Source organism: Clupea harengus, chromosome 3 (genome assembly GCF_900700415.2).
Source record: "Clupea harengus chromosome 3, Ch_v2.0.2, whole genome shotgun sequence".
In the NCBI taxonomy this organism is placed as follows: Eukaryota; Metazoa; Chordata; class Actinopteri; order Clupeiformes; family Clupeidae; genus Clupea; species Clupea harengus.
Genome location: NC_045154.1, coordinates 21,655,606 through 21,727,022, shown reverse-complemented (window position 1 = coordinate 21,727,022; position 71,417 = coordinate 21,655,606). Strand labels below are relative to the sequence as shown.

General features: G+C 44.1%; 1 protein-coding gene across 2 annotated transcripts; it reads right to left on the bottom strand.

The window, feature by feature from the left end:
* Positions 1-11,548: 11,548 nt before the first annotated feature.
* wnt7bb (wingless-type MMTV integration site family, member 7Bb) lies at positions 11,549-38,789 on the bottom strand. 2 transcript variants are annotated; one of them, XM_012842451.2, is made up of 4 exons: positions 38,480-38,789; positions 32,068-32,294; positions 17,450-17,721; positions 11,549-13,323 (listed from the first exon to the last, which is right to left on the bottom strand). In XM_012842451.2, the coding sequence occupies exons 1-4, from the start codon at positions 38,560-38,562 to the stop codon at positions 12,844-12,846; spliced, it is 1,062 nt and encodes a 353-aa protein (XP_012697905.1). In that variant the 5' UTR covers positions 38,563-38,789; the 3' UTR covers positions 11,549-12,843. The 2 variants fall into 2 exon arrangements, with proteins under 2 accessions (XP_012697905.1, XP_042562128.1); XM_042706194.1 differs by lacking the exon at positions 38,480-38,789 and having other exon boundaries at positions 32,068-33,767.
* Between the last annotated feature and the right edge of the window lie 32,628 nt (positions 38,790-71,417).

Here is a 71,417-nt window from a genome sequence, read left to right as displayed (position 1 = left end):
TTTTTTTTTACTATTCCCCCACCACCTCCCTCCAGTCTAATGCATTCACCACTGCCTTCTTTCCACAAGGTCCACAAGGTTCTTGTAGTTCATTCTGTGTGATATTGAGTTAGTTCAAGTTTTTTTTCCAGGCACTATGCACCTGTTTAAACCAAAAACCTCAAAATGCGTGAGAAAAACATCCTTGCATCCAGGCTTTCTCGTCTTCTGTCTAAAATCTTGTGGGCTTAGCTGGATTTTTCGGATATGTCCCGAGACGGGCATGCACGCACCCTTTGTTGCGTGCACTCGCTCTGAGCGTGTGTCATGGAAGACACTGTGTCATCCGCAGTCTGCCGCGAGTGAGGTCCACCACATCACTTATTAAGATTGGCCGCCACAGAGACCCTGTCCTCCTACACGGCCTTACATCAGGTGGCGTGACGTGCAGCAGGGGCTATCGTCCGTCTTCTCTCTCTCCCTCCGGCCCTTCTTTGCACTGCTGCCGAGGAACATTAAAAACTGCCCAAATAGAGACGAGACACCAGAGAGTAACAGCTGGTCAGAAGTGGGTGGCGGGGAGCAGGAGGAGTGGGGGGGAGAGTGGGGTGTGGGGTGTGGGGTGTGGAGAGAATCATGGGAAAAGAAAATAGAGTTGCTGGGTGGGCCGTGGCAGCGACCAACCGCCCGCCTGCTTGCCTGCTCGCTCGCCATGGCACTGGGCTCCTTTCAGAGCCCGGGAAGGGGGGACCAGTGAAAGGCTTTGACGTGGGGAGAAAAGAAGCCTCTCCAGGGGCCATTGTGTGCCAGTCCCTCTGCCTCTCAGGCCTGCCTCTCCAGCGGGGAAGACAGTGCCACCGAGCGCGCTCTCACCCCGCAAGAATGTTTGTGTTTGTTTGTGTGCCTGCGATCGCTCCAGCTCCACTCTATTGTTAGTCATTTGTCACAGCCAGATTCTCCACTCAAATAGCCTTTGTCATGGGGGAGGGAGAAACTGAATGCTCTGCAGACACTGTCTTATGAAACAGTCGACCAACAACACTCGACGTTACTATTTATCTGAAAGCGTTTGTTGGTGCAATACAAGCCGTATATGTATGCACATGGAGGTCATATTGGGCATCTGTGGTATTATTCAGCCATTGTGTAAAATACAAAGTCGAGAGTATACACATATGCATATGGCTTTAACATAACCATACTGAAAGTAATACCCTGTAATTGTCGTGTCAGCCTATATTTTTCTCAGGAAGGGCAGAAATGGTTAACGTTTATTCGGAATAAGCATTTTGGTAATATTAAGTGCTCATGTCAAATCCTGCTGTTGGTTTTACCTTCTGCCATTTCTGGGTTTTGAGCATAAGAAGTGTCTGGATTCACATTGGTCCACTGCATGACACGATTTGTTTTGGTTCGGCAGTCAGCCTGTAATTTTAAAGATTTATGCCCCATGCTGACCCTATAATTAACAAGGTTTCTAATATTTAAGTTCATACATATATAAAACTTTAATTGCCCTACATATCAGCACAACAGCAGTTATTGGTATGTAAGCTTCTAACTGAAAACATAAGATGGTTTCCATAGTGACAGTCATCACTCACTTCACAAGCCAACTCCCTTTCTTCGTTTGGGTTTTTGTCCATACGCCAAATCAGAGCTGGGGCGACCACTTTTTAGAGAAAGTCTTGTTTTTTTTTAATCATTTTTGAAGAGTGCTCCGGAGAAAACACCACTGATTGCTGCACCAGTCAGTGGTGTACAGTGTTAATTGTACCTTCTGTAAGTGTACTACTAAGTGCACTTCTGTAGGTGTACTACTAAGCGTACTTCTGTAAGTGTGCTTCAAGTAAACAGTGCACTGTTTTCATAAATGGGGAACAAAGTGTTGCTTATAATTTAGGAAATGTGATAAACACTAGCAAAACAATGGTTTTGACCACAACAGAGTGGCTGGGAACTCTTCATTAGCACTGTCTGTGTTACTGGCCTGCACAGACAAGTGGTTTCTCCCTTGCCTCCCTCTGTGTCACCTCCATGCCACTGCAGCTGACCTTCCATCCTTTCCTGCGGTGGGGCCTGGTGCGTGTGGAGGAGCCGTCTCCATGGTGTGCCACTGTGTCGGCAGCCATCTGGTGCCCCGAGCCGCACCCCTTCCCCGGGCCAGGCGCGGAGGGTTTTTCGGTCATGTCTCGCCGACGGGCTCAGTGAGGTCGTGTGGATGGTTGGACGAATGGTCAGACGCCGCGCCCTTCCAGCGACCACTGTCTGACAGCTCATTCAGAAACCTGGACTCATCGGAAAACGTGAAGGAAAACCAGGAGCACAGGGAGGCTGTGTGCTTCTGTCTGTGTTATTTGTGTGTGTGTGTGTGTGCGTGTGTGTGTGTGTGTTGGTGTGTGAGTGTGGGTGTGGGTGTGCGTGTGCGTGCGTGTGTATACACGCGTAGTCTGTTCTGGTGACGTTCTAAGCTGGGGGGCGAGAGAGAAGGGTGTGTGTCACGGGAGTGCGTTCTCTCGCAGGCCCAGTTTTACAGGCAGCGGTGATGAGAGGTGTAGATGTGGGATGCAGGCCAGCGAAGCAGCACGAGTTAAAAATGGCTTTTACAGCTGCCTGGAGACCTAATGCCACTTCCCAATGAGGCCTAATGCATTTATCTATTTGTGGATTACTTTTTCATTACAACTCGCTGTCATAAAGTACAGAAATGTAAGGGCCAGCGTTTACTTTGGAGGGACGATATGTAGTGGAATTATAATTACAAGAAATTATAATTAGACATGATCTTAAATATTTTCTTCCGCTGTCAGCACATTTAAGTGATGGTTTCTTCTTTTCTATGGAGGTTTTTCTATTTATAGGCAAGGCTGCTCATCTGTAGACGAATCAAGTTTTAGACATTAAAGTCATACTTCCAAAATAGGTTTTGCCATTAAGTGTTCAAACATTTTCAATTCAACATTTTCAGCCTTTTGACAAACTCTGAAAAAATATAAAAGCAAATACACTACCATTATAAGACAAATATTCTGGCCTTAAAATATGCTTTTAAGGTGTAAAACTAGCTTACTATGTTTACATAATCTATATTGAATATACAGCATGAGACTCGACGGAGATTTTGTCGATCTAATCTGGCATTGTGTCACTAATGCAATGGATTTCATGTGACCTCTTGGCTTCTCATTCAGGAAGCTCATCTGGTTGGGAAATGACTACGATACCCATCAGGCAGCTGCCTAATATTGATTTACTTGAACACACCTGTTGCTGGCACCGTGATAAGAGATAATCTGATCGTGTTTGATCTCAGTGTTGAAAGTGCTGAATGCTGTACGTTGAGCTGAGAGAGCTCTTTTGAACCAGCATGATAGCATGCATGTGTGCTGCCCTTGCTGTGCCACAGGATATCCATCCGAGCTGATAGCCCTTCAGATTATAAAGGTTACCCTGAAACATGCCAAAGCACATTTCTCGTTAACCTGGTCACTCAATGTGGGTGGTCTGGGGGGTCACTGTCCTTAAAGGTGAAATGCTTTTCTGGAACTTTCTGCAATGTCAAAGTGTCTGTGAGATAAACTATTATGAGTTAAGTTGTTGTAACACTGGTTACAACACTGTTATGTTGTAACACAGGTCGGTGTTGCCCTTCATGTTAACCCAAACACTGCTTGTTTTGACACCTGCAAGGTTGTTAAAACACTGCATGTGTGTCAATTGAACCGGCTGAGGCCCAGGCCCAGGACCAGTATGCCCTCCCATGCTGGGATAAACTGCATTGGAGCTGCCCGCTCTTCTCTCTTTACCTCCACACGGCTGAGACCCTGGGTGGGGCGCTCTCAAGCTTGGCAGCGAGGGCTCTGCCAGCAGCCTCCTCGGGGATTGGAAAGGCCTTAAACAAAGCCACGTGTTGCCAGAAGTCCCGAGGCACGGAGAAACTCTATCCCGGCACACTTACGCCTTGGTTGGAGAGGTGAGGCAAAAAGCCTGTATGTAAATACGTGTGTGTGTGTGTGTGTGTGTGTGTGTGTGTGTGTGTGTGTGTGTGTGGAGGGGAGATGGTTCTTGAAGATGGGGTTCAAACCCACTGATCAAAGGGCCCAAACGTGCAGTGACGTTCTCGTCGACATACGTCCCTGGACGATCATCAACACCTTGATCCCCATGGCGCATCCATGACCCATGGATGGTTCTCTGTTGTGGCTGGGTTTGGGGGGGGGGGGGGGCTCTGCCTGGAGGAAGAAAGGCAGCTTTCGTAGGTGGGGCAGGGGGGCTACAGCACGCACCAGGGAGGAGGGAAAAGGCTTGGGAGGAGGCCCTGGATTACCACCAGTAATCCCTCTTCTGCCTCTCCAGACCACAGTAGCCTCCCGTCCATCGGTCTGCATGTTCAAAGGCATGTACGCCAGCCCGCGATCAGCCTGGGACACAGATGGGGACGGAAATACACGCGCACCGGGCAGCTGCTCTCTGATGCAGCCATGGATGTGGTGTGCCTGCCTGACAGAAGGAGTTAGCCATCAAATCTATCCACTGAGTGACAGGCTTGCCCACCAGCAGACATCTGTACTCTGCCAGCGTGTGCTAAGACTTCATCCCTCACATTCACTCCAGATCATTCTGCTGCGTGTCACCAGTACGCAATGGCATAGATTTCGCAAAAGGAAATCGTTCAAAAATTACCAATTGTTCCAAACTGTAGCACGCTGCCAAGTTTGAGTTTGGGGAGAAGCTCCACAGTTTTGCAAGCAGTCGTAGGAATTCCACAAAATGGGTCATATTTCACCCCATTAATGTGGCAGTTGTTCCATGAAGTGTCTCATCTAAATATTGTTTGCAATTTTTCCTCTTAGTTGCTAAACGATTTTGGTAATGTCTTTTCTTGTTGACACCATCTTGCGTGCTGCGAAGGCAAACCGAGATGTTGAAAATGCAAATATTTTCCAAATGTCCAGGGATTTCTTCTATGGGGTATCAAGTTCTGTGGTCTCAGCTGCCGAGCATATTGGTGCTATTTTATCAATGGCATTCAGGGCATGGTGTTCAGAGTGGGTTTTTCATGTCCTTTTACAAACTGAACAAACAGTAGTTATATATTGGTTTCTTTTTTTGCTCTAGGAAATAATTTCTCTTGTTTTTCCAAAGTAAGCAGTGAATATTTTTCTCCTATTCCTCTTTTTCAGTGGTGCAAAGTGAAGATAAAAAGCCTACATAATATGTTTTCCACTTCACTTCTGCTGTTTCAGCCCTGGCAGATTAAAGGACTTTAGCACACATTGTATGTAATCTCAACATAAATTCTTGTAGCGAATACACACTAATGAGAAGTGCTCAAGCCCTCATTCTTTATTTTTCCAAACAATTAAATTTGTCTTACAGAAAAATATTTTAGTGCGCTCAGTTTTACTCAACATGACAAACTCTTGGCGAATGACAGGCTGTTTATGGGGGCCTTCTTTTGGAAAACTGAAGGGCCCTGAAGGGTCCTTTGTCAGTTCCACAGAGGTGGAGTCTGCTTTGAAAACCCCAACCTCACTCCAGCCATAAAAACAAAAAAGCGAAGAAAATATCCTCAAGGAGAAGCCGTGGCCTGGCCCACCACCGGACACTGAGCTGAGGGAAGCGCGTGTGGGCTGTCCTCGAGGTCTCCCCGCCAATGCCTCCATGCACAAACCCACTTCCCAAAAGTGTCTCGTACAAACACAAAGGCACACACAGACAGAAAGACAGACCCACCCACACCCCCTCACACACACACACACACACACACACATTCACACACTAAAACAGACAGACCGCCGTTCCCACAACTGCTAAAACACCTAAACACACACACACATTCACAGAATGAATGATACCTCCTCCTCTCTCTCACTCTCTTTTCCCCTTTGTCTTTCTTTCACACATAAACACACATGCTGAGAGACTGCTAATGTTGTCTGCTGCATGAGGTAGGAGGGCAGCACCACATCAGCCATAACCCCACTTATATTTTATGAGCAACGCTCGCCACCCCTGGCCAACACAAACAGGTGAGCATGCCAAATGGAGGGTCGTTATTCAGTGTGCTGGAGTCTCGTCTCCACACAAAACATTTAACTTACAATTTGTGTATGTATAAATTTCACTCGCCATATCTCCTTATCTAAAGCTATTTACAGTTGAAATTATTTACAGTTAGAGCAGATGTTCAAAAATACTCCTTTAACTGTCTTTTTCTCTGCCTCACTTGAAATACAACAGGCAAAGAGAGAAATAATGGCTCTCCTGGAAGGCCCCATTTAAGTCCTAAAAGGCACAAATACTTACAAATTAAGAACATTCCACAGAAATGAAGTGCAATGTAGTGGTGTAAATTTAAGCAACATTCTTAGACCGCAAGATGTTAACAGGTCTAAACCACACCGTGCTTTGCCATCAACAGTCTACCACATCCTGATTGCGAGGTGTATACTGAGGTGTCTAGGCCAATGGGTCCCCGACGACCTGTGTCTGTTGCAGGGACAATGCCAGATGAGTGTCAGGTATTCCTCTAGGACTTCAGAGCCGGGGCTGCCGATCTCTGCTCCATATTGTGGTTTATGATGTCACTCAGGCCTCTGCCTTTGAATGGCCATGTGTTCCTCACCACTAATATCAAACAGATGACGCAGAACCTCAAAATGATGGTCTTTCAATAAGACAAGCAGTCAAAACAACGTAAAGTAAATGATGAGAAACACCATTCCAGCCCAGCGGCAGATACAACTGCACATTTGTTTCGAAAAAAGCCTGCAAGCAGGCCTGAGAGGCTATTGCCGCTCAGCACAGGAAATACTGTGGGATACAGGTCCAGAGGCTGATAGGAAGTGGCAGATGCTGAATCTATTCTGTTATTGTCCTCAGTCGCAGTATGGAAAACTGAAGCTGTCTGGAGACAGGAGGACTAAATGAGCAAGAGAGGATTAAATTAAAAGCCTTGCTGATGAGCAATATCTAAATGATTCACTACGGACACATTCCTTTGAGAGGGCAACATTTTGCTGCCCCCCCCCCCCCTACCCACACACACACACACACACACACACACACACACAAGCGCGCACACACACACACGCACACACACACACACACACATAGGTATCCCAAAAGTCCTGTTGGCACACAAGCCCTAAAGCTGTGCTTCCACATAGAAAAAACAAGTATATGGGAATGACAGATTTATTGTAGAAATGAACAGCCTTCTGACTTGCGCTTAAGGGAAACAAAAAATGGTGTCGGCACAGTAGTAGGACCATGCTGTTTTATCACTCCATCTGATGCTGTTAAGATATAACATAACAGACTTGAAAGACATGTGGAAAGGCTCTCGGATGATCCATCACCAGCAAGGGCTTCTTCACAGGCTTTCTAAGTGACTGAAGACTAGCATAATGGATGCACAGTGTCTGGAGGACAACAGTCCTTTCTTTAGAACTGGCCCCTGGCAAATCTCAAACGTCAGTTGAAAGGACCCCCGAGTCCTCAATTTTAATTCTCCCTCTCATTTTTTATGTAATTTATTTTTTCGCCACCCCCTGCGCCCTCCTCCCCCTCACAGCTGCGGCTTATCTCTGGAGGCCACGCAGCAGATCCAAAAGGTTCTTGTCTTCTCCCACCGAAGTAACAAATTGGTGGGTGGAGGCCGGGCCCCGCTCCGCCAAGTCAGTGGGATCCCGTTGCTTTTGTCACTTTGGAGAAGCTACGGAAAAGCTGAGCTGGCCAACTGGAGGCGAACCGCAGATGGAACTAGTGACAGTGACATCCTGATCCGATATGCCTAGGCTCGAAAGTGCCAGCCCAATTCTAAGATGAGTCAATCAAATTTGGAAGGCTTTTTTTTCTCTCTCTCCTCGAACTCCCCGGGTAACTATTCAGCACGTTTTCTCTCGATACGCTGAACATTCAGTACATCTCAACACAGCCATTGAACCTAATCCTCTGGACACAATAAATCCTTAAGAGAGATCTTTGTGTCTTTCACCAACTCATGATCCCGACAGGATTACAGTACTTTTAGACTGGGTATCAGCCCGAGTCCTGGCAGTGGGCTTGGTTTTGTTCCATTGCAGTGGCCCATCAGACAGGAGCCTTAGGAGCCTCCCCATTTTTCTGAAGCCCTGAATGAGGATTCTGTCTGTGGAGGAGGGCAAACACAGCAGGGTCAGTCTCCGGCCATTTCAGTCAGAGAGAGAGAGAGGGAGAGGGAGAGAGAGAGAGAGAGAGAGAGAGAGAGAGAGAGAGAGAGGGAGAGGGGGAGAGAGAGAGAGAGTGAGAGAGAGAGAGAGTGAGAGAGAGAGAGAGAGAGAGAGCCTGCATTGCCCTAAGAGGAGGGAACAGTTTTTCGCCACTTTTCAATTCAAATGAAAAGCAAGAGACGGGGGGAGAGAGCTAGAGAGAAAGAGACGGAGAGAGAGAGAGAGAGAGAGAGAGAGAGAGAGAGAGAGAGAGAGAGAAAGAAAGAGATTGCGGAAGAAAAGAGAGAGTGAGAGTATCCGGTTCCCTTTTCTTCCACTTGTACCCCCAGCCCTTTGAGGAACTGATGGGATTCGGAGGGGATTTGGCTCCTTCTCCGTGCTGTTGGTATGCATTTTAAATGCAGTCCTCCTGTGTGAAGAGTTAACTCCACAGTGCCAAAATGGCACTCAGTGAAGCACCCCCTTCCACCCACTCCCCCCCCCCCCCCCCCCACACACACCCCTTGCCTCCCCCCTTTGCCAAACTCAAGCATACCGTGATTGCTATTAAATTTGAACTGGTTATAGATATAGATCCCACCCTGTGGTCCAGCCCCCCCCCCCCCTCTGGCAGAAAGGCCTCTGTTACTGTGCCACTCCTGTGCGGAGTGGGTCTGATCTGAAACAGCAGACATGCCGCTCCCAGAGTGAATTAGACCAGAAGCATTAGCTTGCAGAATAGAACCCAATGAACTAATGATTCTGACACCTAAACAATGGCCGCTTTAGAGGCGCGCACACACACAGCAGAGTCTGTTTTTTCTATCTCATATTTTTTAATGACAAAATGTTTGTCAGAAACAAATGGATTTATTTTTCTCAATCCAGGGTATAGTATAGGAGCTTATGTGGTTCCGGGCCCCGGGGTTTCAGACAACTAACAAAACACATCTTACTTCTGCTCTGCTGGCTGCCTGTTATGCTTTTCAGCCAAGCAGAGAGTCGCTGAGTATCCAACCAGCCAACAAAGTGGCATTGCTCCCTTTTCACAGTGGCGAAGGACCACTTCAAAAAAAGAGAGTTTGCACTGAGAATTTTTCATGATGAAAGCACAGTTATGTTGAGGGAAACCGTTTTCAGTGTTCTCACACGTTTCATGCACATACTTCCACCAGATTTATTCAACGGCTGAGTCTGATGCTTAAAATACAACTTTCCATGTCATATTTTTCCTAAATGCTAAGTTTTTAGGGTTTTTTGGGGGGTTCCCAATACATTCAGTAACTTTATTCCATGTTAATTCACTATTTCAATGAACAATATTTTTTTTTTAATGTTAAATTGTATGTCGGTCCAAAATCCCACTGGTCACTCTGTTTACATACATACATATAAAACACTTTTTCAAATTATTGAATAAAAGGGACCTTTCTTTCCAAAATTAGAAGCATCAAATGTGTATAAAGAAAAAAGAAAAAAAAAAACATTTACCACTAAGCTCACTCTACTGTCGACATCACTCTTCCACGGGCCTCTGCCACCTGGACCATTGGAGAAATGCTTTCAATAGAACCACATTCTCTCCTCTTTGTTCTTTTGGTAAAACACAACAGTTCCACTCAGGCTGTTCCCACTCAACCTCGACCACTGCCAGTGATCTACTGGAGTCCAGGGCTTCTCAACAGTGCTGCAGGTAGATGAAAACATGGCTGTGTTGGTCATTCCTGAAAAGTGTATAATAGGCGATGGTCCCACTGCAGCCTCAGCTCTCTGCCCAGTCAAAGCAATCACAGCAGCAGGAAGAAGAAGCAAAACAAGAGAAACATTTCCCAGTGAACAGACGCTAAAAAGCAGTTATGGTTAAGTCAAGCACGACTGTCCAGCAAAGTCAACCCAAATCTTGCTCCAGGCTGCGCGCTGAAAGGAACGGATGACAGCTACGGCAGAGAGAAGACCATATCATGAAAAAGCTTTTTGAAACCAGGGAGATTGTTTTCCTTATTTTCCATGCATGATTGAGATTATTTTTTTTTCAGTAAGAGATAATTTCCCCTTGTTCCATGCGTGCCATAATCAAGGAAGCAAACCACGGGGTTATTATGAACATGTGCTGTGTACAAAATAATGTCAAAGTCAGCAGGCTGTTGGATTTATTTGGTTATGATATTTAATGATCTATGTTTTCTCCACATCGCCAATAGACATATTAAGGGTGGTTGGAACTTCTTAATAAGGGGACATTTCTTTCCTTCCTCTCATTGGCTCAAATGTGATGCACACAATGGCCAGATATCTCAACTCTGCTCCACTTCAGCAAAGCAACCCCAGATCTGAGTTTTGACAGAGCTAACATGCCACGGCCCTCTCATCTCTTTCTGAAGCGCCGTGAAATGGAACCACATCCATACATATGCAATGTGACTCGACACAATGTGAAAGTTACATTTAATGAGCTGCCTTTTAAGCATCTGCCACTTGATAGAGGGGTGGCTGAATGTTTTCAACCTTGTTTGACTCACTGTTGTTCTGAATATAACTTGAAAAGAGTGTGTGTGTTTGTAGTTTGTTGCGTGATGCACGTTCATTCGAACTCTTGGTGAAAGTGATGGCAGGTGAGCATACAATCATTTCACATCGTATTGTAATTCTGTAATTCTGTTAGGTATACACACATCTTTATATTAACAAGCATCAGGGACTTTTAAATACCTTTGCCTTAGCTTTGACTTGGTCAGAAAAAATACACCTGGACAAACTAAATAAGATCTCCTATAGTCTTAAATGGCTCTGTTCATACTGTCATAGTGACATATTTGACTACTTATACACATAATTCACATTAACATGCTGAAACTTACATAACTTGCATATCCAAGTTGTTTTGGTAAATACAACATACCATTGCTGAAAAAGCCCCAAAACAGGACTAGGCTGGCCCAAATGTAACACTGTTAAAGTGAAATAAAGTGAATGATCGTCTCTCATGTTTATCACTAATTATGTTAAATGTCAACAGAAATGCCACAAAAATAATATTTTTTCTCACTCTGAATAAAATGGAAGTTCAGTATGGTAGCACATCTTCACCTCTTCACAAAACTCTTTCATTTATAAATGTTGATGCGTTGTATATTACAGTTTAGGGTCTATCATTAAGGAAGGTAAATCTGTGGGTAAATAGATTCTTTGAGATGCCCAATGAAGAGTTTCATGAAATACACTGTAAATATGGTGCATGTAAGCAAGCTGTAGTAGGCATTTTAATGACGACAGGAATGAAATTCTTTTCTGAAGGCTGTGGACTTGGACAGTTGACTCCCTTCTCTGATTCATGATTCTCCTGTGGGATAATCCTCTCAAAAGAATATCAGATCTCAGACAAATTGATATTTATTTAGTTTCATTTGAGTTGTATCTGAAGAGAAAAAAAAATATCAGTGCAGTACTCGACAACATATCCAGCAACATATTAATGTCACGTTTAATGAATCGAGGAAGGATTTCTTTTTTGTTTGTTTTTGAGGATTTTTTTGCAGCTTAAGAAAGTTGTCTTCTCCTTGACTATGTCTGGAAATGCATAATAACCGGGAACAGGAATCATAGTGCATATCTGACTGCAAACAAAAGCTACGCTAGAGAAAAATAGAACCCATGTAAATGAGAAATATACTGTCCTATGAGTTGATTTCTGAAGTCAACACACACCAGAAGTGAAACCACGGAAACCATTTTGGAAATCAAGGGCTTTTTTTGGTTGGGAAATGGTGGGATTTTTTTTTCTAAAAGACACGCACCTTCAGTCAGAGTTTCTAAAAACTTTTTTTTCTCTCTCTTTTACACTTAGTACAAAATAAGACATTTCTACCCGTTAGTGCTTTGTTTTAAGATACTATTACATAAATAAACAATTTATTTTCAGTGTTCAAACAGACAGTTCCAGTGTGACTGGACGACTAACATACTCCACCATTTTTCCAGTTGGCAGTAGAAGGCTTACGGTAGAGACTTCCCCATTTCAGCTTCCAGTGCTCCCGTAGGCACTGCACTCCACAGCGGTCTTCATTTCGGCACAGTCAAGATGCCAGTATTTTTTTTTTTTGCCATTGTACCTTTATATCTCTGCTGTCCCCTTCTTGAAACCCAAGAGTTTGAGACTTAAAAGCTGTGAACAGAACATTTGAAACCCTTTTTTCTCAGTCGCTCAGAGCAAATTCCCATCACTTTCCACATCCCACGAGTCACCCGGTCTTGTCCTCAGTGCAATGCACAGTCCCCATCCAGGGCATGATTAGTATCCTGCAGTCTTAACTTCCAGTCAGTGTGGATACATCAGTGCATGAGCACCCAATATTCTTAACTCAGTCAAGAGCTGGGGTTGTACCTAGTGATATTTAGCCTTTACTTTGTGTTCAAGCAAATATAGATTCTGCTGTGCAAAATGATGCCATGAAGAGCTGATAGTGTGATTCCATTCCATTTCCTCTCCACTGGTCCAAAACCATCTCTCTCACTCTTTCTTTCTCTTTCTCTCTCTCTCTCTCTCTCTCGCTCTCTCACTCCCACTCACTCTTTCTCTCTCTCTTCCTCTCACTATGGGTTTTTCCCTAAGCTGTCTGTCCAATCTTCCCCCCTCTTCTTCCTCCATGCTTGAGCTTCGTTTCCCCGTCCCTTATTTACAGGTGAACACCTCCGTCCTCTCACTGCACGTGTTGCACTTGACAAAGCAGCACCACTGGAACTTACAGTTGCATTGCCACACTTTGGTGTACTGGTGCGTGTTGTACCCTCGGCCGCAGCACATGAGGTCACAGCCGTCTGTGTGCGGCGAGGTGCGGTTGCACAGGCGCCCCTGGGTGCCCACGCTACCCGTCTTGGCATCCTTCTCGCAGTAGTTGGGCGAGCGCTCAATGTAGACCAGGTCGGTCTCTATGGGCTTGCGGAAGCCCTGGGTCTTCTTCACTTTGAGGAAGGTGGGCTGTCGCAACCGGCTGGCTCGGACCACCTCCACGTGGACCGCCTTGTTGTACTTGTCCTTCAGGATGTAGCCGATCTCGCGGAACTTGGGCAGCGTGGTCCAGCAGGTCTTGGTGGTGCACGAGCCCGACACACCGTGGCACTTACACTCCAGCTTCATCCGCTCCTCCAGGACCTGAGGGGAGACAGCAAGGTATGTTCAAGTCACTCATGCACTTAGGTCTTTCCATATACACACCACAGAATCAATAATACGTGCATTTGTTAGACCATATGGCATTCCCTTGTCCCAGATCAGTTCATACTTTTAGCGCAGTCGATACAGTCAATGTTCACAGTTGAGTATGACACAAAATGGCCAGCAGGCTGGGGAACAAATGATCGTCCTGATCATCTGAGACACAGACATTTGACAAGGGTAGTTTTATGTAAGATTAAGATCTCAATAGACTTACAACTTCAGTTCAAGTTGGTGGTTTCGGTTGCTGACAACCTAACACAATCATTAAAATAAATTTGTTTTTGGTAAGATTTAACAGAAATGTAATTTACTAATTTAATATCCGTATAAAAGTGACGCGTTAAGGAGCTTAGATGAGTAAATCTTTCTGTTGTCATAACGTCCCAGAGTGACTTATCTTCAGTTAAAGAGCCACCAAACTGTTGTTTCACACAGACAGAGCACAAACAATTTTCTACCCCATAGAGCAATGCAGCAATAGACTTCTTCATATGCTAAAAATATAATGGGGTTTGGCTTATTTATATATTTCTTAGCAAAAACGTTAGGACATTTTAATAGTCGTCTAAGAAGTAATTACACAAACGGTTCCAGCAACGCACTCTCCAAAGGGAAGTGACCCATAACGGCCTTTTTGTAGAACTACTTAATACATTTTATGAGGACAAGAAAATGACTTGGCGCAATATACTGATGTCATATATCTTTTTAATTGTTCTGCTTATATACATCAAAAACTAAGAATGTAGATATATATGTATGGTATTTTAGTTGGATCTGCTCAGACCAGTCAACATTTCAGCAGTAATGTTGGTAAAAAAAGTTTTGCTGATGTAATAAATGCTTGGTTTAGGTATTTTTGCCAGAAAATCTTAAAGTCTACACCAGTGTTTTATGTCCTTGTTGTTACTCTAGAAATGCATGACCAAGGAGCTGTATTTATTTGAATTGGATATTAGATGGAACAGTGAATAACTAAAGATGTCTTGTGAGAGCCGTCTTTGTTCAAATAAGATCTATCAAGAACAAATGGCAGCCGTGATAGATCCTTGCCCATTAATATCCAGTGCATTTATTTCTGAGTACTTTATGATAGCCTAACAGTAGCCTTCTTTCTTCTGGTGAAAGTTTTCTTTTTGAAAAACATAATCTTGTGAGGAAGAGAGAGCCCAGGAAAGCATGCACAGCAGGGAAGGCTTTTGTTTTGCACTTTGGCAAGGAAATGTTCAACATTAGCATTCTCAATGAGCTAGGAATGACAGTTTAGTATGAACTGAACCAAAACCGAGCATATCTAAAATTCTGAGATGGTGGCCAGTGCCAGCTTCATGTCAAAATTTAGGGGGGAAAATGGACTTGCTGGTAATATTCTACCCTGTAATTCCCCCTACCTTCCCGAAGACCACATGAATGGGCAGGAAAAATAAATATAAATCTTGTATAACCATACGCATTACACTCGAGTTAAAAGTGGATCTTTCAGCTATTTAATGCATTACAGATATTGTGTGCAGACACAACCAACAAATGACCATTAACTGTTTACAGCTGGATCCCTCATAGGTGTGGGATCATGGTTTATTAACTGAATGGCACTTGAATGACATTTAAAAAAAAATGAAGGATTCCAAATGAGGAACACCAATCAGCATGGCCTGACGTGATGAAAAGAAGTAGATAATTAGAGGTTCTTCTCAGAAATAAGACATGCATTGGTGGGACTACCACAGCCCTTGGAGCCACGCGGAGTAGTGTCCACAGCAACGGCAGGGCATAGCCAACACTTAAGCCTTGCTGTGTATTTGTCCAAACCTCTGCCACAAATAGCTCGCCCCCGTGTTGTTTAAGTTACATTTCATCTTTTGAATGCATAATAAATCTGAGCGCGAACAAAAAAAAAAGGAGCGACTCCACACACACCGCGCCTCCAGTCTTGAGGGACGACACAAACCACTTCTGTGTTCGTATAACATGAATTCCTCAACCTCACGGCAGACTCCAGTGAAGAATGTGCCTTGTATTTGTTGCATGAAATGTTACATTTTCTTGGCAAGGCCTTTTTTCCAGTGCCTCTTCTTTCCTGGCGCTACGCCTCGCCAGGGCCAGTCATCGTTCCCTCTGAGAAGCTCACACAAAGTAATTGATTAATCCCTCCTTCCCATCAAGCTCACGCAAAGCCATTGTCTCGGTGGCATTGTCGCTCGGTCGCTCCGCTCGTTTGTGGCTTCGCGATGCCACAACAATGAGAGAGCAGATTAAGCAGTAGGCAGCCCCGAAAGGTGAAAAACCGCAACTGGTGTGACTGCTACCCCCACCCCCCTCCCCACCAACTAGAGTGGCTTACCAATGGTTGGAGGCATCTCCTTACACTCTCCATCAAAGACAGTTTTCTGCTACCAATTAGGGGGGGATGTGACAAAAGATCCTTTTCCATCAGACACGGGATGAGAGAGAAGAGGGGGAATTAGGAACATGTGCCGCTCGGTTGTGTTTAGGTGCCATCTTAAAAAACAAGCATTACGCGAAGCCAGCGCAGTAAGAAGGCTGGTGCCCATAATGTTGAATGTCGGTTTGAAAGCTCAGTTTACACTCCGTTACCCATAAGCCAGTGCTGTCTCTGCTCCATGTATCTTTATTGCAGCCTGTAGAGGAGTCGGAGTAAAACGACATTTCTAAACAGTACTGTCACCTCGTAATCAATCGACAATATAGTCATTCACTTTCCCAGCTCTTTGTTTCACTAAATGTTTTTTGTGCTGAGAGTCACGGTTCTCTCCTCAAGGCAAACTCCCAGGCCTTTACACATGGGAGTGTGGTGAGCTGTGTGGCCTCTGAACGATAAACCAGCTACAGTGTGTTTTACTTTTAAAAACACTAATGTTTCGCCTCAATTCATTTATAGATAGTTGAAACCGCAGCACAAAAATGTGACGGCAATTGAAATCTCAGCGCGCCAGCGCGACGCACGGCTGTCCCACGGCCCGCAGGCCTCCCCCAGTCAGTCAGCTCCCGATCGCCCCCCCTCTCACTCTCCCAATCCCGCCTGCTGTGGCTCCACCATCTTCCTGGTAGATCCCCAGTTTCAGAGAAGAGAGAGAGGGGGAAAGAAAAAAACTCAAAGGGCGCAGTAAAGTGGCAGTGCTGTGTTTTCTGCATTGGGGGGGGGGGGGGGTGTGGATGGGGGGGGGGGGGGGGGCAGGGAGGACTTGCAATAATATCCTGTTTCTGACTTTGCACTTCATAACTTCATGAGAGGACTGGGCAGACCTCCATCTGGCAACCATGGGTACAAAGCCTGGCTTTCCCACTGCACACATTAAAGCCCAACGTTATTAATTAGATCCATTTGTCACCAGAGTGCCGTTGATGGGGAGAAAGGCTGTGCCATTAGGGGTTTCAAGTTGTTTTGTGTTCGTGAGTGACTAATAGCAAACAAACATGGCCAGCAGGGCCACAGCCAAGCTGTTCCATTTAGGGAGAGGATACCACAGTATGGTGTGCAGAAAACACTGTAATTGAGGCTAGGCATAACTAGCTGCCGAAAATGGACCTGCTGCTTATCAATCAGCCGAGTACTTAGGCATCGGAGGCAACATGGGCGTCCAGCCAATCAGCAGCCAGATCTGTTTCCTGTCCACAGGCTGCCAAGCGTACTTCGACACTGGCAGGAGATAACTCCCCTGCAGCTCGCACTCGTTTTGGAAGCGCAGGAGGTGACGAGCAGATGCACATACGCGCGTGGGACACACACACACACACACACACACACACACACACACCAGCACACACACCAGCACACAGGGCGCTCCCCGGCAGGCCCCTCAAGGCAGGCCAGCCAAACCAGAGTAATCTATTGACAAACTGCAACCAATTTATGGCAAAATCCAAACAACTTCAGAAAATACTGTAGGCTTTTAATGATGAATTTTTCAAATGCCCTGTAAGATGAACTGTTTAGACGTTCCAAGAAGAATAATTACAAACATTTCTGGGGGGAAAAAAACAAATACAAAATAAGACACATGAAAGTCTAAAAAGGGACTGATTCCGACATGTTTACCTTTCTTCCCGCCTCGTTATTGTGCAGGTTCATTAGCCTCCGGGCGTTTTTTTTTATCTCACGGGCGTCCACGAAGCGGCGGGAGAAATCGATGCCGTACTTGATGTCGGCCGAGCAGCCACCCCACTTCCAGCCCTCCTCCTGGTTGTAGTAGCCCTGCTTCTCCCGGTCGCAGCCGCAGTGGCTCAGGTTGCCCTGGCTGCAGGCCGCCGTGATGGCGTGGGCCACGCCGGCCGCCGTGATGGCATAGGTGAACGCCGCCTCCCTACTGCCTGGGGGGAAAGAGAAGACAGGCCATGAAATGTGTTCTGCTACGCTGCTAATGAAGTTAGTGTGTGAGCAACACACACATATACAAAAAAAAAATACAACATTGAAAACTATTAACTGACTGTGTGCATATTGAGCATGAAGCCAAGTACCCCTGCGGATCCTCTGGGTACAATTAGCCTTGAACCTTGAATAGGTTATAAAATGCTAATGAGGATCCAAAAGACATTTAAGACATCCTGGACAGAATGACAGCTTGAACTCAGATGCACATAACATGGAATGAATGTGTTCAGTAATTGTTTCATGCAGTGCCATTTGTTTTAAGATATTATGCAGAATCTCAGTAAAGCTTTAATGTCCTAGTGTGTGAAAAAAGATTTTTGAGGCAGCAATGAGCAGTGAGGTAACCAATGTCTATTAGACATTAGACAGACTTTATTTAATCTATGATCAAAGGGAGGAAAGTTAAATCCATCAGAAATGCATCCATCATGTGGGCCATTCTCAGGAACTCCGGCCTGCCCAGTGCAGGGGGAATACGCCGTGAACCTCCCTCAGCCTCTCCTCCGCGTCTCTGCTGCACCTTGCTGAAATTGCAGCATGGCCACGGCGCCGACCACAAAGTCCTTAAACACAGCCTGCAAAATGTGCTGTGCTGTGATTTCCTAGTGGGAGAGAACTATTGTAGGTGCTGTCCAAAGTGCTGAATTCCTCTCGGTGAGAGCACCTTGCATGTGGGGCCGCAGCGTGTGAAGCGGCTCAAGGTCTGTCAGGCGCTCTCCCAGCCAGCTCCGTGCAGCGCAGGTCCAAAGTCCCCCCCGCTTTCGGGGTGCAGTAAGCTCCGGGGTTTCCGCTGGGGAGGCTCAGCAGCAGGAGTGCAGCTCGCACTACTGGTGTGGGTATTTTTAAACTGCACTGTGTCCTGTGGTGAGGTGGCATGACGGTGGCTTTCAGGCTGCCACTTTGCGAGAGGTGACCCAGGTGCTCTCTGAGCCATCGCTAATACAGGCTAAGAGCCTCTGGGGACACATGAGCGTCTCTGCCACTCGCACACAGGTCGGTCCTCCCAGGCGGCTGGTGCATGGTGGGAAATGAGGTAAGCTAAGATTTACCTTTCTGAGACTACTTCAAAGTTACAGCTCAGACTTCACTATTAAACTGCAGAGAGATGAGGTTTGACTGCTTTTGAAGTTCGCCATACACTCAGCTGAATTTACTACAATGTAAAATTAGTATCATTCCCAATTTTATTTATTTACAGTATTTCCATATGTGTATATGTAATGCCATCTGGGATACTGTTGATGTGTTCCAAGTGCGAAACATTGACCCATCTAAGTCAGATTTATTTTTTCCCTTAATTAGATGCATGAGGACGTTGCCGCCTTGAACAAAGGACATGTTGTGGACCATTTAGTTTCAAACAAATCAGAACAACATACTTTAATGTTCCTGACATCTAAAGTCTCTCATGGACAGCGATCAGTACCAACGCACATTGTCCCAGAAAATGTCACCTTTAAAAAACACTAAAGTTTGCGGTCGGGTGAAAATCAGGGCTGGTGATCCAAGCTGGAGGCCCGCCCGGGTATGACTTCTGTGGCTGATGCCCTCTCTTGGGCACTGACTCACAACCGCTCGCCATTCTGGTTACCATGAGCACTGAGCTTCGCTAGCTTGTGGTAATTTTCAGCAACCTCCCCACCTCCCCACCCTCACCCCAGCACCCCACACACACACACACACACACCCCTTACCACCCCAGCGCCCCACACACAAATACACATGCGGTGCCAGCGTAATGGTAAAAACAGCATCGGGGCTGTTTCCAAGGAAAAGGGTGGTTCCCTGTGCCATGGATGCGTGTGTGTGTGCGTGCATCGCTCTGCGCGCCCGTCCAGCAGGGCCCCGAGCCGCTGCCCGTGGGGGGAAAAGCGTATTGGTGCTCCTATTGGTTGTCACCCCCTGTTGGGTCTGGAACAGCTGAGTCTGGTAATGAGAGCAAATTACTGTACCGCAGTCGGAGAGAGGGCCCGCTTTATGCTTGTGCAATGATCCCAGCTAGCCCTTTGTGTGCCTCTGTGAAGGAGCTGGCTTTCCTTGTTTCACCCATTCGCCATTATGCGAGTGTCGCGAGCATGGAGACACTGAGAGCCCCCCCCCCACCCAACCACCCCCTCCACCCCCCAATTTCCTACTTAAGCAAATCAAAGACTTTTATTAACTGTTCTCTGCTTTGACACAGTTTTGCCAAGTACTTGGGGTGGCCTTAGATTCCTTGTGTTTTTGGGGACGCTGAGAGGGTGGCCATGCTGAGCCAGTACATGCCAGGGGGTCAGTGATGGAGTGGTTATCGCTAAGCTAAGTGTGAGAAGATTGGGAAGAGTGAGGGCTGTTTGATAACTGCTGAGATGGGGGAAGACAGAGAGAGGTATTACATGTGGCTGTGAGTGGCCTTCTCCTAAAAGGCTGAAACTGTTCCTCTGTTATTTAGGGCTTTATAATGGAGGAGAAGTTCAGTCAGAAAGGGGCTGAATGTGGTTACATCACAAAATGGAGGCTCTTTACTAAAGTGTGGTAGATGCAGCTTTTCACCACGTTAGCACATTACAAAATAAAGATGCAACCCCCGAGTTACGAGTGGCACAGAATCGTGGTACAAAGTGGTCCGAGTGTACCGCACTTCTAAGGGTGTCCTGAGGTAGCTTTCGCTTGCTCTACAGGCATGTGGTTCACAAAATGCTGAAGTGAAAAAAAAAGAAAAACCTGAAGAAGCCAGCCCCAAAGTCCTGACAGGATTCCAAAAGGAACCACCCTGGGATAGCCTTGTACGCTGCCAGTGGAAAATTGGACTGACCAGAAAAACCTCAATGAACTTGGAAAGGTCTGGAGAGAAGAATAGGGGAATATTAAACCAGATGTCTAATGGAGTTTAGTGGCAAGTGTCTGTGACAGTGTCCAAGATGGGGAAGAAGGAGAGGCATCAGTGCTACATAAAGAGACACTTCCCTCCTACCCCCAAACCTCTCTCTCTCTCTCTCTCTCTCTCTCTCTCTCCCTCTGCCTCTCTGTCTCTCTCCCATCTTCTCTCTCGCTCCCTCTCTCTCTCTCCCTCTCTCTCCCCCTCTCTCTCTTTCTCTCTCTCCCATCTCCTCTCTTTCTCTCTCTCTCTCCCCCCCCCTCTTTCTCTCCCCTGCGTCCCTTCTCAGTAGTCGGACATGACCCCACGGGCCAGGGCAGCTCGCGCATCAGCTGACCGCTCCGGTCTCAGTGCTGTCCGTCACGTTGGCTGGCGGACGTAAAAAAAAATAAAAAAGGGGAAAGCACACATTTCTGGATGTGGTGTCCCCAGCTTTGACACTGTGTGTTTAGAGAGGAGGCTGGCAGACCACTAAACAAATCTCTCGTGACACAGCATGGAGAGATTTACAACCTGAGAGAGAGAGAGAGAGAGCGAGAGAGAAAGCGAGAGAGAGAGAGAGAGAGAGAGAGAAAGCGTGCGCGCGCGAGAGAGAGAGAAAGCGAGAGAGAGAGAGAGAGAGAGAGAGAGAGAGAGAGAGAGGGAGAGAGAGGAGCAGGAGGTGCTTCCGGCCTCGGCACTCCTGCTGAACTCTGCGCCTCCCATCTCCCCAGGCCACTGGGGCTCGTTCGCGCCGCCGGCAACGACAAACAGACCAGCAGCTTAAGGACATGGAAGTCAACGCGGAAACCACTCGTGCAAACAGGGCCTGTTTTCAGTGTGGAAGGTAAAGGGAGCCTTGTTTGAAGGGGTTTCAACCCTCCCTGCATGGCTTCCTACCAATGCAGTGGATTGGATTGCTTAGCTGCTTTCATTCTGGTGCCAACTGCACCATGAGTGTCTATGAGTTACCCCCCCCCCCCCCCACCAAGCCTCTCTCTCTCTTACACACAGTTTGGTTCACCCAGACAAAAAAAAGGAAAAAGACGTATTACTCACACATGAGGTTTCACACAGAAAAAGGCATCTTACATTAAGTGGCAAGAAAGTGGTTAGCATCTGTTGGGTAATGCTATGCCTCTTAACAGTGGTTTTGTCATCATTGTTAACTGGCTAGATTAGCTGTGGTCGGTTGAATGCTCTGACTGATGCTACTACATCTGTTTTCTCAAGCATGACAACAAGTGGTGACGGCAAATGGTAAGAGGGCCACAGTACACAGGGCCAAATGCTTGTTTCTCCATCAACGTGTCTTTAGTATGTCATGATGGAATATGTGAGATGACCGACGCTCTCTGCTGCAGTATGGTGGCCTGACATCCTGAGTCACTGATTCAGTCTAACTTCAAGGATGAAGTCATGAACACACGTGTAAACACACACACACACACACACACACACAAACACACACACACACACACACACACACACAGGGCAATCCTTGTTGTTTCAGAAAGCACCGGTGGGAAAACCTCTCTTTAAAAGTGAGGGCGTTGGGTACATAAGAGCCATCGCTGTACAACAGGAACTACTTAGGGCCTGGTGCATTTCGTGTCCCCAGATGGCTGGAGGAGTTATATAAAGCACATCATACAAACAAAAACAACATCATTCAAAGAGTCCCCAAAAGTTTGATGAGGACAGAGATACTTTGTTATGGCATGTGTTTAAAAATGCATGTTTTTGAGCGTTTCTGAATATATTTAATAATTTATTCATGTATGTGTTACTCTGGACTAATAATTACTTTCGGCATTTGTCTGTATATGAAAACACCCAATGCAGTACATGAACCACCAAGCAGTGCCCTCTCTGCCAATTAAGTAACACTGAATGCTGCCATGGCTTTTAATGTCACCACATAATATGAAAGAAAAAAAGTGGCATCTGCTGGTGGCCCTGTGGTGCTGCAGCTGATGGGGTGAGGGGATTTCAAGAGATGTCAGGGGCCTTTTTGGCACCCTCCAGGCAAGGGGGGCATCAACAGGCGCTGCCCGAGCAAAGTGCACTGTCCTCGCGCAGGCCGGTGGAGCTTGCGCCTTGAGCCTGCCGGCAGCCCCCGCTATATAATTAAATAAATAGGGGACTTAGTGTCTGAAGCGACCGCGGCACCTCCACCCATGGTCAACCAGAGAGAAACGCCTGCAACACCGTCCAGCTCTGGCAGCATCCTGCCCTGATCCGGGATCAGATCTACCTGCTGCATCCCGCATCGTTACTCACACTGAGAAGAGCAACAAACCTGACCCCGCTTCAGCTGCTCGGAGTACCACGGGTCAAAACCACAGACTTCACTCTGAGGATAAATGCAGTATTATATTTTGTGCAATCGCCAAACGACTGAAACATGGAAATGTGACTGTCTGCTATTGCGACTGTGGCCTCGGGACAGAGTATTGCAGCACTGCTGAACACACTTAAAAGTGTGTACTGCTAGCAGCGTTAGTCCTCCATACCCTGGTCTCTAGGGCCCCATCAGAGAAAAAAAAGCCCTGCTTTGTATATCAGTCACAGAGAGAGCTGACTAATGCGTTCTGTCCTACTGTTTTCCGTTCCGCTTTATGTACCGTTGCTATGAACATATGCTGCGAGCAAATTATAGACAAAGTTGTGGTACATGAGGTTTGCAGCTAGAGGAATTAGTACAGCCATGTTCCTGGTCAATAAAATAATATTGTTTTACCAGAACTGCATATTTGCTGCAATCACATTGTAAAACTGTGTGAATATGTGTGCATGTAAGCATGCGTCCATGCATGAATGAGGGTGCGTGTGTGTGTGAGAGAAAGAGAGAGAGAGAGAGAGAGAGAGAGAGAGAGAGACTGTTTGTGTGTTTGTCTGTCTGTCTGTCTGTCTGTCTGTCTGTCTGTCTACTGTGTCTACCATGTTTGTCTTTCACATTACACACGTACGCTGTGGGCTGACAACGAAAGGTAAAGGGTACGGTGACATAATGGAAAGTCTCTCTTGACCTCATCAAATGGGACAGAAACCTGTTATTAAGGCTAAAAGCTCACTGCAAACCTGTTGCCTCGAAACCCCTCATTACAGTCTGTGTTTGAACGGGCGCACACTGATCTTTCTCTCTTTCTCTCTCTCTCTCTCTCTCTCTCTCTCTCACTCTCTGTCTCTCTCTCTACCACCAGTCAAACAGGTAGCAGCGTCTGCATGTGTGTCCTGTGACAAAGGCTACCATGGACCTTTATTTGATATGAAAAGAAGCTGAGTGCTGGGAGCCATTAGCAGGCCGCTTCACTCCAGCGCACACATCTGACCAGGGCGAGAGTTCATCTAAGGTCACTGGTGGAACTTTAACGCTCAAATGTTGTTTGACTGTATGCTGCCTATCAGGCCTTCACCACAAAAAGGCAGGATTTCTACAACCTACATAGAAGAGCAAGTGTTATTCAGAATACCCCCTGGAAAAACACATGTAGCTTTAACATTTTACCAACCCCATAGCTGCTCATTCCAAAATTCCATAGCTCTAGGTCCTTCACCACAGATATCTGATTGTTCCCATGGTGAGCCATTAGAATGCAAAAGCCAGCATTTCCATAGCATCCAACAGGGTAGATAAGGGTTAAAGATCAGCACAGATTCCAAGCATCAAGCAGCGTCTCACTTCCATTTGTGCGCCCCTCTCGTTCCTCCCCTGCCCTTATCGGCACTGACGTTGTGATTGTAGGCACTTATGAATGTCCGATTCCCGCGGTCGGCACAGTGAATACAGTTGGCGATCTGATTGTGTGGGACAAAGAGTGCTTTGAGGTGGCGATGATCCTCTCACATCCTGTTCCCTCGCCTCCGCAGCCAGACGCAGATCAGAGGGCGATAAACAGCGGGCCGTGCGGACGGGACGGCCAGCCGGCCGGCAAGCACAGGGTGGCCCAACCCAACCCGACCCAGCCTAGCACCGGCCCAGCTCAGCTCAGTCCAGCATGGGCCTCCTCTGGGGCTGGGGGGGCAGCCAGGGACAAGCCCACTCATCCGCCGTCCGCCCCACTGACCACCCAGCCTCGTCAGCAGTCCCCCCACCCTGTCTGTCTGAGGGCCAGACAAGGAACACACGCATGCACACACACACAGGGACGGGACGCAGATACACACAAGCACAAGCAGAACTCGTACACACACATGGATCTCATGCATACAGATACACACAAGCACATATACAAACAACTCATACAAACTTGCACACACACACACACACACACACACACACACATACACACACACACACACACACACACATATATATACTGTATGTATATACACAAGCCCAGACAAACACACACATGCAAGTACACCTATACACCCTTTATGCTCACATTAAATCACTCTCTCACACACACACACACACACACACACACACACACACACACACACACACACACACACACACACACACACACACACACACACGTCCCACTACCTATCTTTCACTCTTCCTATCGTTTGCTCTCCCACAGGACACTCAATACCTGATAAGCCCTTAGGAGGTCACGGATCCCACGTGTTTCCATGCGTCTGTATACATCCCACTCTGTTTGCTCTGGCTCCGACAGAGAGGTAAGCGATGGAGGATTGGGCTTACCCACATGATGATAAGTCTAAAATAGCCTTTTATGCAGCGCCGCTCTTGCATAGCGTGGCGGTAGATATGCATCATTTCCAAAGGGTTTTCCTCATGAATTACTTGGCGGTGTCAGGCTCCTCCATTTTGTGCAAGTGGCTCATCACATTGCACAGTTTTTTTGTCGGAGGGCTGCAGTGAGTGCACATTGTAATGCTACTGGGTGGGTGAGAGAGGGAGGGCCTTTAATGCGGGCCACCAACTGCTTGGAAGTTGTAAGGCACATTTCCGTGCGAATTCGCCAGTGTCACTGCATGTTCTTAGGCATTCCTCTCAGACAACAACAACAACAACATAAAGCCCTTTGGAGAAATGCATTCCTCATCATTCTGTTGAGCTGGCCAGCTCCCTGGGATAACACTTGGCTTTGGCACTGAATTTATGAGGTACTAGATGCTTGTGCAATGTGAGGCACACCAAATCATTACTTTAGCAAGAATTTAATTACTGAGTCTGACTATCTCCGCTCGTCTCAAAGAAGAAATATGTGGTCCACCACACACACACACACACACACACACACACACACACACACACACACACACACACACACACAGACACACAGACACACACACACACACACACACACACACACACACACACACACACACACACACACACTCAAAATAGGGAGGGGGACCAGCACCCTGCATAAACTTTGACTCCTCACTTTCACTCTTGACTAATTTACTGTACTTAATTTTATGGGACGTTTTTGTTTCTTGCGCAGGCTCAGCGAATGGCAACTGAGGTTGCGGAACACTTTGTGTTTTCATCTTTAGGAGCAAACGAGCTTTTCTTTCCGAAGGTTGACATTCAAGGAAAGATGTTTCTCATCTCATTTGGTGTTCTGCTTTCAATGTCTACATCAAAATTGTACTGAAAAGAAAGTGGGGCTGTGTTGAAAACATGCAGATGGTTAAAATTAATATTTCAAAATGCATTTCCTTTAAATTAGTCGACTTGGAAAAAATATACAATACATGCATAAATTAAACCACATGTGTGTGCTTTTCAGCATAACGGAGCATTTAGATATATCGTTAGCTTTCAGAGGATAGTAATTTGCAATTAAGTTCAGATTTTACAAAACTATTGCATTTGCATTCCTTCAGGATATCATTTCACCGCAAGTTAAGAGTGACTGATTCAAAGAAAATGAAGGAAACTCGTCCATTGATCCATCCAATTTGGAAAATTTCCGTTCTTTTTCTGCATTGTCAACTTAAGACACATCAGAGTATAATGCATCATAATTTAGATGAAAGCCACCAAAGGCCAACTGGGTTTGTCTGAAGAGAAACAAACAACTGCTTTACAGCATCACATTGCAATGGAAGCCTACACCAGAGACGATGCACATCCATCAATCTTCACAATGTTTAACAATGCAGTAAGAGTTTATCCAGGCCATGTTGGACTCTTTTAAAAAGCAATCCTGCTTAAAAAAACAAAGTGGAAAAAGAATTTTGATTGTGCCTGCATGTTTGTGTGTGTGTGTGTGTGTGTGTGTGTGTGTGTGTGTGTGTGTGTGTGTGTGTGTGTGTGTGTGTGTGTGTGTGTGTGTGTCTGTTTCTTTTGTCACTTTCACCAAGTTAAGGCAACCCTGATATTCAGTAGCTGATCTTCAAAAAAAAAAAATAAGGCAAAACAATAGTACCCTGAATTGTTTTAAAAAGTTATCCATTCTCCAGGAATGACAATACCATGGAAAATAAATATAGCAGATCTAACCAAGCGCCTCAGGCACCCTGAGCAGTCACCACAATGTTTATGGGGAAACCGACAAAACCATCTAAAATGACCTTGAATTGATCAATCCCTGCTGCGGCTTTGATATTAACATTCAGTCGGACGCAAGGAGTGCTGATGTTTCCATTTTTTTTTCACCGAGTGTCCCGATACGCAAACAAACGGGCAGTGAAATATAATCGCACAAGGAAATGAGCAGCAACAAAAAGATACACGTAAATCAGATGCCCTCACAATCAAGACAAATAACTCCCGGGAATGGGCTCTCCTTCACTGTGCAAGCATTGGAGAGGCTTCCAAAACACAAATAACTCCAAAATCAAGAACACTGTCCATCTGACTATAAATCTGATTAGTTCCTCCATGTTTGGTAGGTAAAAGTGAGGTCTTGTGAGATTGAACAATGGTCTGCATACTTTGCATTTCCAGGTAAACCCTCTTATTGATAATTCACTGTTTGCATTTGAGTTTTTTTCTTTTTTTTTCTTCTACTGAACGTGCAGTTAGTCATGGAAGTCAAGAACCCAAACTGCAGGGTCATTTTTGAGTCCACAAAGCAAATCAACCTTTACGAGGCAGCCTTCTCTGACTCCGATCCTCATCTCTCCCACACACCTCAACAAACATGTTGTTTGGACCTTTCGCTTCGTTTCGTTCATCTCAACGATCAAGTACGCGCTTGTCTGGAACCCTTTCGCCTCCGGTGGCTTTTCACTGAACCTGATGACTTACACATCCTGTATCTGGCGAGACATTTGTTCAGCCCTCACACACTGAAGAGGAGTCAACTAACTTGGGGGCACGGGGGGGGGGAGGGGGATTGATATCAATGCTGTGGCATTCATCATCAACACCACCATATCCCCTGATCAAGCGGAGGACAGGGGAGTCTCCGTGCTTGGCTCTGCTCTGCTGCTCCTGGCCCCCTGGTCCAACTAGAGGGCTGGGCGGCCAGCGGGGATGCGAGGTCCTGAGCACATTTCTCATGGCCGCCGTGCCGTGGAGTGCTCTCCCCAGATCAGCCCCCCCCCTCAGCCATAACTCACCCTGCCTGTCCAGACCAGGCCTGAGCCAAGTAAAAGGGGGCGTTGCAATCACACACACACACACACACACACACACAGACACACACACACACACACACACACACACACACACACACACACACACACACACAGGGGTGGCGTGGGATGGAGAGGCTGAGCTACTTTATCAATTAAGTATCATGGAGTGGAGGAGGTTGGGTGGCAAAACTAGAAAAGATCCCTGAGAGACCCGCTAGTCATTTGAATTCTTTGTTTGGACAAGAATCCACAGTCTCGTAATACGTTACTTCTCCAAAACACACTGGTAAATAATAACTAGGTGTGCATAAATAGTATTAGTAAGAACTGATGCAGCCCTAGTCATAAATTATACTTTTTGCATCAGTCTACCCTGCTGCATCCTCCAGTGCAATGGAAAAGGGCTGACCAGGCTAAATAGCTCTCTTGTGCAACCTACCCCTTTTTGTGAAAACATATGAATCACCATAAAGACAAACCAGTTAAAATGTTAAACAAAAAGTATCTGGAGCGTGGTCATTCTTCATGTTGTTGATGGTTGCACCGTGTTGTTTGGAGTACAGAGGAAAGAACACTGCCAGAGCAACTAACATGAACTTTAAAAATGGTCAGTTATATTTACATAAAACAGCATAGCTCAGGTTCTCATAGTCCAAGTTCTTCCGAAGACACACAAATTTACTCATAATGTCTAGGAGCTTTATTTATCAGCATCTAATCCTCTGCGCACATGAGTCTTACAGGCTGGAGCGGGCCATGAGAAGGACACGGCACCAGGGGTTTCCTTTGAAGTCTGGGGGCCTTCAAATCTTTGGTGACTGCAAGGTAAGCATCACTAAGACATGTGGCTGAGCTGAACAGTGCTACATTACAAATTACATAATGTCTTCCTTGAGCGCTGAGCACTTCCATCCCTGTGTTTGGAATAAAGAATGAATGTTGGCCCACTTTCAGGTTGCTCAAGATAAGAACATCTTAATATGGAGCACTGTATTGCTGATGAATGGCTATATCATTACAGGAGCTGTCAGCAGGCAGTTGAGTCAGCTTAGCATGAGTGCTGATGCCATGCCATATTTGTACAATAACTGAAACCCCTCTTTTGTGTCAATAGTGAAGCTTAAGAAACGACGGTTTGGGTGGAAGGCTGTCGAAAAGTCTTTTGGTTACAAATTCTCAAGCTGAACCTTAAAGCTCCAAAACATTTATGATATGAGGATAAAATTCTCACTGTGTAACTGCTGCACGAACGCGAAAAATTAGGCACCAATTGTGAAGGGTGAGACAGTCCCTCTTGTGCTTGACGGTAAACTGAAATGGGTTGCCCTCCATCAGCCGCCTCTGTGCCAACCGAATATTAAACACGAGGAAAAAGCCAACCAGCTCTCCGTACAGCAGCCGAAGCTGCTGAGGGATGCAACCCTAAACAGAACTAGCCATGTCTATCCATCTATTCTGCAACATTTGCTCAGGAGGCACTGCCAGTATTGGGGCACGCATCACTTGCCAGAAGCACCCTCTGCTTAGGGCGATGTTTCTCCATCTGAAACTGAATCCTTGAATTGAGATTTTTTTGCTAAATCTGGTGGCTCAGTAGCACTCAATAACCCAACTATTAATGTGTACCTTCCTGGAAAGCCAATGGTAATACCACTGAAGCTGTCCAAACTGACCAACTCCGGCCAAATGCAGGCAGCGTGGAGAGAAGGCATTAGGCTTGCGGTTCCTTGATCTTTAACTCTTGAAAAACAGTGGAATCTCCATGCCAATCCAAAGCTAAGACTGGATCACTGGGAAGAGAAAAGGTTTAGTGGTCATAATTTTGGGGATTGACTTTAAAAAAAAACGACTGAACGCGTAGAACGGGCAACTTGTTTTTTTCCCCCCCTTCCCTTTGCAATTGATTATGTGGGAATTTGAAGATTCTGGAACCAATTGGAGCATTTATCTCCTAAAGTGCAATCAATTCCATGTACTGTAAACCAATACCCTCCCGAGGATGGGATTACATGCTTGATTCAATTGAATCAACACATCAACATACTGCACATGCTCAAAGACAAGTACACAAAATACTGATTTTTGAACTCATGAATAACCAAGCCGGCCACACCCACTGGCCCAAGGGAACCCTGTTCACAGTAAGGTGTCCACTATAACCACTAAATGCAGCCGTTTTCCACATCCCCAAACTGGACGGTTGGGAAGAAATAGCTGTGGTCAGTGTAGTAGTTCAAGATTGCCTTAAGGGACATTAAATATCATAGTCAGTACCCCTCTACAATATTTGTTCAACTGTCATGGCCTCCCTTTCCACCTGACGATGCAACTGAATGAAACAGATCAATGGGGATGCAAGGACCAGAAAAACCTTAGGAACAAATGACGCAAAAACATCCTGATGTAACATGCAGCAAAGCAATATGACCTAGAATAACAGTGGAAATCTGTATTGCAGATTTGGTCTATGAATTGTCCGGAAACTTCCAAGAGGTAATGCCATTTCAGCCGGCCGGACAGAAGTCAATAACCACAACTTACATGATGTTAACATACACATATGCCACCAAAATCTGATTTACTACTACAGAAAGGTGAAACGCTGTCCATGATTCTTACTAAAACTATCTACTAATAATTTCACCATTTAAAATATAAAAAATAAAAAATGGCACACTAAAACTAACACATTCATACATACATGAAGTATATGTGCATGTTTTTTATACAGCTATTATGGAGAAGGAGCCCACATTTCTGGAAATACATGAGACACACTTCTACGACACAATGTCTCGGAGACACAATGAACAAAAAAATAAACATCAAAGATTCCCTACAAAAGTGCCAGAGAGGCTAATAATACACTGTGAAGTTCTCTAAAACGGGTGATTGTTAACAGCGACATTGGATTAAACAATACTCAAACAACATTTTAAAAGCTATACGGCACTTCTTAATGAAAGGAAATGTATAAAAGCCTCTGTAAAAAAGTGCAACACATCTATAGAATGGTACTGTGAACAAAGGAACAGCGAAATGTAAATGCTGGTCTGGTTATAGCTAATTTTGACTGTACCTCAAAACACACACACACACACACACACTCTCTCTCTCTCTCTCTCTCTCTCTGTCTGTCTCTCTCTCACACACACACACACACACACACACACACACACACACACACACACACACACACACACACACACCACACACACACACACAGACACTCAGACATCAGGCTTGGACATAACCATAAGATTAACAACAGATGTGTACGTCTGTTTTAGTTCAACAAAGCTCTAAAATAATACTATTAGCTGTCCACTGATTTGCAATATCATTTTTCATCCATCTTTTTTCTTCATTAAAACTTAAGGTTTTTGGTTGCCATTCCATGCCTTTCGTACAGCCAGCAATGTCCGGCATGGGTTTAACCATAAGCTGAACTCAAATATTAAGTCAACAACAATGTACTGAAAAAATGGGTGAGAAATTATTTGAATGATTATGAGGTGCCGTTTGTTTGACATGGACCTGTTTCATCCACAATGCACATACCAGCATGTGACTGCAACAATAATACATGTGGGTGGACTTTGCGCCATTGGTTAAAGTATTACCATGCGCTGTATGGCACTATGGTTTAGCTTGTGGGGACCCATACTACGGATGAGAGATCTAGAACTAATTTCAGCTTGACTTGAAATGTTCAAAAACACCTCTATCAAATCTTACTATTGTGGATAAGACAGTCCGCCACAACAGGTAAGAGTGCAAATGCGACCATGCTTATCCCAGCAAACGAATCATGATTCACAAATGACCACACAAATACGAGCAATATGATATTGGGTATCTAAAAAAAAAAAAAAAACGTAATAGTGATGGACAAACAACGGACCACCCAATGGCCCCATAAGAGCAGACTGACCTACTCGAAGCTCCTGCCCAAAGACGGTCCGCTCCCCCAGAGCCGAGCAGTTCCAGCGGCCATAGCGGAACTGGTACTGACACTCGTTGATGCCCAGCTGCGCGCCCTCCCCAATGACGATGATGGCGTCCGGGCGGCTCTGGCAGATGGCCCGCTGGCGAGGCGCCAGCCCAGGGATCTTATTGCAGATGATATTGGCACCCAGGGCCACCACAGAGGAAAGGGCCCTGCAAAGAACAGTGAGAGGAACAGGCAAAAAAAAAAAAAGAGAAGTTAGGGGTCTGGAAGGCAGACTGACTTGACACATCCTGCCAAGGATTAGCATTTATTAGTCCATTCGCAGCTCATCAGAGAGTGGTATTGGCTGAAGGGCCTCCAGCATGAAACTGAAAAAATAACATGGGCAGAGCCAGCGCAAATGCAGAGGGAAAGGATATTTTGTTTATTTGCGTACTGACAACCCCTCCCCGCACTGGTTTGGCACGGAACCCTGTAAAAATGAGCTGAGGTTTTTTGCATTAATTGTTAGGTAACATTGCTCGAATTGTTTCCAGGCATGAGTGGATTCGAGAATCGCTGGGCGCACATGCGCTATTTGTAGCCGTTGTTGCTCAGATTCAAATGTGGTCGCCTAGCCCCGCGGAGAGTGACACAAAACATGTTATCCCTTATCACTTGAGACTCATGGGTGTTCGTGCACACATGTGGTGTAACGGACATCCATAAATAAATACAGCCGTGTGAGGGACCCCTCCCGCTGCCTTGATCTGCAATTGTGGCGAGCGGCTCCAGGCTCTTCGTTGTCTGAAATGGTAGATAGGAATCTGTGGTGGGAAAACCAGACCTCTTCATCTGTCACCTCATCAGTGTAAGTTTGTTTGACCAGATGCCTTCCCCATGTGGGCAACCTCTGCGTCTGATCACGACTGTCACAATTGTCACTGATTGTCACGACTGTCGTGAAACATTTGTTTCTGTTCCAATGATTGTCTGCGTTTAAAAAACAAACAAAAAAAAATCAAAAAAAAAAATCTATTAAAACAGCCTATTCAACAAACAGACTCGCTGTTTACAGCCCACCAAACCCTGCAGATACATGCTTTTCAAACAGGCCGGAGACAAGGGGACCATAAAAAAGAACATGGAGGCAGATGCCAGCTTTGATGTATGACGTAGGCCTCCGAGGGTTCCACCGCAAGCAGGGCAGGCTGATACAGGCAAGCTGTGTGTCAGCGAAAATGTGAGGGACTGAGTGAACTGCATGGTGTGCATGGAGCCCCTAACCCCGCCACCCCCTGCCCCCCAAAACATTAAAAAAAATAATTCATAGAGCAAAAACACGCTCCCCCAAAGTAGAAGGAACAAAAGGAGTACATGTTGATTGGAAACTGGATATGCCCAGCCATGTTCCCTCTATTTTGTTGATTAACTGTTTCCACAAAGGCACCAAAATAACTCTTGAATACAAAACCACATGCTCAAATGAAACTATAACTGAAACAAGGCATATATCTGTAAAACTACATTTAAAGACTCATTCTTGGGTCTGCAATGTCGAGTCTGCAGCATGGAGTTCTTTCATACCAACAGACAAACATCTTCCACTGACACGGATTCGCTCGTAATGTGGAATGATCTGCTTGGTAATACATGTGCTGCGGTCACTTGACAAAAGAACATGTCTTAACAACCAAGAGAGTTACTTTAAAAGGTAACCAGAAGGGACTATATCAACTCAGGTTCAATGTTGGTTACACAGTCCTCCAACTTGTCAAGATTGAAAAAGATTAATTCATTTAACTGAAAGAAAACTACCAAAATAATGAAATTGTATGTAAAAACCATTCATAACCATATTATATGCATATACAATCAGATAAAACTCTCAAACTAAATTGTCTAATATTCTAAATATTTGTGATAATTTCATCATTTCGGATATCTAAGAGACCTAAAATAGAAGACCCAGTGAAGTAAAAAATATTGTGGATTGGTGAAAACAAATCTGAAGTTAAGATCCCATAATAGTTCAGAATCCATAAGATATTCACTGGTGATTCTAACAGTGTCTTCCTCATGCTGTGAAGGCTTTTTGAAGGCCTCTTGTTCAATAAATTATGCAGCACAATACCTAATCACGACTAACAGCTGTGTACAATTAGTTTGGTGAGCTATTGTCTGCATTCACCAGACACAAAATGTTTGGTTTGAAGTTAGGCACAAGTCAAACCATGGGCAGTTTTCTATTAGACTCAGAAACAAACTTGAAATAAACATCCATCTGAGAACCATAACTGTATTGAAGCATTTTACACTATTTCAAATTGGGTCACATGTCTTATGAAGTAGATTTATTATTTGCAGAAAAAAAACATTTGAAACAGTGGAGTAAATCACTGCATCAAACTACAAACGTTGGACATGAATGGGATTCTGAACTGGCTAAGTAACTTCCATGGTAAATCTAAAAACCTTCTACCTTCATGGTTTCACATAGCTGATTTCCAGACACTAGATACAAAGATATAAATACAAAGATATAAATTCTACACACAGAGAACTTCATTAGTACAAGTATCAAAGTTATAAAAGTTATCATTAAGGGGCATTTTAACAAGAAAATTTATATTACTTTATATTTAGGCAAGAGGGGAAATCAAGTGCATCATTTGCTTTTGACACTAAACCTCTAAAGAACCTCTTTTTGACACTAAACCTCTAATATATGAAGTACCAAATCACTGACATCACTGATTGTTATACCCTCTATAATGTTTTTAAGCATGTTTCTATAAAAACTAAAAAAAAAAGGTAATTGTCCTTAACGTTCATCTCAGTTGCATACTATGAGAATTAGTTTACATACACTCATTCAAAGAGGATGAGAAGTATTTACAAATGGATCATGGATGACTTGCTGTGCTCTTGCGCTGAGGTTGAATTTCACATCGTTTTGGAGTATCATGATTTGGGTTTGAGACGTAAATAAACAAACACAAGCAAACTAACTAAAACCACAAATGAAAATGCACAACAGTGTCCACGTAGGTAAATGACACGTAACTCCATGTCCATTTCATGATCAGTGAGGGGTTTTCACTCCTCCCTGCCAGACCATGTGAGGCCCTTAAAGGTTCACCAGCTCCCTTCTCCAGTCTCTTCGAGAGCCCAGGATGCTCTCTTACAAGTCTCTGGGCACTTGTACATACTTTGGAAACTTAATATCAGTTACTGTTGCTGTAATCATAGCAGTAGTGGTAAAATGCAGTCGTATTTGTGTCGTTTTAATAATAGTCTTACTGTATGTATTAGTATTTGCAACAGTGGTCCTGCTAGTTATAGCAGTGCATTATATAACAGAAAAAGTTCACTAATCATTTGTGACATTTATCACACTAATGGTATTGTTATGAATATGTATCAAGTTGGCCTCATCCCATAATATGGGAGGTGACTAGAGACTGCAACTATCCCTGAGAACCTGCCAGGCTTCCCTCCGTTGTACTTGTTCTCAACTGCCTTTTAACGTGTTGTTATCGGTACTAACAGTGTCGTTAAAGCCAGAGATGCTTATAGAGTGTTGATGGATACAATTAAAAATGGTTCTCTCGATTCACAAAGGCAAACATGACACACTTTTGAAAACTCATTATCTTCATGTCTCTTCACAAAGCACCCAAACACTTGTCATGCTCACCGAGCAACAACCCGACACAAGGATATGTGATGTTGCTGTGCAACTGCATCATGCGATCAAAAGCTGGACATTCCACAGCTAATCTCTCAAATCCCTGCATCATCAAAGTGCACAAATGCGATTCTGTTTGCTTAGCGGCTATCCTGTGTGCTCTGTGACAGTTCACAAGAGTAGCTCGAGCGACACACATTCAAAACAGTTGGGCAATTCAATGGTTCACACTGATGCCTAGGTTTTTTTCTACTGGTGTGAACCTCACTAAAAAGGATTTACACTGAGGAATAAGATGATGACACCCATATTAAAAATGTCACCTGGCTGTAGAGGTTAAAACATCAGGCAGAGGGCTAACTTGCTTAGGAAGCAAACACCAAATATTCCAGTCCATCTGTTAGCTGAATAGCTTCAAATATCCTGTCAGTGGCACAAACGGCGTGCATTTCTTTTAATAATATGGGTTCCTGTCATCCCAAAGGACTTCCTAGTTTACTCAATTATAAATAATCTACTTCATGGCTAAATGCACTTCCTTTTAAACATGTAAAATAAATGTTACCAGGTCTCCTGGCTCAGGATGTGCTATAACAGTGGCACTGTATATTACAAACTCACCTAACACAAACTGAGAGCTGCAACCTGGAATGACTGCTTGGCTGGAGTTTCTTTTAAAAAACTAACAAAGGTTAAAATTAAAACTCTGCACATAGCAGGATAAATATTGTGCCCAATTTTGGTACATATGCTTTATTTTGTTGGGCAATTTCCACCTATGCTTTCAACAAAGTTTCACAAATAACTATGTTTAACTTGTTGAAGTTGTCTATTGTTTAATGATTTAGCTGCTAATATTGTGCACAGGATTATAGTCCCACCAACATCAAAAGAACACTGCTTGCTTCACTGACAACAGGCATAACAATGGTCATGTCTAACTACAGAATTCACAATGACTCATATAACCTTTCATAAAAAAATATTTATGAAGAAACAAATAACAGTGACTACAACCAGACTTAACTAGACAGGGAATAAAAAGCAACTTAACCAGACAATGATGTACTAACAATTGGGCATGTCCCTTCACCATATTATTATCAGTAGCATCTAATCTCCTCTGGTTCAAATGATGAATTTAAAAAGACAGTGGGGGAGAGAGAAAGGGAGTGAGGGAGACTAATAGAGACAGATGTGACAGATATATGAATTGTATTTGACCTCTTAATTTGTACAAACCAGCGGAACACAAATAAATGTGCCTAAAACGATACAATATTGTACAAATCAGTCTCTGTCTTACAATTACTGTAATGATTAGGTTAGTACACTTCTTTCAATGGCTGTAAAATATCAGCCTCTTTGCATAAATGTAAATGTTTTTTTTTTAGAACTGTGATGGTGAGCATGGGATAGCTTCATAGCCTGGAACACAGCTCTTATCCTAGTTCTCCAAGGGAAATCCACCACCCACCATGGACCTCAACAAATGTCACTGTGTGAAAATAGGATAGGCTTCATAAATACACTGCGTGATAGGAAAGGGCACTTTGCAATAAAAAGGACCACAGTTGTATGCTTCTTCAGTGCTTGGACTGTAGACTTCCAACGACCTCTCCCCTTAAAGTGTATCAAATGTGTTCTGCGCAAGAGTGTTTAAATTGTAAAAACAAACAATGGTATGTAGTTTCTAATGTGCAAACCAGTGCTAAACATAGGCATGCCTTCTTTTAACTGTAACCATAAACCACATCTATTTTAACATCAAATTTGGGGTCCCAGGAACTAAGATGAACATCATAGTTTCGTAATTATTCTAGAAACACAAATCAAACTTTCTGTTAGAGGAGAATCTGTCTTGTTCAAATTCTGTACACACGTTGGAGGACACGTCAATTAGCAAGAGCGTGTAATTGGCCGATGTTGTGGAATCACTTTTTGTGGGGGATGATAGGAGACACGAACAGACGGCAGCAGACATGATGATATTGCACATATATGTTAGCCTTACACGTTTTGTAGGTATAAGAACACAAACATTCTTCATAAGGACGACGCTTCCCACTCTGACTCTCTTTCAAATGTATTGAACTTCTCTGCCGCTCCGTGGCCAAACCTGTCCCACATTGCAAACGTACTGTAGGCTATATGTCGTTTTTCAGTCACTTTGCCTTAGGACTTCCAACCAGTCTGGAAACGCTCACACTTTTTTCTTGAGGATGAAAACTTTTGCTTGTCCAGAGGACGCCGGTTAGCTAATATCAGATAAAATCAATCCCACGTGGACCTCGTATATTCACAGGAACTTTCAGGCGTTACAAAAAGGTCATAAATCCCGAGGGAAAATGATTTGACTGTCAGCGATTATTGTCATTAACGTAACATCTGACACTCCTTAGTCACTTGAACTGAAGTCTTTCAGAGGAGTTATTAAGTTTGTATTAAATTCATGACAGAGGCTACTTGTACACTGAAATAGCCAACGTTACAGCATCGAAAAGCCATGTTCCATCTCCCCTTCTAAAACATTTACATCCTTAATAACGATAGGTGTCAACAAGATTCTACAGTGGAAATGCAAGGTCAGACAATATGCAAATGTTAATGTTCCGTTAACTTGACATAATCGGCGTAAAAAGATGCCACACGTGTTTTTATTGTCAAGTCCGCCTAACGCCCAGTGGTAAAGTGATATGCAAGTAACTAGTTAAATGAACTTACAGGTAGCTACCGCTGGTGAGGATGAGGAAGATCTGCGGATAGTACACTGACAGCAGTACACTGCGCGATGAGAAGATGATCATGATGACATTGAGCAAACTGCCGCTTTCTGATGTTGTGGAGAAAAACTGGCATACAATTCCTTATTCCTTTAGCTGCGCGTTTAGTTCCCGTGCATTGAAACAAAAAAGACTTGTCTTCCAGATTAGCTGTAGTGATCGGTAGAGTCAGTGTCGGTGCTCCTATGCAGCTCCCAGCTCCCAGGGCCGTGAGTGTGAGCTGGAGTCTGGCATCTCTCAGCGGTAGGGGTTGTTACAGAGTGTGCTTCCCGAGCAGGAATGATGATGGTTTTTAGGGATTTTGGATGGCAGAAAAGTGCCTTTCTCTCCTCTCATGAGACCCGCGGCCTGCCATTGGGCAGAGAGACAGTGCAATCCGCCCACTTTTGTAACACAACGACAATAGGGCGACACAAGATCTGGAGCTCAGGACTTAAAACTTTTCATTGATCTCATCGGAGTTAAGGTACACAATCGCACACACTGTGTGACTTTTGCAAGCCCCCTGTAAGGTATACTGCTTAAGTGTCACAATTCACTTCCGCTGGAACCGCTAGACCGTTGTGTTACTAGCATAAAAGTGTATGCCTGAAATATATGCATAAATTAATTAGGAGTCAATCATGGATTAATTAAAAATGCTCTTGTGTGAAGGTTCCCAATGTATGACAAGCCCCTAGTTGTGAGATGGCTACTGACACACCTGCCTTATCTTTCTCTGTACTATATTTTCACCTTATAGATATTTTATTTTGGTTTGGTACTCTTTGAGTACTCTGCCTATAGAAGTAGTCTTTCAAGCAAATAATGAATGTGGATGGCTGAACTGAAACTGAAAAAGTTATTTTTTTTGCCGGCACACAGTGAAGAACACTGAATGCTTCTATTTGAGCCGACTTGAAACAAGGGGGGAAATATATATCGAGCCTTTAGGCTTTTTACATGGCACAGTGTTTACAATAATACCACATAAATTCCACAAAAGAATAATTCTGACAAAATCGCACCTAAACTGAGAGCCAAAAGGCTTGCAGGGGGCTCTAAAATGAACACCTGATCACAGTGATCTAGATCGAGGTATAAGGACAGGAAACTGAATGCCAGACATATGCAGGCCCTAATGCAGTAATTCAAATAACTTAAATTGCTGTATATAGAGAAACACATTATTCAGTAGGCCTATGTTGACAATGTGCTCTACTGTGACCATTTAGCAGCATTGTGTCAGTGTTGTTGGACGTGTCTAAAGGTGTCTGTCCACACACTCATGAAAGCCAGATCTGTCGTCTGTCATCTCCTGCTGCCTCTCATTATTGAGAGTAAAGAGGGTACCATGAAAGATTTTCTCAGAGAAAAGACCGCTGAAGTGAGCAAACAGGTTTGGCCTGATTAAACAACCAGACACACAGCACCGCTTTGCTTACAGTTTCCCAAATGTAAATCCCTCTCTCAATATGAGCCGTCATCATTGCCATCCTGATATGATATGGACAAGTGCATGTAAGATAACAAAGGATGTGATTTAATTCCATGATGTGTGTTTGTTTTCAGATACTTTGTTTTGGCTCCATTTTACCAGCTTCTGCACCCTACTCAGGTCTAAGAGTCTACTAATTACTAGTCTACTAATTAAGTTAATGAAGTAAATTAAATACAATTTTTCAATTTAATTTCCAATTTAAACCCTTGGAAATGTAAGTGTATGCATTAATGTAAGTCTATGCATGTCTCTAGTGGGGTGCAGGGTGGTTACATTTCTATAGCCTAGTCCTCTTTAGTCTTACTGATCAACCAATCAGTAGTGTCTGCAGTGGGATGTTAGGCTAATGTTTAGATGCAAACCAAGATATTTCTACCTTAAAAAAAAAATGACAGTGGCAACAACTACACATCACACAAAAGGTGAAATTAAGACTTGGTTAGTGTTCTGTACATACAAGCTGTGGCTTTCTGAAGAATTCAGGTGAGGTATTGCAAAACAGGTAGAAACTCCGTCTAGGCAAAGGAATGTGGAAATACAACTCAATGTCGCTATTAAAGAGGGTATGTAGAGGTGAGCCGAGCACAGAACCAAAAGCCTGTGCCATTAGCCAATAGGGAAATAAATCATCACTACTTTTAACGGATAACAGGAAATGCAACTTAACCTCAGGAACATTCCTCTAAATGCTACGCGGATGAGGATAACGTGTCAAGTTCACCAAGGTCTTGGATGTATCGCTCGCCAACAGAAGACAGGTGTACTAAACGCCATGGCACTCAACGCATTTAGTCTATGCACTGTAAAGTCTTTCACACATCAACTCATGCATCAACCCATTCAAACTGTGAAGTGAGACTGAGGACAGTCTGGACTTGTGAATGATGTTTTGGAAACTCACCCGAGCCTGAAGTAGATGATGCCAAAGCATAAGAACACGTTGAAAATCCAGTGTCGGGGGGGTCGGTGCATGGTCACGGTAGCGTTTGCGTTCTCATTGGAAGCCCTGTTCAACCTTTCCAGGTACAGCAATCACTTCTGTTTCGAGTAGAAGTGACTCTCGAATCCTTTAAAATCTCGGTCACTTTGAAATCCATAGTGAGGAGATAAAGCAGGTGGAACAGAATGCTGATCAAAGCCGTGGTCAGCTTTCGAAATTGAAAAGCTGAAAATAGACGAGATATGAACGAGTTCACTGTTGCATTCTTTTATCTCGACCCTTTGTTTCAAAGTGGAGCAAAGTAATGTGTTTTCACTTGTTCCTGCGCCCCCAGGTAAGGCAGTCTCGCATGATAATGTTCTCTCTCACACACTCGCCTTCTCTCTCGCTCACTTTCTGGAATGCCGGCAGATTATGTTCCTGTCACCTAGGAGGTTACTAGTTCATATGCTTTGACGACATCTTAAATTCTTTCCAAGTAACTTCAGGTACACTAGAGCAGGTAACAAATCCAAATCCATATCCACGCCCCTCTTTCGGATCAGTAAGAGTATAAAGAGGGATGGGCCACGTCTCTGAACGCAACACGTGTAATTGTTATAGAGGAGGTATATTCCCAAGAATTACCCTTAGAAAACAACCAACATGAACCCAGAGCCCTTGATATCAGTCCATTGTATCTAGTTATCTTGGAAACTATACATCACAACAAGATCACACGTTGTGTAATTTCAGGGAACTGTGTAGTAGATATTGTCCTTTCTTTATATTGATCTTACTTACTTAATCTAAAGTATATAGGTAACCAATAATCCAGTATGCTCTGTAATTCTTCACATTACTAGCTCTATATAGTACTATATATATTTCAAGTGCAGATAGAAAATACATAAAGGTGCTCTATAAAGTGGTAAATGATTGGGAAGTCCATGGTTATAATTTAACTTACAGGTTTTATTAAAGGAAACTCCCCCTTGTGGCGATAGGACAGTCTTCTACCCTTTCTTAACGAAATCCATGTCAATACCACACTTTGCAGGAGGGAAACACTAATATTTGAGACTGTTAAAAAAAAATCTTCTTGATTTGTTGAATCAAATATGTTATTTAAAGCATACTAGTAGGCCACTTCCACACGGTTACTCTTCTGGTTGCAGGAACACACAGAGAGAGGGAGAGACTGTTCACACACACACACACACACACACACATACACACACACACGCGCGCACACAGACTGGTATGAATAGCTGTAAGCTGACACATCAGGCAGAATAGTGTGTGGTACAACCACCCCTGTAGCCCATAACTGGGTGGTACAGTGGCAGTGGTGCCTGTCCTTGGCTAATACCTACTGGAATGCCCACAGCAGAGAAACTCTCCAGACAGTCTACATTACAACAAGCTTATAATAATGGAGTGAGGAATTCGTTTTGCTGTGCATATGAACATTTGCACAGAATTGTATATTCGATGTGTGTACGGTGCATGGGTATATGTTGAGGGCACGTATATTGCATAACTATGTACGATACAAGATATCTCGAAAATCTACACATGAATGCATGCATAAAAGAACCAATAACCTCATACAGTATAAAGAGACACGAATGTCACTAACTGGAATAGCCATAGTGTCAGAGAACAGTTTCGATGCCCTTGCAGTGGGTACACATGCCTTCACGGAGGAGAGAAACAAAAGCCACAGAATCCTTTGTTCTGGAACATCTCTGCTTTTACCATCCTCAAGACTTCAAAACATGCACATGAAAATGCCAGATGGATTTCAGAATGATTGAAATCCAACATAAAGTTCCACGCAGGGTGACATAAACCGAGCTGCATTTGATCTCCCCCTGTAAAAGATGGCCTTGTTTGTCTTAAACCTCATGATGGCTGGTGGGTGGAGATGGTCCTGTTTAGTTTAATTAAAATCTTCAAAGAACAAGCGTATTTATAGGGTATGGACTTCAGAGACAAAGGACAGAGTGTGTCACGTTGTTCTGCGCCCAGCGCTGCCTAAGAGAAGAGGGGACATTGTTAACACATGGAATGCAATGGTATGGAATGCCTTACGAGTGTTCTGAGTGAGATTTACCTTCAAGAGAAGAGAACAGAGATCTTTTATTGTCAGCTATACCTTTTCAGTATAGCATTTATTTACTATAAATATTGGAACAGCGTGCGTGGTTCACTCCATTGTAAAACATGAACTATTGCCACAGGACACGGCTGTGAAGGCCATTGCAAAGAAAGGAGGTTTAATAGGAGTCTTAAGGTTCTGAAATCATCAGTTAATTTAGGTATAGTGTAACTATAGTGTTTCCAGCATGAGGAAAAATCCTTAACTGCACTGCAATTTGTCAAAAACAACATTTTCAGGTTTCTATATTAAGTACTTAATTTAGTGCACTTTAAGTGCAATAAATTGTTTGAGTGAACTGCTTATACTAATACTGTCATATGGGTCTGCTTTCTTTGATATTGTGGAAGTAGGACATCCAGCATTCCTCCGAACCTCATAACTACTTTGGAGATATTGAGAGTTCACTGACAGAGCATGTAATTTATTCATTTCACATCTCACAGAAAGGCTGTTTTTAAGGTCAGCCACTTCATTTCAGTTTCTGACAGACAATACACTGTTAAACAGGAAACTGAAATCTCAAGGTTGAATCGTTAGTTTGTCTGGTAGGGTAGATGATTTTAACATTTTTCATTGACATTATTAATTTATGTAAACCCAGTGTTGGCCCATCTACCAGATCTCTACAGACTGCTAGAGAGAGCACATACACCTTAAAAGAGTGTACAGTCCAGGGCTCGCAAAATGTCTTAATCCCTGGTAGCGCTTCGGGCAGGCATTCTTCATCGTTTGATTGCCTGAAATAATTTAGACTAGCCCAAATAAAAATAGTGTTTTAAATGTAGAAAAGTAGATATGTTCGAGGAAGCAATTAAAAACATTTACAATCATCATAAATATCACAATGTATCTTACCTAAGTTTGCTCTTGTGGTGCAACCACTCCCCGCCCCTAAAACAATATATAGTTATAAAGATAAATCTCTTATCATAATTAATCTAAACCAATAAAACAAAACAACAAGTCACCCAAATGTTAACACAAACAGCTAAAGCAAATAAAAGGTCTATACCTTACAGGCTATACAGATATATTCACTAGGCCTGTAATATTAAATCTAGCCTATAAGATTTCTAACATCACCTAGTTAAACTTGGACGTTTCTTGCCTGGTATGCATGCATTGTGTATGCTAATGTTCTAGTATTTGGGGAATTAACAAGTTCAAATGTAGGCCTACAGGATGTACGGTTTTTGGTTCTTTTTCTCTTCTGTTCCCAACTCTGGTTGCCCTTCCATCATGCCTGGCGTAAAGTGTTGCTTATAGCCTTCATATCATGGTGTGGTGTAAATGCTATGTTATGAGATAAACCTGTTTGTCGTTTATGTGCAGGAAACAGTATTGATCTCAGCTTTTCTGGTGCAACTATTATTTTGCGTGGAATGCTGGTGTGGCAGAGGAGTCTGGCATCAAACACAACTCGACTTATACCTTTCCGATGAACGCATACATTTCCTTGGGACAAGCCATCATGATCAGCAACTCAAAACTCAAAATAGCAAGTCAAAAGAGCAGCAAAGGCAAATAATGGAGGGAAATGTATTTCACTTAGGGGATAATTCCTGATAGCCCATTGGATAGCGTGTTATAACATCTTGGTAGCCTGTCAGGAAAACTTGATTTTCTCTGGACGTCCAGCTAGCCCTGCAATCCTTTGGGTTTTGGTTTTCTCTGCCCTGACATCCACCTGAAAAATCTTCAGAGGGTTTGTCGGGAAGTGAGGTTTACTCACTGCACAGCAATGTATCTGCTAGTTACCGTAAAATAAAGGACAACTTTGGGATTTTTGAAAGTGGGCCGAATTTTTTTATCTTTTAAGGTCCAAAATATTACTAGGGACACTTAATCGAAATTGGTGTAGTATTGACTCAATAACGGTATAGAAAATGACCATTTCTACAGTCAGTGTACCTTTCTCTAGTTCCTTATCGCAGTTCACTGCGATATAACATAATGGTACATGACGTCAGTCATGGGGTACAAATCGAAGCATTTATCTATTCACGCCTGAAAGGCCGCGAGATCTGTCAGCGCGCGGTCCTTGCCCCGCCCGCCAGGAGTACTATAATATCATTACGCGCCCTCAGATCTGCCTCTTTTGAAACTTCGCAAGACGGAGTGAACATCTCCGAGCATATCTCAAACGCTCTACCACAGTCAAAAGAGTTTTGTGTGCTTTCGCTCTCTACGGGTTGGTGAGTTATCCGGGTTCCTTAACCCTCACTAGCTCAGGACGCTACGAAATTCATTGGCTTAATTTCATTTTGAAAGTAGTTGCTGCTATCCTGGCTGCCTGGCTGGCTAAGTCTCTGACTAGCCTGCTAGCTTGCTAACAACGTGTTCGTTGCAGATAGTGTGCTTGTGTTTTAACATTCTTCTCTACTTTCAGATTGATAAAAGATGGCCAGACACTACCCCGACTGCGGTCACGTCCGTCCCAAGGGCGACCGCCACCGTCGGTGCGTGACCTGCCTAGGCAGGGACCACGCGGAGGGCGCGCTTTCGGGCAAAGCCCCTGTCTGTTCCATCTGTGCTAGCCTCCCGCTAGCTAAGGCTACCAGGCGCCGTGCGTTCTGGACGCGCAAGGACGCCGAGGAGACTGCACTAGTTCCATCCGGGGCTGACGCCCCCGTAGGAATGAGTGCGTCTTCAGCCTTGGACTTGGTGAGCGTGAGCAGTCGCCTTGCAGCGGCAGCTCCGCTCCCGGGTCTCTCCCCGTCTCCGCCGCCTGTCAGCCCTGGGGCTGCGGGCAGCGAGGCTGAGGAGCTTCAACCAAGCGGTGTCCAGCCCATCCCCCACGATGCGCTCGAGCTGGACATCAGCCTGGATGATGATAGTCTGCTAGACTTCTCCGATGAGCACAGCTCAATCGCGGAAGCAATGCAGACGAGCCATGACGTCAGGTTGCGGGTGGAGACACCTCCTACCTCGTCTCGGCTCCTGGGCCAGCAGCTCCACGAGGTTGCGCTGAGAGCAGCCAGCTGCCTCGGGCTCCCTCTCCCTCCCCCTCCCAGTGTGCGGTCCTCGCTGCTGGACGGGGAGTTCTATGCTGGCTCCGCCGCATCAGTTCCCAGTTGCATCCCCTTTTTCGAGGAGGTGCACGAGGAACTGCAGGCGACATGGGCGATACCCTACTCGGGCCGAGCCCCGGTGCCGGGGTTCGCGCCCTACATGCAGCTCCACATGGCTAAGGAGAGGGGCTACCTCTCCTTTCCTCAGGTGGAGGATGCAGTAGCGGGCTACCTCTCGTCCGCATCCCCCACGATGCGTCTCGGCCAGAAGCCTCTCCTGCCCACGCGGGTGGGCAGACACCAGGCTCAGCTGGCAGCGAAGTCCTACTTGGCTGCAGGGCAGGCTGCCTGCACGACCAATACGGCTGCATTGCTACAGCGCTACCAGGCAAAGCTCCTGACTGAGCTTGCCTTGTCGCTGGGGGAAGATCACCCGTCTGTGGCAGAACTCCGTCGCGCGACGGATCTGTCGCTCAGACTAACTCGGTGCACGGCACAGGCACTGGGGAGGGTGATGGGTGCCGCGGTGGCTACCCAGAGGTCTCTGTGGCTATCACTGGCTAAGCTGTCAGACGGAGAAAAAGCACCACTCCTCGACGCCCCGGTCTCTGTCCAGGGCGCCTTCGGGGAGGCAGTGGTCACAATGGCTGCCAAGTTCGAGGAACAGCAGAAGAGCAGAGAGGTATTCCAGGCTTGGATGCCTCGCTCTAGTGGCACGGGTGAGACGTCCTCCTCAGGACATACCACACCCGCACCGGGTCGGAAGAGAAGCGGGTTCCGCTCGCCAGCGCCTCCAGCAAAGGTATCCACCGGGCGAGGCTGGCAGAGACAACCCTTCCGCCCTCCAGCGCAGCCTGCAGCACAGCAACCAGCTGCGCGCCCTGCCCAGGGCGCAGCCCAGGCTCCGCGGCAGCATTCCGCTCGCCGCGGGCGAGGCAGAGGGAGACCTCAGGCTTCCTGATCGTGACAGTCAGCCACTCGTCACACAGGGGGGAGCGGTGGAGTCCACACCGCCTCCACAGAAATCAGCCCGTCGCTCACATGTGGAAATCATGTCCAGCACGGTAAGCAGGTTTTCACAAGCACCACAATCATATGTCCTAACTCCTGTCCCAGATGGCGCAGTGCCCAGGCATGCTTGTGCAACTCCCCCCGCGATGCACACAGTGCAATCGCACCCCCAAATTTTTTTCAAAAACATGAGGGGGCAGCCCCAGATCTCGTCTCCCTCCCTAGGCGGAGTGGGTGTAGATCTAGGCTTAGACTCATTGACCATGAGCGGGTTAGTCCCCGACAAATTCAACTCAGAGCACAACCTCCCTGGTTGTGCGGAGAGTTGGCGCGCATGCGCAGTGTCACCATGGGTGCTAAAGACGATCGCAAAGGGTTACGTGCTGCAATTCGCCCGTTCCCCTCCGCCATTCAGCAGAGTAATACAGTCTGTGGTGCAGCGAGAACAGTCTCACTTCCTACGGGAAGAAATAATCTCCCTGCTCAGAAAGAAGGCTATAAGCAGAGTCCCTCTCAAGGAGAGAAATGCAGGCTTCTACAGCCGTTACTTCCTCGTACCCAAAAGAGACGGGAATTATCGGCCAATATTAGATCTACGTGTGTTAAACAAAGCACTCATGCCGCTACGGTTCAGAATGTTGACCCCACGCAGGCTTGTGCAGTTTATAAGGCCAAACGATTGGTTTATCACGATAGACTTAAAAGACGCTTATTTCCACATTCCGATCCACCACAGACATCGGAGATATCTGAGGTTTGCGTTCGGAGGAATAGCGTACCAATTCAACGCACTCCCATTCGGCCTGTCCCTAGCGCCGAGGGTATTTACAAAGTGCGTAGAGGCAGCTATCGCCCCATTACGTCTACGCGGCTTACGCGTTTACAATTATTTGGACGACTGGTTAATTGCTTCTCATTCAAAGGCTGCAGCAGTGCAGGATGGCCATCTAGTGGTGGCGCACCTGTATCGACTGGGCTTTGTTGTAAACAGAGAAAAAAGCGTTCTCTGCCCCAGGCAAGTTACGCATTTTCTGGGTATGATCTTAGACTCCACCTCCATGGAGGTCAGGCTGTCTCAAGAACGGATAAATGCCATCAAAACATGCGTGCGCCAGTTCCGACGGGGACAGTCAGTCTCGTCGCTGCGCTGCCAACGCCTGTTAGGGATGATGGCGTCGGCCGCTATAGCGCTCCCGTTGGGGATGTTGCGTATGCGGCCATTCCAAATATGGTACCTTTCTATGAAGCTCAACGCAGTCACAGACAGGCATCGCAGAGTAGTGGTGTCCTCCAGATGCAGGAAAGCCCTGGCGATCTGGAGAACCCCCTGGTTTCTCGCCGCGTCGGGCACTATGGGCATAGTGTCGCGTTGCATGGTGGTGACCACAGACGCTTCCACCAAAGGCTGGGGAGCGGTCTGCGAAGGGAGAGGCGTGAACGGTCTCTGGTCTGTGACAGAGGCCGCGTCTCACATAAATGTGTTAGAACAGTAGTCCTAGCTCTACAACACTTTCTGCCCAGGCTGAGTGGTCAGCATGTACTAGTGAGGACGGACAACACTGCGACCTTGGCGTATATAAATCGCCAGGGCGGAGTGCGCTCCCCGTCATTACACCATTGGGCGACTCGCCTGCTCCTGTGGGCAGCGAGGCACGTCCTGTCCCTCAGGCCAGTTCATATACCAGGTCACCTCAACTACGGTGCGGACCTGTTATCGAGGGGCGATCCTCGAGCAGCAGACTGGTGCCTTCACCCACAAGCGATAGGTCAGATCTGGGTGCGTTTTTTCAAGGCGCAGGTGGACCTGTTCGCGAACAGGCAGAACACCTGCTGCCCGCTCTGGTTCTCGCTAGGGGACGACGATCCCCCACTAGGCATAGACGCGCTGGGCCACCAGTGGCCAGCTCTACCCCTATATGCTTCCCCCGATCCCGCTCCTCCAGCAGGTGCTGTGCAGGATTGCGGACGAGGGCAGGGAATTGATATTGATAGCCCCCCACTGGCCCAACCAGCCGTGGGCGGCAGATCTGGTCAATATGTCAGTGCAGCAGCCTTGGGAGCTGCCTCTACGGAGAGACCTCCTAACGCAGGTGCACAGGACAGTGTGGCACCCCCATCCGGAGTGGTGGCGTCTCAGAGCCTGGCACCTGAAAGGTGCAGGCTCATAGCGTCAGGCTTGTCGGACGCGGTGGTGGCTACAATACAGAGTGCCCGAGCTGTATCAACACGGGCTCTGTATACGCTGAAGTGGCGCAGTTTTGAGCGGTGGTGTGCTGCGCGTCAGCACGACCCCGTTAACTGCGCGCTGGGCGTTATTCTAGAATTCCTACAGCAGTTGTTTGATGAGGGGAAGGCGGCTTCTACTCTCAAAGTGTACATGGCTGCCATTTCAGCCTGCCACGCAGGCATTAATGGCAGTTCTCCTGGCAGTCACCCGCTAGCGTCACGCTTTATGGCGGGGGTGAGACGGCTCAGGGTGCCAGAGAGACACCTCATACCCTCTTGGGATCTGCTAGTGGTGTTACGTGCTCTCACAGGGCCTCCGTTCGAGCCCCTGGAGACAGTGGACATAAAGTTTGTCTCTTTAAAGACCGCGCTGCTGCTGGCGTTAACGTCAGCAAAACGCGTTGGTGACATGCAAGCCCTGTCAGTCAGTCCATCGTGCCTTCAGTTCTCGATCGCTGGTGACAGAGTGGTTATGCGACCTAATGCTGCTTACACACCTAAAGTGGTGGTAACCCCATTCCGCAATCAGGTGATTGAATTAGCAGTTTTCTCGCCTCCTCCTTTTGCGTCAGCAGAGGAGGAACGTTTGAATAAACTCTGTCCAGTGCGCGCTCTCCGCTGTTACGCAGAGCGCACTAGAGCTTTCAGACAGTCAGATCAGCTATTTGTGTGCTTCGGTGCACGCGCAAAAGGCAGACCTCTATCAAAACCGAGCCTCTCCCGTTGGATAGTAGAGGCTATCGTGTTGTCTTATAAGAGCTTGTCTTTAGATCCCCCGGAGAAGTTGCATGCGCACTCTACGCGGGGGGTCTCGTCTTCCTGGGCCTTACTAAAGGGCGTCTCAGTGGAAGATATTTGCAAAGCTGCAAGCTGGAGTTCTCGCCACACTTTCATTAGATTCTATATGTTAGATGTGGCTGAACCTAGTTTTCTTCATAGCGTTCTGCGGGCAAGCGATCTCTGAATCCCTTGGCCTGAGAACGATATATATGATAGGTGTGTTCATTAATGTCTACATGTTATGTTGCACATGAAACATCCCAGGGTTTTTCCTACGGGCGCAGGATCACGGATCCCTGTCGCCTATGATAAAGGTGGCCCTGTTGAATTCATGGTGTTCTGCAGGCGAGCGATCTCTGAATCCCCTGACCTGAGAACGATGTATATGATAAGTGTGTTCATCGGTGTCTACATGTTTGTTGCACATGAAACACTCCAGGGTGGTTTCCTACAGGCGCAGGATCGCGATCCTTGCCGCCTATGATAAAGGTTGCCCTGTTAATATGTTCACCGCCAGCGGCCGTATGAACCTCTATGAGGGCAAAGGCTTCAGAAGAGCTGGTGTGTGTAATTGGCTGCCACTGTATTATCACGCGGGAATGTATAGGGTCCCATTATGTTATATCGCAGTGAACTGCGATAAGGAACGTCTCGGTTACTTACGTAACCTCGGTTCCTTAAGCAGGAACAAGATATAACAAAGTTGGCGTGTACAGTGTTACCTTGGATTGATTGTCTTGCTCAGTTTCTTTCCAAGGCAGATCTGAGGGCGCGTAATGATATTATAGTACTCCTGGCGGGCGGGGCCAGGACAGCGCGCTGACAGATCTCGCGGCCTTTCAGGCGTGAATAGATAAATGCTTCGATTTGTACCCCATGACTGACGTCATGTACCATTATGTTATATCTGGTTCCTGCTTAAGGAACCGAGGTTACGTAAGTAACCGAGACGTTCCGTTCTCTGACTTAGCACCCCATTCAGTGCCAGTAGTTAATTATCGCTGGGGGGCTGTTTTCTGATGTTTACAAAAGTGGAGGTGACAACAGGCACTGAATGGTTTGCTGCATCAGAGAGAGACTCATAAAACACTGACGGTACATACAGTCTTTACAGTTACTGTGGTAAACAGGCAGGTGTGTCTCTGTAGGGATCCCTTCCATGTTATCAGACACTTCTAATAACACTTATGAGCCTGTCAGTGGCAAAAACAAACGGTTTACTTTGATGCAGATGCTTGCTAATTCTAGCGTTCTAACTCAATACTGGACCAATTTTGATCGCTAAGTGTCCCTAGTAGACAATGGAACATGGCTTAGTCTGATTGAATAACGGTGTTTTATATAACGGATATCATTTTGACAGTTTTATTATGTTTTACATTTTTGTCACCCCTTCTCAGAAGGCTTGGAAGGGCTTGGCCCCACGCCACTGGTATGTTCATACATATTTCTCAGCACAACTTTAGTGAAGTGCGAGTGACGGGGTAGCCTACCTTATACTCAGGTTTAATTTCCTCTAGCATGTTTCGGAAAAAGGGACTATCCACCTTGTTCAGCGGCTGTATATTTCTCCAAACAAATTTTGCCCCTTCCCCAAAACTCTCCAATGTGTTTATTTGCCATAACATTAGCTTAGTTTACTCGCATAAAAACATTGACTAGCAACATAAAAGTAGGGTCGAGAGAGGTGAGCAAGGTAAATTAATAACTATGAAAGGCCTACATCTTATATCACCCCCCCTTGTGGTCTCCGAGAGCTATTATTCCAGATTAAAAAGAAGATCAGCTGAATTATTTGGAAAACACACATATCAGGTGTCTAGGTTAAATGCAGCTAATTTCAATACACAATGCCTCAAAAACATATTGAGATGTCATTTGCCAATCGATAATCAATATATCTATCATATATATCTAATTTATGACATTCCTAAAGATGACCCACCTCCTCTTGGATGGGTTGAGTAGTTTACCTTAGTTATACTACCTCAGTTACCAGCAAATTGGAAATTAATCAAATTGACTATTTCATCAATTGAACAATTTGGTTAAAAACTATTCGGACTCAACCAATTGGATTTTACCTGCGACAACAAACTGCTTGAGTCTAGCGGGGGCTAACCCTCAGGAGGTTCTTATATGCCACAAGTATCCCATGAGTTGGGAGTGGTACCAAACATGTAACAAGTTCTGACTGAGTAAAGTTAAAAGACGGAGCTAAGATCCAAGATTTGTCAGGGTCTTCCGTAGCCAAGATTTGTCAGGGTCTTCCGTAGCTTGTCCTGTCAACAAAATTGGAAATACATCATTGATACACCTTACTATGTGTATCTTTAAATGAATAAGAGCAGATGATTAGATGTCTTTTTAGATGGAACAATGACAACCCCAGCTCTTGAAATGGTGACAATGTACTATGACAGGGCAAGGGTGGCAGAATATGCACAGGCTCAGATATTGGGACTGCTTTGACCAGTGAGTAGGGTATTCAAAATGGAAAGTTGAGGGAAGGGACATCCGGACTCTAGCTGTGCATATGTGGATATTAGAAGGATTCACCCAGGGAGGAAAACGTGAGGAAGCATAAAGTGGCCCGATATTTACCACTATATGTCGGGGAGTAACTTAAGTCAGCTGGAATCTTGTGGCAAACAGTAAACCTTACGATGCATCCTTGCTAGAGAGAGAGTGGGCATACTTGCATCAGTTGGTAGAGACAGGGTTGACAGGGAAAAAAGGGATTTTTTTTTGTGCATTAGGGGAGAACGGGGTTGGTGGTCACACTTTTTACTCTAGTGTGAATTGCTCATCATCAAAACATCTTTCAATAGTCATTCCTACATTAAATTGAAGCTTAATCCCTCTCATTTTCCAACTTATTGTAACAAAGAGGTAATTAACTAACAAAGACACTCTGACACATTGTGACAACCAACCCCATCACGGGCATGGGTGTCACACACTATGGGGTTGTTTGTCACAATGTTATTTTAATGGAGAAAATCTTAAAAAGAAGACAAGAAGGTAGAACTAAATTTGAAAGTTTAATTGCATTGAAAAGTTGACAAATACATAACCCAACACATCTTAACACAAAATGAGCAAGGAACCTGAACAGGAAACACATCTTTAGGCCAGCCTATATAATAACATGAAGAACTAAACAAATAACCCATGTGACAACCAACCCCAAAGAGAACGTGACAACCAACCCCAACTGGAATTTCTTGCTAGGATCAAGGCTAACAACCATCTAACAACTAGTTAGCTAGCTAACAACAATCTAAACTATAGCTTTCCCATCACACTTTTTAAGGGTAACAATTGTTTTGTTATAAACCCATTGTGTAAAAGCCTTGAAGAAAAATACTGAGGAGCTGAATATTTTCAATTTTACATGAAAAACACAAAAAGTCCTCTCAACTCAAGTTCAGCTGTCTTACTCCAGAGAACACTATGTAGGTGAGCACTGATCCGAATTCTGGAAATTTCCATACCAAAATTCTGGAGACAGCGCTTTCTGGTGGCGAGATATAATGAGTCTGACAACCAACCCGTGAGACAACCAACCCCGTTCTCCCCTACCTCAAATCAAGTCCTTTGACACTTGTTTGAAGACTCATGATACTTCTAGTTCCTAGTATGAGGTTTTAGATTTAGCTACAGTTATATTTTCATCCTCTTCATTGATTAAGCCTATATGTATTTCATTACTATCTAGCTAGCAACTATCTAGACCAACATACTGTAGGACCTTCTCATAATAGTATTGTGGCCCTCTGGTTTGTTGTAGCTGTTATTGTAGCAATTAGCAAGCCAATAATATACTCTAGCTTTGCCCATTGACTGGGCAGCTTTTTTGGACGTGGACGTCCGTAGGATTCATGTAATATTTTGTCACATCCTACATATCAGACTGGTGATAGTTAGAGAATGATAGCAACCAAGTGATACATAGTGAGTTCCTACACAGCTGTGTTTGATGGGTTAAGTATGTTGTTGAAGGTCGTATAGTTCAAGGTTGGAGGTTGCAAGTAGTCTGCAGTAATGTTAAGGTGCCGTTGGCTTAAGCATTCTTCTGAATCTACAAAGATCCTACCATTGTTTCTTTCATAACCTTATATGGATTTTTCTAATAATGTATTGTGGAATATCAATTAAATTATTAGCATTGCATGTTGTTATTACTCTAGTACACTTTTGTACAGTTTCAATCACTTTCATGGTCAATGGCCTCTAGAAATGACATATAACGTCACACTTTTACTGAAGACTGCTTGAATACTAAACCTTGTGACTCTCTCCTGGGGTCTACCTTTTCATGCAGTGGTTGGTAACTCTATTCAAAATTGCATAAGTGTGTCTGCTTCTTTTCTCCTCCATTTTCTTCAGGCTGGTGGGTGAAAGCAGAGTGAAGACCCCCTTTTTTTTGGCCACGGACTGAAGAAACGTCCCACTGTCTTTTAAAATATTATTAAGTGCTCTTGACCAAAGGCTAAATAAGAAAACCCACTGGGCATCCTCTTGTTTGTGTGGGAGCCTTTTCAGCTGGAAAGAGCAGTGCACCCAGTCCAAGGAAATGGATTTATCCAGCATGCCAAACCATGGAGCGGCGTCTGGGCTTGCCACATCTACACACAGCCCTTGGCTATCTGCACCGACACATTCAACCCAAACCACCCCCTTCCACCCCTACCAAGTGGGTTTGTGCGGGAGTCATTAGGATTTTCTCCAAACTTTAGCACTTGCCTGGAGTGAAATTGTGCTTGTATTGAAAGTGAACTTTCACGAATGGAAAGTAAAATACAAACAGGTGTACAATTTCATTAAAAAAAAATCAGATGTTTGTTTGGCCCTATATGACATACAGTATGTGTATTGCATTTAAGCTTTACCCCTCACACTATAAAATACCATATGAATGCCTAAAACACAGGGACAGGATTTCAGAGAGAGAGGACCATAATACACAAAACAGGAGGCAGAAGATTAAAAATACAAAGAGGAAAATAGAAACAGGCAGAAGTCAAACACGGAAGGCAACAACTGAAATATGGCTAAGCCGGCACACAGAAACAAACCGACAAGCCAGGGTTTCAATAGACAGAGTCATACAGACACACTGAGGAACAGGTGGGTACAGAAAGTGACGGCAAACTAACAATGCCAGGAAGTAGAACACCACAGGTGAGAGGCGGGGTCAGAAGCAGATGGAAAACAAAACAAAAACACATGGCTGTACTACAAAACACAAACAAAACCACATGGCAAAACAAAACCAAAACAACACCACATGTACGCACACAAGAGAAACAGACAGAAAACCGGGAACACAGACAGAGGTAGGACTCCACTCAGGTGGAAGTCCTGACACACAAAGCTGGTGCATTTAAAAGGAACTAACATTCAAAACAGAAAATTGGCAAGTTTAGATGGTTTATTTCTGGATCTTAAGCTGAGCAAACCAAGATATGTCCTTAATGTGACCTGCATGATTTTGGGGGCTTATCTGTTGGTCATACACATCTGTGCATGGTGAATCTGGCTAATTCATGTCTAATCACATCCACTGATATAACATGCAGGACTGAGGCCCGTGTGGATGACTGGAAGATATGCCAGCTAGTCCTTCCAGAACAACCTCTGCTTGACTGGCTGATTAGTGTGCGTCAAAATGCTTTACCATGTCTTTTCAATGGAAAGCAGGTTTTCTGAGGTTCTCATCTCTGCCAAAGCTGAATGCCACATTGAGTGCTTGGATAAAGATTTAATAAAAGTCAAAGTGAGCAGTGTTTTGCTCATGTTAAACCTTCAAACGCTAATTTGCAATGTTGCTATTTTCAATGGGGCTCACTTAGCACCAGGGACCTCAGCCAATCCATCAAATGTGTTTTTCTGATTAGGCAACCTCAGGGACAACCCTGAACGTCTGTATCAATTTACCCCGTTTTGACAAGGCTGGTGACATGATGCCAAGTTCCTTCAAATACATCAACACTTTGGGGTAAATACGATCCAGTCGTGAACTCTACCAGTCCAGTCGTAGAGCCACCGCTTTATCTATGTGTTTGGGGCTTGTTTGGGGCTGTCAAACTCGTGCATGTACCAGTCGTATGGGGGGTTCTGGTGGGATCTTGACAGTGGAGCCTTTTCCAAATGTCTCTGCTGTGTGGTGTGTGACACATAGCAGGAGACTAAAGGCAAGAGTGATGAAGTTTCCTTGGAGGGCGCATGATAAGACTCTTCATGTCTGTGTTACAGCAAGGTATTGGATGTCGGACCACTGAGGTGCAGGGGTTCTGGTCTGTTGACAGACGCACCGCACACAAACTACAAACTCGGTTTAAATCCTGATGCATTTGCACTGGTTGGGGAGGGGGGGGGGGCTATTCAATGCAGTGACCTCTGCTAATGCTTGGCTGTTGCTGTCCTCCTTAGGTTATTTGACCTTATCCCAAAAAAGTGAAAAAGAAAATGCTCAATTACATGTACTATACCCTTAGACTCAACAAAGAATTAACAAAGTCATTCAAATGGCACATCAACACAGTATGTTTTCCTCAAAACAAGGCTTCAAAAGAAATGTGGTACTTTTTTCCAGACTAATTATATTATGTATGTTTAAATAACGTACAGTAAGCATCATCTAGAAAACGCACCAGTGTCCTTCACAGCTCAGGTCCTCTGCATGCAAAGGTGTGTAAATATCTGTAACAATGGGGGGTTTTTTTACGATGAAGATATTTAATTTTTCGAATCCAAGTAGCTGCACTAAATGGCCATTTCAGCTGTGCTTATTTTTGTTTTACCAGTTACAATTCTTTTCATTTGAGAATAGACCTGTATTGTTCTCTGTCTGTATATATAACACTCCCTGTGGTTCTTGGAGAAGCTTCCCTCTCCTGAACCCCCCTGTTTTGGTATCTTAAATGGTCAAATTGATTTCGTATGAACAGGCCTTTTCAGATGGAGCGAAGGGGCAGGATTATTTTTTTACAAATGAGTGTTTGTGTTAAGGGTGCAGATATGCGGTTTGAAGCGTGGCGCAATAAGGTTATGTTCGATATGTTTGCATGTTTTCCATGGACCAGGTCCAGTTCATCCACGATTGTGGCAGGCAGAGCAAAAATCCATCAACATACATATAAGTGAATTCGGCCTACAAAAACAAAACATAAAGCAGATTTATTTACACGTCTGTAAATGGAATTTATATAAACCGTAAAATATGACATGGCTTATACCTTATAAGAAACCAGACGTAGGTAATTATTAGAATCAAATACGTAAATCACAATGCTAACATATTCACTATGACAGACTATTTCCAAAACTGCAGTAGTTTTCCATTATGAGGAGAGCATTAATATGTTGTGGTTATTTTCCTTTGAAGGTCAAGTACTTGGAATTTTTTGAAGTGAGGTTTAACTTTGTTCCTGCACAGATCCTTTTAGGAACATCACAAGTATGGTGGCCCTTTCAGGCTTAGTTTACATTTGCATCAAAACTGAATAGAGTTCATTTATTGAAGGAGTGGTCCTGTGTTTGCAGGTACTCAGAAACAATGCTCACACACACACACACACACACACACACACACACACACACACACACACACACACACACACACACACACACACAGAGAGACACATACACACGCACACCGAGACACACACACACACACCAACACTATTTCATTCATACACCCTACTTTTGCATTATTTTTGTCTTACACACACAGACACATGGACATATTGTTACATAATTTTATTTCACCGTTTATCACACTGTGTACATAAACACACACACACACACCACACACACCACACACACACACACACACACACACACACACACACACACACACACACACACAGAGAGAGAGAGAGACACACAACTGGAGGTGTTTGCTGTGTGTGTTCTGCTTTTTCTCCCACACAATGGCAAGCTCAGAGTCTGTGTTTGCTCGCCGCTCAGTTCAAATAGGCCCTGTTTCCCGTCCCAGTCCACTTTGGCACTCTTAAGAACCTCTCTAGGTGAAAGCATCAGAACAACAACACTACATAGAGGAATGTCACGGGCATTATTAGCAACGAGCAAACAATTTGTGATTGTGACACTTTGTAATTTATACTTCACCTGTCAGCAACGGACAGATTTTGTACTTATCACAGCCACAGTTGAAGTGACATGCTTAGATGTCCATCCCCTGTGATAGAAAAAGGAAGTGAGACGCAGCACAGAGCACAGAGATCAGAACGGGGGAGCAAGGGAGAACTGAGAAGGCCCCTCAAACATGGCTGCAATTGCCTTTGGACAGGAAGAGGGCCTGTAATCCATCAGGAAATATCTCTTTCCCATTCATCTCTTCTGTTTCTCTCTAAACCTCACTATTCGCCCCTGACATTTGACAAGGTAAGTTCAGCCCTCGGCTCCAACATGGCACTGTTACAGAAAAAATACAAACTTGTGGCTTTCTGTCTGGCATCCTTGCAAGTTCCTTATATATATAACCAAAACATCAAAGTGAGGATATCAATATCAAGATCTGCCGTTTTTTTGTTTTGGTTGTTTTTTCACCCTTCACTCAAATTAGTTGATGACTTGGCTGGTTTCTCAGCAGTCTGCAAATTAAATCTAAGCAACGTATGAGAGACATTAACAACCAAGACAAAGTCTCTATAGTAACACGATAAGGCCTAGTTAATGTTGTCCAACACTTCAAATCTGTCAAATTAAACATGTAAACTCATGTCCACAATATTATTTGTGATGTGTGATTTGTTTACCTAAAAGAAAAAATCCGAATCAATACAATAATTACGCTCTCATCGAGATGATGTTGTGTCAGCACAGCAGTGTCCAGAGTGCCTTCGTCATGTCCTCTTTTGTAAGCTGGCCTTAGGTTTGGCAGAGCACTAGATGTCAAACACAGGTCCTCTTTGTTTTGTCTGCGGGAGACTCCCTGAACGGGGCCTTGCACACAAAGGCCTGTTTAAATGTTGCAGGCCTCGCAGTGGTGGTTCCGCTCTGGATCCACACAGAGCCATCAGCTCAGGATGGGGATGTCAGACGCTCTGCACATCTTACATTTCATGCAATGCCTCTTGTCAGTTCAACTGCTCTTTCTGTGGTCCCTGCTCACAGCAGAGCAACCATCTGTTGAGCATTGCTCCTCTCAGTCATGTGCAGTAGGGTGTGGGAGTTTGTAAACATACAAGCAAATCTCCCTACTCGCGGCGCGTTCTTGCAGAACATCGGTAAGATTGGCTAGCCGCACACACACATGTTGGTTCACGAGCACATGCTTTCTCTCCAAACTGTGTTTGTGCGCTGACAGAAAGAAAAAAAAAGGCCTCTGTTATGTGTAAATGGAGCATCACAGTGGGGCTCACTTTCCCTGAGAACCGGTTGTAATTTCAGCTGAAACAAGTTTGGATGCCTGCGGTCTGTCTGCGCACCTCCTGGCTCATCCTCGGCCCCGCGTGCTTGACATGACGGGAACCTCAGCGGCTCGAGGAGGACTTAGGGGTGACGGAGCAGGGGTGCGCGGAGCCAGCGAGGAGGCCTGATCTTTGTCACTGTTGTCCCCAGTGTAGCTCAGCCGGGCTGGAAGGGCTGTGGGCATTCGGGGTTGGGGTGGTGGGGGGGAGGGGGGTGATGGTTGGAGGAAGGGAGAGGAGACAGCATGCCAGCAAAAACCGAAGCTCACAGGATTCTCGGGGGTCCTTGGAGTTGAGGGCTGAGAGCAGTTCCTCTCTCATGTGGTCGGCTGATGAAAACACTTTCCTTGCAGCTTTTCTTCTCTTCCCCTCCATCTCTTCCATCTCTTCTTTCCTCCGTCTGCCGTGCGGCCTAAGTGACAACAGCTTGTGGCGCGGAGGGAGCCATCTTCAAGGCGCGCCTGGAAACATGACCTCAGTGGCGATGGGGATGACAATGACATTTTCAGTCATAGCGTAACAGGACAATAAACTGCTGTTTTTCATATGGAAGCGCACACTCATTTGGTTCTACTTTACTGCGGTGGATGAGTTGACTCGAAAAATGTTTACTGGGCCTCCCTTTGTACTCGCGCATTGCCGCTGCGTGTTTTTAAGCCATCAGACAGAGGCCGTCACACTCCTGTTGTAAAAAGTCATCACCAGACTCGGCTGCAGTCTCGACTGGAGACAAGAGAAGCTGTGAATTTCACAATAGACCAATGACTACTAGCTGAAGTTCTGGAAAGCCCCTATGAATACACTGTTTCTCATTTACGGTAAAAGACCTCAAAGAGAGAGTAGAGTGTTGCATGCGTACCAGACTCTCTTGACCTTGACAGAGCTTCAGTGCTTGCATGGCCGTGTGAGATGTTATGATGTGCATTTCACGTGTTACAACGTCTGTTTGGGATGTCCTTTCCACCCAGAGCTGCATTTTTAGAAAAGGGCAGGGATGAACGCTTAGTTTCAGACATGCCACGTTCTGTTCTGTTGAAGAGGTTTCTCTTTTTCACAGGATTTATTTGTTTTTGGTCAATTCGGCCACTTCTACCACTGTCGAGGCCAATGTTACACTTGGGAGTGGCTGGCTAGGAAGGGATCAGAACATTTCCATTGACCAGTGGTTTACAGAGGTCGTAATCTTGGTCCCCATCGAGCACTTTCCCGTCAAGGAAAGGAAAGCCGTCAATTGCGCTTACTGGAATTTCTTCCGATTTTGTACCGCACCTCTGCAAAACTGGACTCAGAGGAACTTGCAGATAGTACTGCTGACAGTGACGTCCATCAGTCACCCATAAATGAACAGGGCAATAAAATTAAATTTCTTTTATCGTAGCAGGGCCTCAAAACCATGACATTACAGTTCCCAAATGGACTGAGCTACTGGAGGCTATCATTGAAAGGGAGAGTCATTTAGAGTAATTATAAGTGTTCCATGAAGGAAAGATCATTGGTAAGACAGTAATTCAATCCCTACAGTCAGAATTTCTCACAGATATATGGATGAGGATTAAATGGCCACTGACGGAAATGTAATGTACAATAGTATGGCTATTAGTATGAGTTTCTGAACATCTGGCAATTTTTGTGAGGCAAGTATGTGTGGGCCTCAAATAAAATGCTATTAAATCAATTCAACTAAAAGATGAACACATATTTCATTGCTCTGTTTTGAATTCACATATTCTCATGGGATTACGGTTTCTATTGTTTGAGGGGCTTGTTGATGCCACCAAGGCTGAGACAAACTGAAAAAGTAGCAGCCCTCACAGAGAGGAGTTCAAGAGACCATCCAGCAGGTGGCGACAGAGCTTGTGGAACAGCGCAAGAAGCCTAAAGTGACTCACCAACCTCACAGTGAGTAGAGTGTTACTATGCGTTTAGATCAATCTTACCCTCTAAGACCATGTATGTGTCTGTTATCAGATGAGCTTACAATCACACAAACACAGTCACATTCTCTTTCTCTATCTCTCTCTCAGACACACACACACACACACACACACACACACACACACACACACACACACACACACACACACACACACACACACACACACACACACACACACACACACACACACACAGAGAATCACTGCCACATATTGACATACAAACTCACCACCATTCAACTGAACACCCACTGCCGAAAACTAGCCATAATCAAACCATCTCTTCCCATTATATGTGAGTGTGCATTCAGTTTTTTCAATAAGTATTGGCACATTTATTGCGACCTGTACATCATAGGAAGCAGAATAAAAGTCTTCCACAAGAGGGCTCTGCCTCATAACAAGTGTGCACCACAAAGGCAAGGACCTGGCGTCCTCAAGACCTCCAAAGCAAAGACAACCAGTGCCGCGGTTCTGATTGTCCTCTATCTGGTCCGCCATCTTATTCGTTTTCTCCTTTGAACAAGGAAGAATTTCAGTTTCTGCATGACATTTAACAGTCGTTGTTAATATTGTAGGTGTCAACTTTATGAACTTTACCACTGATCATATAATATTCTGTTCTTATTCATTAAATGTTTAAACATGAGTTTACAGCTTTTTTACTGTTATATATTATGTATTGTGCATTTTCATGTTTACTCCAATATTTAGAATATAAAACATTTAACAGGGAAGAATTCAATTAAATTCAATTAAATTATTTATATAGCAGAGCATTTGTATTGGAGCAACAATACACTATAACTTTGTTTTTGTACTGGGGTTAGGGTTCGACTTGGGGTTAAGGTATGTAGTGTTAAAACAGACCATCAGTCTGCTGTTCCGTGGGTTTATGTTGTATACATACAGTATATGCAAATTATATAACCTCCCACACATTCTAATGTCTTTCATATCATAATGTCATATCGTCGCATAATTTCATATCATAGCTCATAAAGTACCTGGAGGCACAGGCTAATGTGATTAACTGGTGCAGCAACCTTTACTGTAAATGACAAATGACCTTGTGTATAATATATGTTCCACACCAAACGATGGTGTCCGTGAAAAAGAATGTATCGACTCTGATGGTCCCTGTGATCCCCCTAATTAAAAAAACACAAAGTTATGCACAGATATAAAGTCTGACATATGCAAATCAGCTCAAAAACAAGAACCAGTAACACTTGACTCAATCCTAGTATCCATTAGGCATTATAAACAAATTTCTGAATGTATATAAGGTATTCAAAATGATTCATAAAGACTGTATAACTATATATAAATGGACATGACTGCACTCATAAAGCGTCATGATATAGTATAAACCCTACACTATTATTATGAAAGCTTGTCATCAATGTCATTATCAAGAGGTAAAAGAAACTTCATTACACATTCTGATACTTCAAGCTGCAAGGGCTTATACTATAACATCATAATGCTTTATGACTGCAGTCATTACAATATATAAATAGTTACATAATGTATAAATACATAGATTTACATCAATCATTATGAGGCATTATTTATACTTCACAACCCTTAATGAATGTTTTTTTTAACTGCTTTATGGATAATTGATACTTTTGTATAGCTTTCCTATGCACATATATGTGCCTACTTCTTCATCTCCGGAGCTTCCCAGTCAGCTGCCTGGTCCTTTTCCTCCTAATCAGTGGGGTGGCCAGACTCTCTGGTGCTGGGGCAGGGCAGGTCAGGGCAGGAGAGGGAGAGGGAGAGATGGAACAGGCTGACATGGCTCTGAACACATGCATATCATTAATTTGTCCATTAACGCTGCCTGACAACTGGGCTCTGCTCTACTAGATTGCAGAGGCAAATGAGAAAGAGGTTGTGAATGTGTGTGTGTGTGTGTGAGTGTGTGTGTCTGTGAGTCTGTGTGTGTGTGAGTGTGAGTCTCTGTGTGTGTGTGTGAGTCTGTGTGTGTGTGAGTGTGTGTGTGTGTGTGTGTGTGTGTGAGTAAGGGGAGGGGGTGATGGGTGCAGGTGCAAGGAGGCGCTCTCTCTGATTGCCTGAACCCTTCAGGGGTCAAAAACCATTTCTCCTCCAATCCACCCTCTGTCTCCTCTCCGAGAGGAAGATGGTGATGTAGTGGGACACAGATCCTGACACACGATTCCGGCAGGCAGCCACGCACCAAAGTCTCCTCAGGGTTCAAAGGTAGCGTGATCAAAGTTGTACGTTGTGCTCCGTTTGCATCGCAAGCACATACATTCGTAAGTCAAATATAATTTCAAATCAAGCCGTTATTCTTTTAGGAACTCCCCTTTACGCTTTTGCTCAAGAGTTTTCCGAAAGTTCTAACATATTCTGTGTTTTCACCCATCCACTTCACAGATGGACACAGAACATGCTCAGTATAAATGACATTTACTGTGTACAAAGCATGATTCTTGGCAGAACATGAACTTAAATAATTGCATCCACGTTATAAAGTGCACCAGCTAATCAAACACACTAATGCAAGTCATGCCTTGATTTGAAACTAAATACATGCCTATACTGTATTGTACAGCTATCCTAAAATTAGAGACATATTGAGAAGTTTATCTAAAATGTCATTAACATACTCCTAATGATTATTTTCTTTTTTTTCCTTTTTGAATTAAATACCCTATAGGACTGACCACAAATGACATGCATTCTCCTGCCTTGTACACGCAAGTCTCTTACGATGAACCTTTCTTGGTTTGGGCATTTTTCCAGGGAGAAGACCTATCACTTTAGCAGTGACCTCACTGATTGAATTTGCTTTTAATCATACAAGTCGTCATTGGGGTCAACTAAATGGTTAATTATTCAAACCACTTTTGTTCCCAAATTCAGAACCGTTTCCTGCCTTTGTCTAGATGTATTATTTTTATGTGTTGGAACAATCAAGCACATCAGAGATAATAACGTCTCATAGTTTACAGTCTATTCCTGTTGTAGGTTAACAGAGTATTTTATAATGCACCCAAGTAATGGCATACTTTGGATGTAAGAGACCACTCTACCTGAAGAAGCCACTGTTCCTCCAGAAATGGGAAATAAAAACTATTTGAACCTTTAACACATTGTTATAACCATGATGATCATAACAAAAAAAATTTTTAAGTAGTTTGATGTCAACTGGACCATCTTCTCACCTGTGCCTGGATCGTGCCCTCACCTGTGGGGAGAGACCTCAGGGTATGAAATGTTTCACACAAGGGCAGAGGTGAGAGACTCACATCAACATTCCAGTGAACTCCCTCGTGGTTGGATAACACCTCTCAGTTATCCTCCGGCAAAAGCATTTCCACATGTGCGACAACATGTGCACAATACTGTACGTATTCACTCTCAGCACCACTATTGCGCAAGTCCTGAACTGTCTTCACAAAGGTGGACAAGAAACATCAAACCTGGATTGGAAGCGTCAAATCCATGTCACTGTGTTGATAACTGTGGTTTCGGCTGCAGGCAATCACAAGTTGTTTCGTAATGAATAATGTATTCATGCACTTTTACTGTTTTAAGGTCAATGTAGCCTCAGCCTTTCTGAGTTCATGCAGTGACTTAAGCTGCTACAGTAAATGTGCGTTTTTTTGCAGATGAAACATAAAGCCAAGTATAACACAATATTAACGTCAAAGATCATAGAATTATGGGTTATGGAGTCTCACGAAGCACATGCTCTTCCATTCATTATTATTTTGTTATGTTATTTATTATAAACGGTCTTGAGTTGGCCTCTTTGGACAGTCTTTGGATGACTTAAAATTGTCCCACAGAATGATTTCTCAGTTAAACTAATCACACTATGTTAATCCACAGGTGTCAGGAGTTCTTTTTTTTTTTTTTACTTTTATCTGACGTTGAGAGTGGCAGTTTCTGGTGCCAAGTGAGCTGAGCCACACATGGAGGCCTCAGCACCCTCAGATTAGGGGAAAAATATTACTCCAACAGAGCAGGGAGATTCCTTCGGGAGAAGCAAAGCTGAGGTTATTTGAGGCAAACTCCAGGTGTCACATGCACACACACACACACACACAGACACACACTGTGGCTCACACTAGGCCAGGCAGCGACAGGAAACTCTGACTGCAGCTCAAGTAGAGTTTGGCAGTGAGTGACCATTAGGGTGCTTATTTTAGGCCTGTTTTTATGAATTGGTTTCATCTCTACCTAATTCTCCTGCTGTGATGGTTAAAACAGCAGTGCAATGGCTGAGTGTAAGACATATGTAAGCTTATAGAAAGGACACATTTTATGAAGAGTTTATCTATTGGAAAGTGTGGTTTCTTTGGTATAGTTAGTTAATAAGCTTTTCAGAGTACACAACTTTATAGCTGCAGACAGTAAAGTTCTGGTCGCAGGCACTTAATACTATATGACTGTCTATGACGAGGATATATGACTTGAGTGACTACTGCGACTGGGAATCTTGCGCTATATTTCTGTTGGGGACAGTCCTGGGAAGTCGATATGCTGCACAACCGAAAATGCTTGTTGGCTATGTTCGAAAACTTAGATAGCTGTCTTGATCCTTGATCTCTTGTTGGACAGGTGTCTGACGAGACACGTCCTTTCGGTGGAAGGTATCTCAAAAACCGTTGATTTCGAACAGTCTATTAAGATGGCATGTACGGCAACATGTGACGTCATCACGCTGTGTGTGCTTATTTGCTAGCTGACAGCTACTGTTAGCGACCTGGCTAACGGATACCTCGCTAACAAAATCAGACTATTTTTGTTAATCAATCATGGCATAATTACATAGTACACTGTTTAATTCTCGGTAACTTTAAAAAAAAAAAAAGCAAAAAAAAAGCAAAGAAACTTACATCGGTGAATACTTTTGTGGGACTTCGACGATTTCATCAGCCATCTTTTTAAAAATGTGTCTTTGGTTAGGGAGCTGGCGCACAGATTTATGGGTAATAGGCAGCATCAAGGCTGCATCGATGCTCTCTTGAAAAATGACCGTTACGCAACAATTTCAAGGTATCTTATAAAACCGGAAGAGAAAGATCAAGAGTTTTTGAACAGTCCTTCCTTCCTAACTATAAGAGAAGGAAGGAAGGAAGGACGTATTTTAAGAGTTTTCGAACACAGCCGTTCTGTCGAAGCATCCTTACGTAACTAGATACGCTGGCTAATTCAGTAGATAAATAGCTAGCTAGGTATGTTACAAATTTCTTCAGTTCTGATATACATTGCCCAAATTTGCTATTGCATCTACTACTGCTATTGATAACATAGCTTAACAGATATCCTGTTAACTGCCAGCAAGCTAGATAGTATTTTTTGCCAGCACTGTATTTATTTAGGTCATCCTGAAATATAAGAGAAGGTTTTGTCAGAGGTTATTAATTAAGTTTGAACGGCTTTGAATTAGCTCAAGCACTTCACTGAACAGACAGCCTACCCAATTTGAATGTTCAGCTAAAAGACGACCACCATATTTCTTCTGTTGCTTTGAACCACAACTGATTGCAACGCAATTTGGACTAAACAACTGCAGTCGCCAACAGGTTTGGAAATCAAACCAGTCTGCAATTATATCCGACTTCATAGTTCAATTCACACTACACAACTTGTTCTCATGGAATCACCCACTGGTTTTTCCCAACTGCCTTTGTCTGACACTTTACAGTCAGCGACTGAAAAGACCTGTAGTCTAAAAGGCCCATAAGCAAAAGATAAGTTAGAGAAGAGGGTGGGGGTCACATATCTCTCTATTTCAGTGCATACTCGAGGATTAAGCATATGCATCTGCAGCAAACCCAAATGGCCTAGATCTCCATCTCCTGTCTGGTGGTGTTAGCAAATAGTTTATGTCAAAGTGTCACTGGGTTGAGCAAGAATCTTGTTAAGACACATCCAGCTTAAGGGAAAACAAAAAGGGCACAGGGACAGTTGGCAGATTGCTGGCTCATCCTTACAGAGTTATCCTCAAAATAGGTCACAGACACACAAACAACTCCTCGTTTGAGGGTGGAGAAGTATGGCTAATGCTGATGCAAATGTGGTCCGTGTATAACAATTGCCAATAAACATTAGGCTTACCTACAATGTCCTCACTTGTTTCTATCCTGGGAGTACAAGAAGGATACATTTGACAATGATATATGATATATATATGATAGATGATACCCTTCTTGTATTTTAAACTGTTGTTACTTGTTATATGTTATATGTTATATGTTATATGTTACATGTTATATGTTCTATGTTATTTCTGGTATATGTTATTTTGGTATATGTTATTTGTGTTACCTGTTGTATGCCGTCTACTGCGTAGATGTTGGCTGCCAAGTCATAAGACTTTCGCTGCGCTGAAGAAATTTGGTGTATGCGATAATAAACACTTTGACTTTGACTTTGACTTTGACAAGTAGACTACAAATATGATAGTCATGTAATACTGTTTTCACTACAAATGACTATTAACTAGTAGGCCTATTATGTGTGTGTGTTTTTTTTGTTTACATCTGACCCAGTATGTCCCCTTATAAAATAACAAAGCATTTGTGAGAAGAGAAAATAGTACCAAGTCTGTATCTCTTTCTGTGTCTGAGGTGTTACAATGCACTGGAATTCTGACCTCAAATAAGGACACAACTCAAGCTGTCGTCTGTAGTCTCATCTGTCCAGAGCTCACCTCTGAGATAAAACTTCTGACATAGTTCAGCCACCCTCCTCTGCCCAATTTATGGGACCCCAAACATGTTGTGTGACCTTGACATTCGCAAGCGTTTTTTTTAACAGTATTTTTAACGACACATCACCTACTAACAGCTGTTAATAGGTATGGACAAGTTTTGTACAGTATTGTTAAACTCTTTGGAAAAGCTTGGTTGTGCTTTACCATGTCATGAGAGGCCAGTCCAAACTGTTCAGAACTATCACACAGTTACATAAAGAATATCAAAAGAACGTGGGACTGCACTGGAATTAGCATTTTATGTTTGGAGCTTTTACACTGCAGAAAATATGCTCGGGGCACAAAATCATGCACAACCTGTTTTGATTTTTGTTTGGGCTCCAACCTCTTGGCATGCTACCAACATCTGTGCCCAATGGCACATTCAAAATTTCATTAAATACACACAACCGTATGTGGATGTTCGTAATTATTCAGTCTCTTTCAAGATCTGATCAGTGAGGGTCAAACGGACTATATTGAAATGTAGTGTGTGGGGACTAACAGGTACAACAATAGCCAATAGCATTTAAATGAGCCTTTTGAAAGCTTTTCACCTGGGAATTATTCAATAATGCTTCCAGATAGTCAGTTATCAATACCACTTTCATCAGATTTGGGTCTGCTTCTAAAAATGGCCATACTCTTAATTTTACCCCATGTTTTTATCTTTTACATGACCTGCTGATGATTAGACTCAACTGATAATCTTTTGGCAATGTTAAGGAAGTATGACGTTTACAAATTATTGGCCAAACAACAGAAAAAGCTGAAGAAATCATCTGTGACTAATTTTACAAAGTAAATAGCGTATTTCATGATATTGGCTGGGGCTATATAAACATTTCCATAATCTGCTATCAGTGGAGGAAAGTAACTAAGTACATTTACTTAATTGCCGTATTTTTTGAGTGCAGTTTTGAGGTGCGTGTAGCTTACTTGAGTATTTTAATTTTATGCTGCTTTCTGAGGGGAAATATTGTACTTTTTTACTCCACTACATTTATTTGACAGCTTTAGTTACTAGTTCTGAAGGGACCAGCATAGGTCATAAGAATATGCCATAGTCAATAAGTCAATGATATTATACCTAGTTACAATTGTTACTTTTATTTGGATTTAACTAGCCATGAGTGGACTTTCCTTGGTGAATATACTTTGGGCTGACCTGGGTAGTGAGGTGTGATACTAGACTCTCACCTTCCCCCCCCAGGTCGAGACAAAGAACCCTGCATGCATGGCCCATTTGAATAGACGGTAACACCCCTTAGATGTCAGTGTATTTAACAGACTGTCCCTCAAGGGATAATCAGATATACTGAGGTGAAGTTCTGTGAGGGAGGATGGATCCTCAGTCTCTGTCTCACAAGTGGTCGGCCGCCATTCTTCAAGAATAAACCTGAATCCTGACTGATCAAACCTAAGACTGAATCTTCAATATATGGTATAAAACTAATTACCATTACTATTAGGATGAAGATGGTACACAATGGATAATATAACAAGCTTTTAAAATACAACACATTGTTAAAGGTTAAACTTGTGCTTTCCAACCTTTTTGGCTTCTGACAAAAAAGCAGTGCGTAGTCAGGGTCACATTTCAAATGCTCCACCAAGCTTCTCGCATGGTTTCATTTTCAATACATTGTCGAATCTATTCAGTCTGGCTTTTATATAGGGTTTTATAATTTTATGGTCTTAGAATGTACACTTATCTAATTTGTTATCATCGTTATTATTTATTTTATTCTATTCAGTTTTATCAGCATTTTACTGTTGATCATTTTAAATGTATTAATTCAATTTCATTTTATTAACATTTTACTGTTTTAAGTAATTTTTGTGCTATTTTTACTGCTTGTATTATTCTTTATTATTATGACCGCCGTTGCACTACTGCTCCAATCTTTCAAGTATTATGAGAAAGTATTATGTGCACACAAGAAAGTGCGCACAGGTGTGCACACATGATATCTGGTGCGCACAGGAGGCCACAACATTTTTTTGTGCAAACATGTTTCTTTCTTGTGAGCATGGTGAACTTCAAAGGTTCAAAGTTCACAACATTTGACATGCTGCATCACTATCACATTCCTTGGACACTCTGAATTTCCTGTTATTTTGTGCATAGGGGGCGCTGCAACTGTCATATGTAAATTATAAAACATTTAGGGCAGGTTGGCCTCTAGGAGGTGAATTATGCTAGCGTAGCTATGTCAGTTATCGAACAGTGTCAAACATCGCCATTCTGTTAAACAATCAAAATGCTAAGTTTAATAATGGATTAACAATCTATAACTTCAGTTTAAAGCAGCACTACGGAGTTTTTGGCTTGGAGCTCCCCTAGAGGCAAAACCTGTTGAAATTTGCTTTCCTCGTTTATGATAAACTAGCAAGTCAACAACTTTGCTAACACAGTCAAACATCAAGCAAGTGCAAGACAAGACAAAGCAGGACAGCAAATAAACTAATCCAGCAGAAAGATGGCTAGCTCTGAATCGAAATCGCTACCCGATCCTAGTCGCGCATGCTCAGACACAAAGAACCGGGCGGCTCCAGAAATCTTACATACCGCAGTATTTTCCCTACAGACCCCCGATGGCAATGGTGGAGAGGCCATTCTCCATATTAAAAGTAATTGTAGCGGCACAATTTTTTTCAAGCTGTTATTTTAAGGTAAAATTGTTACATATTGTTACTTTAATAATGGATTCACATGACAATAATTAACACCGTTACGATAGCTTATTAAGATTTGTGGAGTAGCGCTACCACTTATTTTGTGTATTTATGATCATTTACCATAAAAACATCTATCCTAGCCTTCGTATGCACAGGCAGTCATTACTCGTTACTTAAATTACTTAAATTACTATAAATCGTTACTGATTCACACCCTTCTAGTGTACAGCCGACACAATCACAAATTACGTTCTTGCCAATACAGCGGCCATCTGATTCTTACTAAGTCTTCTGCCCTCTGGTGGATTATCACCAATGACTTGGCCACTAGGGCACACTGTGATAAGCAAAAACCTTTTTTTTTGCTCTCGACAAGGAAAAATTACGGATTGCTCCTGAGCACGAACCTCCGTGAGAGGTTCAAAACATAGGGCATCTCATGCCAGTTATCCTAGCTATTTCTATCTTAGGAAACCATCTTAACAGT

Bases quoted from the DNA above. Each gene is read 5' to 3' on its own strand.
- wnt7bb (XM_042706194.1), bottom strand. From the start codon at position 32,392: ATGCTAATCCTTGGCAGGATGTGTCAAGTCAGTCTGCCTTCCAGACCC. The intron at 17,722-32,067 runs GTCAGTCTGCTC...CTTTCCCCCCAG, and splicing joins TGGGCAGGAGCTTCGAGTAG to GCAGTAGGGAGGCGGCGTTC. The intron at 13,324-17,449 runs GTAAACATGTCG...GTCTCCCCTCAG, and splicing joins ATAACGAGGCGGGAAGAAAG to GTCCTGGAGGAGCGGATGAA.